This window comes from Danio aesculapii, chromosome 14, assembly GCF_903798145.1.
Source record: "Danio aesculapii chromosome 14, fDanAes4.1, whole genome shotgun sequence".
In the NCBI taxonomy this organism is placed as follows: domain Eukaryota; kingdom Metazoa; phylum Chordata; class Actinopteri; order Cypriniformes; family Danionidae; genus Danio; species Danio aesculapii.
In genome coordinates, this window is record NC_079448.1 from 28,455,697 (window position 1) to 28,516,644 (window position 60,948).

Consider the following 60,948-nt stretch of genomic DNA (forward strand, 5'->3'; position numbering starts at 1 on the left):
ATCTCAATGAATAAAAAGTAGCATTAAAAAAAAAAACTTCTGAGCAGTAGTGTTTGACTGTTGATGCTGTTAAAACCATGTGTGGTTAATAGTGAGGTTGTCACAAAAAGATTGACAATGTAACCATCAAATACCTCATATGTCAAAAATTAAACCGCTTCTTTAAGGCAGATCTGAGAGTGTTATTGCACTGAATCTAGCCCTTGCTATGAATAAAACCAGCTTCAGTTCAAACCCACAGTGCTATAAACCATTTGCTGTCCTTCTGCCTGAGCGCACCCAGCCTACAGATGCAGGCATCAGCAAATCACTCTGATACGGAACAGAGGGAGTGCGGTCCGGTGCCAAGTGATAGGCACACAGCAGAAGTCACTGGGCTTTGGTGTGCTGCTTAGCTGGCATTTCCATTGTTTACTGACAGCAATCGACACTACACAACTAACGGTCATATCAAAGGTTTATCATTCAGCATCATGCATCTTTTAATGATCACAACAACAAAGAAAATCACATTAGCTTGAGATGTACTGACTGGAATTTTAGCTAGAAATCAGAATGAAACATTTTTCCCCCAAACGAGTGATCTCTGTTCTAGGCATGACATGATAACTGGTTTCAAGGTATACCGTGGTTTGGAAAAGTCAAGGTTTTAAAACCGCAAAAATATTCTGTTATACTGTTCCTGTGGTATAAACAAGTGCGGTTAAATAAAAAGAGTTTTCTTTTTACCTTTGCATTTGGCCAGTTATCATTATAGCTCATGTTTACATATGAGCCAATATGAAAACTGACCAAATACAAAAGTAAAAAGAAAGTTTGGAGTTTTGTTTCAAATAGTTGGAATAGTAAATATTAATTTCATTTGTGAGAACTTTCATCTAAAGCTAGAAAAAAAATCTGTACTTGATGTAGGGCTGCACGATTAATCGGAAAAAGATTGCGATCTCAATTCCACCCTACACACGATTTTAATTCAGCATTTCTACGATTCAGCCAATTATATTTTTAAGGTCAGGAGAGCAGTCGTTGTACAAGTCTTCACAGCAACATGGACACCTCTAACTGTCCCATACTGTCTTTATGAGGTAAAATTCACCCAAAAATTGTATTTTTGTCAATGTAATGATGTATTCGGTCCGTGAAATCACACGTGAGCTGACCACATGCGGTTTGTTAACTACCGAGAGGACGCGCATGCCCGCCAATGACAGAACCTGGCTGTGAATAACGGGTAACAAAGTTGTAAATAACATTCAGTTTGTTGCGCAGAGCGATCGTTTGAGAGCCGTGCGGGAAGTGTGATTAGCATGTTTGTGTTATTTAACCAACATTATTGTTAACAACATTAATGCAGCATTTTAATATTTTTATTATTGTTTTAACATAGGTTTGAGAAATTACAATAAAAATAGCCCACTAATATCAACCTTTATTTTACACCTACAGAATCTTGAGAAAATGATGATCTTGATTTTAAGCAAAAAAAAAAAAAAAAACTCAAGATTCTCATTTTACTCAGAATCGTGCAGCCCTAACTTGACGTACTACACATATGCTTCACTTTGTGTATTTAGATGGGTTTTGCATCTGCTTTTTTATTGTATGTAAGGATATGGACTTTCAATCTTCCTAATGCTAGAAATATAGACGAAAATTCAATAGAGTCCAAAAAACAGAACTGGAGAGGGGAGGTTTCATTGAAGTATCGATAAGAAGAACCCATAGTCTTCAGAAAAGTTTAGACGATGTTGGTATTCTCTTTTTAGATGACCTCTGTATAATACATACTAAATTTGTTTACAGCAACACCCTTATTTCTGCTGCCCGATAAGTGGCGCCTACAGGCAAGGGTTAATTTTTAATTTTTATTTAACTAATCTACTGTTTTGGTTTTGTATAAGTATGTTTTACATAGCATAACTTAAGGTAAATCATTAAGATCTTATTTTATATTTCTAACCAAACGCAAAATAAATCAACATCGGAGCATCTCAAGTCTGCCACAAGCACAAATATCCCAAAAGATCCATCAGTACTGTGAGTGTTGCTTTATGTACCTGGTAGCTGGAAGGGGCTGGATGGCCCAGAGCTTGCAGGAGAGTTGGGGTACGTGCCACTGCTGGCGGGAGACGGAGGGTAGGGTGAGTTTGGAGAGATGGGGAAGGAGCTTCCTCCGCTGTGCTGCTGGAAGGACTCTGGGAAGGTGGCGTTGAGAGGCATATGAGGCTCGTTGTGACTCAGGTTGCGAAACTGCACCAACAGACTGTGTTGAGGGTTGAACTCGCTGTGTCGCGGCACCAGAACCGGAGGAAGTACTGAGAAAAGATGACAATATTTGAAACGGATCATTCTGACATGCTGATTTAAATATTAATGGTGAAAAAGTATCCAGCATCCTTGACATCTGTGCGATGATTGGCTGCCTCAGGCTCCAAGGTAATAGCAAAGGCACAACAGATCAGTTTTCTAGCTTCAACAGAAATGTGTTTTCTCTCCTGAGTGACATGTGATATCTGCCCTTGAAAGGCTCAATACAGTGTACATCTCAATCTAAGCTGAGGGCAACAGAGGTTACAGAGATCAGAAGGCCTCAGGAGGCAAAGGATATCTGATAGTCAACACGCACTATACCACTGGATCTGCAGAGGAAATAACAGGACACGTATCCTCACTGGGGATATAAGTGTTGTCCAATTCTTTGTTATTCTGATTGCTTGCAAAGACATCTTCAGCTTCTCAGAAAAACTGATAAGAATTTAGTGACGTGCATTCAGTCTGAGGATTTTAATACTGTTCAGTGTTCATCAGGGGAGAAAAAAAGCAGCCATACATACAGCTATACGATACTCGGGTGGAAAAAACCCAAAACAAACGTATCAAATATTTGGGAGGGGGGGCAGAACAAAAGTGACGGTTAACACATTTATGTTCTGTAATGTACATTAATTCAAAATAGATCTATCCGATCTATATCGCTGGATAAAAAAAAAATCTATTAATTATTGATTAATTATTTTTACAATACAAAATATTATTTTTTTTTTTTTTCGGGTGAGCTATACTTCAAGCAAAGCCAGATCAAACTAGTGTGACTCACAGGTCAAGGTCAAAAAGAAGATGAGCAGATGTGCTTGACTGTCCTCTTTGTGTGGGTCTTACTAGCCAATAGAGTGAGAGCACACCCCTCGTTCTGCACAATCAGCATTACTCAACTCAAACGCAGGTAACGCCCACAACAAAAAACAAACAGGAGAGCATGGAGGAGTAATGATGGTGTCTTGTGAAGCAGGGCATGATATAAAATGACATATATTTTGAGTTTAGAACAGATATATTATCCCTCATCTGCTCTTCAACAGACTGACCGTAAACCGCGTGAGAGACTATTCCTGTTCATATTAGTAGATCTGACACACTGTAAATTCCATAACCACATTAATGGGAATGCTTGTGTGGACCTGTGATGTGAACATGTACAGTATAAACCAGGCATAAAAGCACCTGATTCCCTCGGGACTAGTTAAGTTAATGTGCAGTCATTTAAGCTATTATAAGATAGAAAATAAAGAATGTAATTTCCTGATAAATGGTAAAAATATATTTGACAAAAAAAATACTAACAAAGACATTAGGCATGTATTTAATGATGAAAATAGAGTTATTCCAAGAGGGAAATTTTATTGGAATTCGTTATTATGGGAGGTTAATTGGAAAAAATTGCCATACAAATTTTGCATTTCAAATAAAGAGAAATTCATTTAAAGATTTTACATTAAATATACCCAACCAACGTGTTACTTTCCAAATTTTCAGATATTGAGGAAGAATGTTCATTTTGTAAAAACAGTGAGGAATCCTTATGTCACTTACTTGTTGATTGTCAGAGAGTGCAATTATTTTGGAAAGACAGTTTTTCTGATTATTCGGCTAAAAATAATATGTTGATAACATTGAATGCAAAAGAAATTATTTGTTATTTTGAAAATGGTGATAAACAAATGAACAATTTTGTTAAATTTATTATTTTAAATGGTAAATTCTTTATCCACAAATGTAGACTTTTAAAATCTCCTTTATACAAGGTTTTTGTCAACAAACAACGAACTTATTCTGTTAATGAAGTCTCTCAAAGCTGTAAAAAATGTAAAAGCTCTGTCTATTGTAAGTTATTATGAATCTGTTTATGGCGTCTCTTGAATGTCTTCCTTTTGTTTTTGTTTTGTTTTTTGTTTTGTTTTTGAATTTTAATTATCTTTGGAATTTTTGTTTGTTGCCTGTTTTTGCTGTATTTGTAAATTACTAATGCATAATAAAAAATAAATAAAAGCACCTGATTCTGTACCAACTGACTAAGAGCTCTGTTTTCCCTAAGACATGCTCACTTACACAGAGAATCATATTCTTTGTTGCTAGTTTATTCTGTATTAGGTGGGAATAGCAGATATTCTGAATCATCATGTGTTACAATCCGTATTTTTAATTAAACCAATCAGTTCAGGTAATGCAGCATGTGTATTATTCCGAAGCCCTACAATACAGTAGTAGTATTACAGTAGTAGCAATACTGACCAAGAACGTGAGAAAAAAAATTTTTTTTTAAACAAAATCGGTTGATTTTGTTAAATCAAAAAATATCACATAAGAATGAATATATAGAGCTGACTGTTAGTGAAAGCACACACAAGTGTACAATGACTGCACATATTTAGGCTATTTTTATATAGACAGCTATATACATTAATATAAATATTTATAAAATCAAAAATTGCAATATCAGTCAGAAAAATCTACCGATTTACCCAAATGACACAGCCCTACTTTCTCCAACTCAGTATACGCTGAATTGATTGTAATAAGCTATATACTTGAAAGTTTGCATCAAACACACATTCCTGACAAAATATACAATTATAAACTCGGGATTCGGTATCAGCAGATACTCAGTATTTAATGACCGACCAGATCAATAACAAACCCGAAACTAGAGCTAATTTAACAAAAACTTAGGATCACAGTCTTTAAAATAGCTCACCCAAAATAATATGTTAGGGAATTTTTTTAATTATAGAGGGGAAAAAATCATCCAGAAAATCATAAATATCAAATTTTGTATCTCATTTAAAATTAAACTTCTTTCAATAATAATGATGATTGGTGACTAAACTAATTGTATTTAATATAACCATTTAATTAAACTGTTTTGTTTAAATGCACCAAAATATATCAGACCTCCTAGTTTTTCCACGATTTCGCTATCGCTGAATCCAAAAAAAAAAAAAAAAAAAAAAGTTACCAATTTTTATAATCCTGCAAAATTTTTAATTTAACGCAAAATAATCACAAAAATGAAAATAATCTCATAAAACATCCAATTCCAAACAATATAATCCAATTATATTTATTTCAGTTAATAGCAATTAATTGTTTACATGACTTTCTAGACGTTGCATACGCAGTAACCATGATGTATTTGAGCGTCTCTCGAAAAATGACGTCACCTGCGCCCTCATAATCATTAGATGGAAGGGGGAGGTGTGTATTTGTTTTGACAAGAGACCAAAATAAAGAAGCTTTATTTTTATGATGTCATTGTGACAGATTGCACCTGTTGGCTAACATAGTAGGCTACCTAATATGGTAAAGAAGATTTCATATATACATATTTATTTATACATATATTTTTAAATAACAAAATTGTCCGCAAATTATCACAATAAAATCTGTCATTTTTAAAAAGCAAAAAATAAATAAATCGTGGAAAAACTAGGGGGTCTGATGTATTGACAAGAGGGTGCACTCACTTATGCTGCGCACTATAAGATGTCAATATTAATCTTGATGTGATGAAAAATTTGGAGCAATGTCATGAGTAGTAATTTGAACATATCAGTAAAACCTACCTGGACTTTCAACTCGTTTGTAGTGATATGGGTTGATGCACACTTCTTTCTGTTTGGAGCCAAATGGATACTCGCACACCTCGAGCGGTTTAAGCTCATGATGGGACTGTAGGTCAGGCCAGCGCCACACGCGGCAGTAGATGACGTGTGGGAGGCCCTTCCTGTGGGACACCTGCAGCCGCCCGTCCAGCGACCGGGGGATGGTCACACATTTGCTGGGCTGCCCAGGACTACTGAGGGCCTTTTCCAAGTCTTCCATGGCACCTTTTTTCTTCTTCAGTTTCTTCACCAGGGCATCCACAGCTTTTTCCGCCCATTTTTCCTCCTCATCGCCCTGCTTCCAGCCCAGCAACCGCTTCACTGCCGGGCTGGTGAAGGAGAACAGACTAGACATGGAGGTCATAGTGCTGGGCTGCACCAGGAAGCCGGATCTGGAGCGTCCTCGGCCAGCGGTGTGCCAGGAAGATGATTATGTGTGTGTTTGTGTATGTCAGGGGGGAGGGGGGGAAATGGACAGGCTTAGCCTTGCAGGACCAAGGACAGGAAGTGGAAAGCAGGACGCAGCTGCTGGTACTCGGGGCTCAGGAAGGCCTGCAGTGAAGCCGGGGGAGGAACTGGGTCACAACTACTGCGAGAATTAGCGTAAAGGGCAATTGAGGAATCAAGGTTGCAAACACACGATGAGGCAGTTAGGAGATTTTATAAACTAATCCATGCCAGATATTGGTTGTAGTCAGAGACTGACACTTCAAAGTCCACCTGCAGAAGAAGAAAAAAAAAGAGAGAAATCGATATCAGTTTGGAAATAAAACATGCATAATCTATTCATTATGAAAACATTTCCAGGGAGTTGAACAGATTTTCCAATATTTTAATTCTAGTTTAAAAATTCTGTGAGTGCGGATTAAAATATATGACCCTGAAAGTTGACCACATTTTCTTAAATCAACAAATTCAATTCAATTCATGTTTATTTCAACAGTGCTTTTACAACATAGATTGTGTAAAAGCAGCTTAACACAGAAGTTCTAGTAAATTGAAAGTAAATTGTCAGTCCAGTTTTCAGAGTTGAAGTTCAGTTTCGGATATTTCAGTGTGGTTTAAATTTCACTGCTGAAAGTCCAAACACTGAAAAGCAAATCCATCGATGAGCAGCTCCACAAGTACCAAACCAAGCAAGCCAGGCTAAAACTGGCTAAATACAACAGGAAAAAACAAGATAGTCCTTCTTTTGCCTCAGTCCATCAAGACCTACTTGTTACCCTTGAATTACGAGGGTCCAGGAGAGCCTAAATATACAAGCGAGCTTAATTTTAAAAGTATTGTTTTGTAGAATAATACATTAAAATGCCATGGTTATTTTTATTATTGTACATTTTCTAGCTTTGTCAGGCTGAAACATTTTTCATTGGGTTAAACTGCATAAAATGTTTAGCAAATATTTGTTTTTGTTATGGAAGAATCAAGTAAATTTAAATTTTGTTATTATTCTATAAGCAAGTTTCAATCATTTTATCATCATTATAAATTTGTCAAATATTTGTACTGTACAATAGTATTAGAACATCTTTCCATCAATATCCTTAACCCTTTAACTGTGCCATCAAGAAAAATAAATTGCATTTGCATTTTTTTCAACACATCCCATAATTTCTAAAATATCAACCTCTACCAAACGGTTGACATGACATGATATGGTAAAAGTACCGGAATTAATACATCTACTATGAAAAATCTGAAAATATGAAGCGCAAGACCAATTATACATGTTCAAAATAGAACATTAATTACTAAATCGTCTTTTTTTTTTTTTTTTTTAAGTATGACATACAACATTTAAAATTCTCATTTAACACGTTTTCTTTTTTACAATAAAACCAAAATCAAGTGTAGGAATGCACCAGGATTGTTTGTTAGATTTTTTGAAAACCAACAATGCTGTGTGTGTAAGCCATGATTTAAAACCATCATTCTTTTAATGACTTTACCAGTCATTATTTAAAACAGTGAAAATATGGTCAACCATTCGGTAGAGCAGGCGGTTAAAGGGTTAAAGAATATTGGATTTATTCATGTAAAATTTGACAAATTCAGTGGCATTGCGTCAATTGGATTACTGGATTATTTACCATTCCGGCCATGTTTTTTAAGATATAGTCTACATGGTTTTCCTTGTCCATTTGCACACATTTAATTTAAAACGTTTGAAAACTGAAAAAGTAAAAAATCATTATTGAAGACAAGAAATTAATCTACAGCAATTCAGCTCTTCACAGTGATCAAAAACAGTTTTGATTGTAACCAATTTGGACAATACAATTGAACCACTTTAAGCATTTAAACTGAACATCAGTGACCACAATGATAATTTTCAAGCTCTTTAGACAAGATGAAAAAAAAAAAGTGTGCAAAGGATGTGCGCAAAAAGCTACCTATTCAGTTATTTAAAAACAACTCACACACAAACATCTGAGGTCCTGCAGATAACTGTTAGGATGCGCCCATCTGCCATGTGTTATGGTGAAGTACAACAGAGTCATTGTGTTGGATGTGTAAGCAACAGCCTCCCGCTGCCCCACCCTGGGATCTCCCTGGGCGAGAGCAAGTGGGAGTCGAGTACAGCTGCTGAAAAAAGTTGCAAGTGTAACCAGGACAAAAAGGATACAAGACCTCTAAGAGACACTTCCTGTAGCCACATCCCTTCCCCTTGACCTCTTCAGCTGCCAAGCATCAGCCCATTGGCTCTTCGGCACAAAATGTTACTATTCAAAGCACTTCCCACTCCCTGACCACTGCGGTGTTCGTTCTTTCAAAACTATACTATGCTTTATGTAAAGTGAGAATAGTGGATCAGGAATTTTATGAAAGGTGCGATTAATAGCAACAGTTCATTTGTAAAATACTTGATAACACAGAAAAAATTTTTGGTTTTGGTGAAAATTTTATTTTCCTCATGGCAAAGTTGAAATTTGCATGGAATTCCTCATAGATAATCTGCCCAGAACTGCTCCTACATTGTTCAGGCTCTGTTTGCGTACAGCCACGTATGCAACAGAAGCAGGAGCTATATGAGCCCCAACATTAATAAGACAAGACTTAACTAATTTGCCCCTGTCTTTCACCAGAATAACAGATCATATTTTGCAGCTCATCAGATAAAAGGAAGATAATATAGGGGTGTTTTAATAACAGTACCATTCAAACATTGTCTTTAACGTTGCACTGATTTGATCATTAATATAATCTGTTAAATGCAAATCGACCCTTTTTAAAGCTCAGCAGACATTGTCTTTTGCATAAACGAAAAAAAAAAGATCAATTAGTTCTTAAAAAATTAAGTTTTAGTATTAAATACTTGGATCATTAAAACGCATACTAAAATAAAATACTCAATAAAATTTTTATATGTTTTTCAATACTGTAAAAGGAGAAATTCTGAGGTTTGCATTTAACCTCAACTCAAGCAGTGACCATCACATAGACTACAGTTGTCAAAACAAAATTGCTCACTATTAGGTGAAAAAGTTTCCATTTTTCATAGAAGGCAGGTGCAAACTTCATACCCTGTTTGTCACTGACGCAGTTCCTGTTTTGAAATATAAAAAAAGACCCTTAAAGCTATAGCCTACCTAAAAACAGTGTGTACTTCAACAGTGAGCTGGGTGTTCTTGTACAGAGGAGTCTTTTATATGGCAATCAATATTACACCACATATTCTGCAAAGCACATATTCAATAAAGCTAAACTTGACTTAAAACTGATCCATTACATTACCATACAGTCTGATTAAGAGCTGATCCAACCGATAATTATTATGCACATTTTAGGAATGAAAGGAAATGCATAGACACATTACATTTAAAAAATGTGTACTTTTCATCCAATAAAAGGATATGTGAACAATGAGGGAAACAAATATACTGAATAAATTCAATATGTAAAAGGTAATATTAACTTTTTCTTCAATAACAGGATTAACAGTGCAGTGCACCAATCCAAGTCATCTCAGATTCTGTATTAATGATCAATAAATGTCTCAATTAGGGCTGCGCGATATTGGCTAAATCTGACATTTAGATATTTTGTTTTGCTGCGATATACATATAATTTTAGCAGATGATTTGAATAGCTCTATTTGGAAAGACTGGTATGATCAAGACTTTTTCTATGCAGTGCATCCGCATAAAATATAATACATTACTAGCATATAAACACAGAGTAAAAAGCTTTCAAAAAGTTTATAGTTTTCTGAACAGTAATCAAAATACAAATTTTTACAAATATTTGTAAAATAATATGGTAATTTTATAAATAATTTAAACAGAATTTATTAATGTCTTTAGCTTTTTTAATCTTTAATAAATATTCTAGTCCTGCGATATGACTGCTGCAGATACACACACATTGCGATATCGATTCTCAAATGATACATTGTTGAAGTTACTTCATTAAACTGATTGTATAATTCCCTCTTAGAATCATCTAGCACAATGGTCTCAAACTCAATTCCTGGAGGGCCACAGTTCTGCAGATTTTAGCTCCAACCACCTCCAAAATAGTCTCTAGTAGTCTTGAATACCTTAATTAGTTGGATCAGCTGTAAGTGGTTAGGGTTGGAGAAAAACTGTGCAGAGCTGCGGCCCTCCAGGAATCGAGTTTGAGACCTATGATAGCATAATTTTTCTATAAAAAAAGAAAATCAGACACCTTCATCCAAACTCAGAGAGAGAGAGTTTTAATTTTATTGCCATTTTAACTTCTATGGCTATGTCATGGCAAAAAATAAAAATAGATAGATTTTACCACGTTTTATAAAAACCAATTTTCTATAATAATAAAATATTCTAACAATTAAAAGTAATCAACAGCAATAAATAATATACAAGGTAAAATACATAAATAATAATGATAATATATAAGATAAAAATCGAAAACAGTTTTTTTCCTCCAAACTCAAGATAACATATGAGAAACTAGTGCATGCATCCTCTTTCATTTTGAGGCATATCACATTTACAATGGAAGAAAAAAAGAACTACAGCAGATTCCAACTTAATTAAAACATTTAACTTAATTATTAATACATTAGACTAGCGCCACAGAAAGAAACAGTACTTTTTAGTCAATTTAATGCATTATTCTAACTTTAGCAAGCATTTTAAATTCAGATTTTAAGTTGGAAACATAGCTACTGGCAAAAATTCTAAACGGCAACAATAACCTAAACATCTTACAATCATCCAGTGATTGTACACAATGGGAGGGCACACTCCAAAACACCTTGCTTATCAGCAGAAACGAGCAATCAGCTTGTAACCAGCACATTCTGTCTTTATGGCCGAGGGACTGATGATAGCAAAGCTTTAACAATAGGAAGTACAGAACTCAGATCAGCAATATAGGAGCTCAATACACAAACACACACTTCCCTATCTCCATCCTGCCTCTACACTCAGCTGCTCCATTTGCAAAATGAGAAGCACAGAAAGCATTACCCATATTGATTTTTCTAGCAGTCACAAAAGCCTTGCACTTAATGCTTTTACTCGATGCTCTTAATTCATGGCGAGAAAGACTTTTTGACTTTAAAACCGAAGAAAAAATGTTTTTTGGCATAATACTAATATGCCCTTAAAATGAAAGTTGACGTGCTTCATTACATAAAATGAAAATAAGGTTTAGATGCTAATCACAATCACAACAAGATTATCAGAAGATGTGCATCTTAATGCTGCTTTTTAATTATGATTTACATTCAAAAGCAGAGACATTTGCAAAATTACACACAAAATCAGCTTTCTAAATCATAATAGAGTCACATTTTGACACTAATAGAGCTCCAGACCAAGAAAGAGGTGCTTTTACTCCCTGCTGGATCAATTGATTTATTACAAGAACTGTCAAGCAGTCGCAATGCCTCTAGTGGGTTTCAGCCAATGCATTATCCTTAAAATCAAATTACGCATAGAATTAGGAATAATAGCCAGATTGAAAGAGCCATCTAACATTTCAGTGACATTTAAAAGCTTTAAAGAAGCACAGACTTACAATCATAATCAGAAAAGAAGGCCCAGAACAAGACAATTGATCTTTTTCTAAATATGGAAGAGACCCGTCACACCCATCCAAGACAAAGATGCAGTCGTTCAGAGGGGGGTTGTTTAATTGCTTGACACCATCCAGTCTCCTTATCCCTAGGGTCTTACATCATCGACACAAATAGGGATAGACCTTCTTCTTGCTATACATGAACAATTGCCACCCCATTGTTCTCCCTGAGTTGGATGTTACAAAGTTTTCTGAAGATATACATATTTAGCGCAGCACATTCATTTCAATCGATATTATTCAGGATCAGGTCGTAGCTTGAGATTGACAACAGATGTGAGCGCTCACGCGAACATCTATATGACAGATGTTACACGTTGGCAGATATTCAGAAAGCCTCAATGGAAATGAATTCTGCTGTTGCAAAAACTAGGTGCGAAGAACAGACTCCGAAACGACTGCAGAAGAAAAATATGACTGTCATATTTCAGCCAAATACTAAAACAAGACAGCTCTAACCATCAAAAATAACCATCAGTCTGGGGAGAAGAGATCTCTTAACCTTGAAAACAAACAAAAAGCTGAGCAAATTACAGTGTACAGTTGAAGTTAGAATTATTAGTCCCCCTGAATTATTAGCCACCCTGTTTATTTTTTTCCTCAATTTCTGTTTAACGGAGGGAAGATTTAACACATTTCTAAAATTCATAGTTTTAATAACTCATCTCTAATAACTGATTTATTTGATCTTTGCCATGATGACAGTGAATAATATATTACTAGATATTTTTCCAAGACATTTCTATAAAGCTAAAAGTGACATTTAAATTAGGCAAGTTATTGTATAACGATTGTTTGTTCTGTAGACATTCGAAAAAATATACAGCTTAAAGGGGCAAATAATTTTGACCTTAAAATGGTTGTTAAATTAAAAACTGCTTTTATTCTAGCCGAAATAAAACAAATAAGACTTTCTCCGTAAGAGAAAAAAACATTATCAGACATACTGTGAAAATGTCCTTGCTCTGTTAAACATCATTTGGGAAATATTTAAAAAAGAAATAAAAAATAAATAAATAAAAATCAAAGGGGGCTAATAATAATTCTGATTTCAACTGTATGTGTTTTTCATATAAAAGACATCAGATTTTGGTGGCCACAATATATCTATACAAATGTGTACACATTTTGTGAATAAATTTGTATGTGTGAAAAGCAATTTAAATGCAAGTAAAATACTTTGTTTCAAATAAGGTGTGTGAAATTATGGGTGAAACAAAATTGCCATTATCTATATAAAATATCTAGTACTCACTAAAATATAAAAAAATAAATGATCATACAAAAAAATATTTTAATTAAGTGTGGACAAATGTGCAAAACCTAGTTTAATTGATAGACAAATTATACAAATTTAAATTGACAATTAATTAGTACTTCGGGGCTTCACTGTAAACTTGTGATTTGTCATCAAACGATTCTTGTTCCAAATATGTATTCTAATGTTTGTTTGTTTTTGGTGTATATAAACTACAGCAATTTAGTTGGCGTCTTGTATTCTGTAAATCATGGTCTAGACTGTTTCATTTGTATCCCGCCTAAAAGAAAGTGACATTCATGTTTTCTACATCAAAGTCAACGATGCGTTGGAGTGCATGTGGTATTTCACAGATAAATTATAAAACATTTGAAAAACAACTGCAAGCATAGTTTTATTATAACCAAGTGGCATTACTCTGTGACAAATCATCATAATCTTATTATGTGATGAATGAAAGCCAGTAACAAGGTGATGCTGCTCTTTGAAGGCTCTCAGTCTTTGATAACATGGTACAAGCTGACCGAATCTAAATCTCCCTTGCATCAAGGTCAAAAACAAGCTGCTGCTTTTCAAATGAGATTCTACTAAAAGGACAGACTTTCAAAAAAGCAAGCATGTTGGTGCATCAATGCTAGGAGGCACAGGTGCTTTTGTAGCTCTAAACCTACAATGATTTACAACACTTCACAGCAAAAACAGCTATAAACAACTCTTGGACCACTTGAACAAACAAAAAACACACATCTCCTTACCACTATTTGTCCTACACAACTGGTTGATCAATGCTTGGAAAACTCAGGAGAATGCATAAATAATCTCAAAAACTGCACACAAAGATGTATGTTTAAAACCTCATCTTACAGGCTCAAACACAATAAGTTAAACAAAAAGTTAAAACAAACTTTAGCCCTCAGATGGACTGTTTGGACATCCATCTAGGGGTTTAAATCAAACACGCACAACGACTTCCCTCAAAACCGAATGAGTTGACTATATAGACAGCATTTCTGTCCATCAAATGCACCTTTAGAAGATTCTAGTCAAAACATAACACTAAGTTTTTGCCTCCATAAACGCTGTCTGACTGGGCAGCACACTAGGGTTTGAGACACAGCCAGTAAGACACGCCACGACACGCACATCTCTCCTCACAAGAATGTGAACAGTCACTTTCTTTAACTATACACCAATTATTATTAAAGCACATAGTTGTACAGTTCATCTGCCAGAGGTTTAGTACTTAAGCACGAACAATTTAACATCAAACCGCACAACATTAACGTTATTTGCTTATAAACGAGGACTGAAGCTAAGCTAACGTTACATTAGCCACAACTTTGTATGATTAAGTTAAAAACTGTTTTTTAAGTCAAAAACGCATTTCCTTTTGATAACATTACTCGTTAGCATAACTTTCTTAAATCACAAAAACATATATTTTCAAACATTTTAGGTTTTCTCTATTGTGTTAAAACTTAGAGCTAGCCCAGGTGCTACATAGCCAGTTAGCAGTTTAGATTTGCAGTTTGTGGTTTAATTACCCAAATAACCAATACATCATCCAAACAAGGCTCTGTAACTATTTTTAAGTATCTTACATGTTGCTTTTAGAAAATGTAAATACACTTTGTTCATGTGTTTCCTCACCTCATTCGCACAAAAAGAAGAAAAAAAACTGCAAGGAAACTTTTTCAATCACTTCTCAACACCTCCCTGCGGAAAAGCCACCATCCCTGCTGGAATAAAGTTGATAAGTTACCGCTGAAGCGTCTTTATCGGTTAGATGTATTATCATTAGGTTACATACCTCTCATGAAATGCTGTAGCGTCTGTCGACCTTTGCTCTGTTTTACAGACACCGACATGAAGGAGTTTTTTTTCCTTTTTTCCTGCCTCTCTTTCCCTCGTCTCTCACCCTCCTGGCGTCAAACAGACTGGAGGCGAAGTGCATTAGTGCATATCCATCCGCCCATTTGACAACCAACCACTCTTCTTCTTCTGTTAGCAGCTCGAGTGCCCGCAGATGCACTTGATCAAAAGATGTTTGGGATAAATGGAGCATCTTAGTGTATATAATAAGAGTAAATGTCTGCTCTAATTAGATGAGAGGCAAAAGTAACTGTTAGTGATAAATATAACTTATATATTTTTTGTACTATCGCAGTATTTAGTTTATTGTTGTTGTTTTTATTTTTTCTAGTGTGTTTTAATATTATTATTAATCCTCATTTGTTCTATCTTGATCTATCAAGTCATTCATTCATTTATTCATTCATTATGCATTTGTTTGTTTGTTTGTTTAATTAGCTGTTTGTTTGTTGTCTGTTTGTTTGTCTGTTTGTTTGTTTGTTTGTTTGTTTGTTTGTTTGTTTGTTTGTTTGTTTGTTTATGAGTTTTTGGTAATCTGCTTTGGTCATTGTCAGAAACAGAAATCATTACATTATCTAATTATTAAAATATTTAATTTATACAGCCCATATCTGTAATGAATATGAAAGTTTAATTCATATATATTATTAAATAAATTGTAATTATATTATTATTATTATTATTATTATTATGTGTAAAATTTAGTTATACACCTGCATAATGTGTATGTGTTTATAACTGTATTTAAATCTATCTGTCTGTCAGTTTATTATTATTATTATTGTTGTTATTTAAATTGAATAAGGTTCTTGGTAACTTATAGGACTTTGTTATGGTCATGTTAATTATTCTTTTAAAACCGGACCCAATATGTTGTGAATACTGTCATTTTTCAGATAATCTAATATTGGCTGTATTGATTACTAATAATTAATTGTATGAATTTCAACATTAGGCGCTCTGCATATTATATTTTGTGCATCTACTTGGGCAAAAAAAAAATATAGGAGGAAGCCTTATTTGTGAGGGAATATACTAGATGTAGGTCTTTAAATGTAATGGCGGAAGGATACGGTTGGTTGCCATGTTTTTCCCGAGCCGTCTTGAAGTTGTGCTACGGTCACGTGACGTCACGAAGCTTGGCTCCACTCTGTCTGGCTTTCAAAACTTCACTAGTACAGCAGCCAATGGAGAGAGAGTTACGCGTTGCTTGCTTACTCGCGCTCACACACGAGCTCGTATTCAAATTCATTAGTTTACTCGTCTGAATTATTGGACGAGCAACATCATTAATAATCGCTGTAGAGAAACATCTATCTATCTATCTATCTATCTATCTATCTATCTATCTATCTATCTATCTATCTATCTATCTATCTATCTATCTATCTATCTATCTATCTATCTATCTATCTATCTATCTGCTAGATGATTGTATTGATTTTAGCAATTATCTGAGGTAACGCTTGGAGCTTTTGTTGTAATATACTTAATTTTCACACTATATTTTTGTGGTTATGCAGCGTTTGGTTGACTGTTACCAATATGGGTTAATATATGGGTTAATATTGTAGGCCACGGGGTAAAATTGTATCCAAATTCACTTGATTCTCATTCGTCTGAACATTGTGATTCTGCTGAGTGGCTATGATCCCACATGTGTATGCTCTGCTTTGGCTTTCTGCTAAGCACATGTCCTGACAGAAAAGAGTTACAGCTTATGCAAAGCAAAAGTCTTCAGCAAGTCTTATGCTTCAGCAAAGTCTGTGTGTATTTTTGTAATAAACACAACATGAATTAATCATATCTATCTATCTATCTATCTATCTATCTATCTATCTATCTATCTATCTATCTATCTATCTATCTATCTATCTATCTATCTATCTATCTATCTATCTATCTATCTATCTATCTATCTATCTATCTATCTATCTATCTATCTATCTATCTATCTATCTATCTATCTATCAGTCCAGTTTTCAGAGTTAGAGTTTTCAGTTTAGCTCAGTTCAGTGTGGTTTATTTTCACAGCTGAAAGTCCTAACACTAAAGAGCAAATCCATCGTTCCACAGCTCCACAAGTCCCGAACCAAGCAAGACAGTGGCGACAGCAGCGAGGAACAAACTTCACCAACTGTCGAAACTGAAGGAAAAAAAAAAAAACTCGTGAGAAACCAGGCTTAGTTGGGCATGACCATTTCTCCTCTGGCCAAACGTCTTGTGCAGAGCTGCAGTCTAGGCACGGGGACGCAAGAGAACACTGGACGTCCATCGTGGAAAAGCTGCAGGTAGGAGAGGTCACCGGGTCTGGCCCTTCAGGATCAATGCAAGGACTCATCTGTTACTGGGTTCTTACAGGAATCAATCAATCAATCAATCAATCAATCAACCAACCAACCAACCAACCAGTCAGTCAGTCAGTCAGTCAGTCAGTCTGTCTGTCTGTCTGTCTGTCTGTCTGTCTGTCTGTCTATCTATCTATCTCTGTTGTTGTTTTATTTTAATTGGCTGTGTTTGTGCTTATGCATGACATGACTTAATAGACTTTTTTTTCAAAACAGTAAGTTTAGATCTCTCAACAATTAGCTTATTGTTTACTGCAGAGTGGCATTTCTTATTGGTTTAAGCAAATTGCAAATGCTTTGGCACATGTGTGCAAACATTAAGTAATTGTCTGTAGTTTGGACAAAAACTAATTGCATATGGCTTGTTAATCAAAACTGATGAGCCGATTCTTATTAAAACTGTCAAACTTTTCACAACTTCTCAATCATTTTTTATTGAGATATTATATATATATATATAGGTGACACAGTGGCGCAGTAGGTAGTTAAGCCTTGGCTGGGTCAGGTGGCGTTTCTGTGTGGAGTTTGCATGTTCTCCTCGTGTTGGCATTGGTTTCCTTCCTCTGTACATGCGGTACAAGTGAATTGGGTAAGCTTAATTGTCTGTAGTGTATGTGTGTCAATGAGTGTGTATGGGTGTTATGGGTTGCAGCTGGAAGGTCATCCGCTGCGTAAAACGTGCTAGATAAGTTGGCAGTTCATTGTGTATAGATAAGACAGTCAAATGACTTAGTCATGTTGTCAATATACTATACTCTGGAGGGGTGTTCTGATGTAAATTATGGCTATTTTTTTCCTTTTGCTGTTTGTACTGTGATTTGTTGACAGATCATGGCATTGTGAGAAAGGAAAAGACAGTACTGAGAAAAAAAAGCACAGAGACAAAAACAAAATAAAAGTAGAAACATGACAATCTTCTCTGAGATACACCTTCATTAGAAAAAGTCAAGATTCACCTGGAAGAAATTTACCAATTGTAGACAGATTTAGAAAAAGAAGTCTAATGGACAATACATTATGACAAAATATTATGACAACATGTTCAGCCATTTTGCATGTAAAGTCTTATGCCATGAGCAAACGATTACAGTTATTCTCAGTTGCTTTGGTACATTTCTCAGATCAGAGTTGAAATTTGCAAAACAGCAAGTGCATTTGTCAAAACGCATTCAAAGAGCAAAACACCATGGATGACCTGCAAAAGCCAGTCTCTTGATCAAAATCCTTAGTTTATCTCTGAAAGTGATGATGAAGTGAAGTTTTTCCTCGCTGCTGTCGCCTCTGGCTTGCATGGTTCGGGACTTGTAGAGCTGCGCATCTTCAGTGTTTGGACTCTCAGCAGTGAATATTAAATCACACTAAACTGAACTGAACTGAACTGACATTTTCAATTCACAATAATCTTCCATGTGTAGCTGCTTTGACACAATCCACATTGTAAAAGCGCTATACAAATAAAGATGAATTGAATTGAATTGAATCTCTCAAAACTAAATTTGTGTCAATGAATGTGTCAGTGTCGTCAATGACAAATCCTGCTGTCATTGTGTACGGATAAGACAACTTACTCTAATTATTTAGTCATGTTGTCAATGTAACACTGTACTCTGTAGGGCTGTTCTGATGTAAAATATGGCTTATTTCTTTCTTTCTTTCTTTCTTTCTTTCTTTCTTTCTTTAGTTATTTATTGCTGTTTGTACTGTAATTTGTTGTCAGATGTTGTCATTGTGATACAGAAAGAAAAAGACAGCACTGCATAACACAAATAAAAAACAAAACAAAGTAGAAATGTGAACATAGGACAATTTCCTTTCAGGTACACCTTTATTAGAAAAAGTTAAAATTCACCTGTGAGAAATTTACCAATTCTAGACAGATTTACAACAAAAAGTCTAAAAGAAATGTATATAACAATGCAAAATGACAAAATATTATAAAAAACTTGTTCAGCCATTTTGCATGTTAAGATTTATGCCATGAACAAACGATTAAATGTTGTGGTTGGTGAGACTATTCAACAGAGACCAAAATAATCCATCTTGATCAACATGACATAAGCAATTGATAATGTAGGAAACAGCAGATAATTGCACATAATCATTTGCATGGATGTACGCAAGCATTTGCAACTGGGAATGAGAAACTGCTTTTCTGATGTGCACAAGTGACACAATGATCAATGACCTGATTGAACAGGTAGTTTTGAGAATTTCAATTCTGATCTGAGAAATGGACCAAAGCGATTGAGAAAAACTGTTTTTATTTATTTTTCCATGTACTATTGACTCTTCTCAACAAATATCATATTTTTAATGCTTAATTTCAACAGTTGACTGACATAGTGAAAAAACAACTAATGATTTTGAGCAGTGTGGCTCACACGATGGCAAATAGACTTTATGTTTTTGTGGCATTGGCCAAATTACTGACACAATAACTAGGTTTTGAAGCATGAATAAAATGTTTTGGGGAAGTAACAACATTTTGCAGACATGAAATAAAGCTCTGAAGCAAACCATTTTAAGATTTGCACTCAGAATTTAGAGAATCTTAAGACTGTAAAACACAATTCCTTAACCTTATTTTGTATTTAATTGTATAACTTATATCTTATTTCTAACTTATGACTCACATAACACCTCCAGTTGAGTTTATTTTTTTATTTAATTAAAGATTATTTTTTATTTGTTTATTTAGCTGATGATACTTAAGAAATGTTTAATTAAAATAACACATTCAAATATTTGTCAGCAATTATAATAAAACAATTAGGCACATGTAGCTTTCTTATGAAAGTTTTTTCAATACATTTAACAAATTTCCTAAACTCTTAACATGGTTAGCACAACATCCGTCTTTGTGCGCTATACAATTAACACATTTGTTGTTGCTTTGATACAAAACGCATACAGTTAACACCAATTTAAAATGCTTGAACTTCTTTTACACACAAGCTCAACCAAGACCAAAACAATGTAATGTTACAGTCAAATTTACAAATGATTTCACACTGTATGTCAGAACAGATAACATCATGTTCTAAACATAACTTAAATAGGCTAAAGTCAAACTAAACAGCTGTTCATATTGTCAATTGAAACGCAAATATATTCTCTGTATTTTATTCCGTTGCCAATGAGATACAGCTTATTGCAGTTATGCAAATATATAAATCACAGCAGTTAAGGAACCACACTCAGGTTTTTCCAATCACATGATCATACAGTATGCTCTAAAAGAGGACTAAGTGGGCTGATCTTGTGTGAAAAAGGAACAACAAGAATTTTCCCATGCCTTGCCAGAGAAGATTTCAGGTGTGATGTGGATAAGAACATGTGGCCAAATACAGAAGATTATATTTTTTTCTTATAATTGGGGTGCTTTTTCTGTTTGTATATCTTGCAGTAATGTCCGTTTGCAAGTCTGTACTGCATCAATTCTGTCTCTGTATTTTATTAAATTTTTTTTTACATGATCTACATTTTATAAAGCTACTCTGATATGGTCATTATTTTTTTGCAGCAAACAAAATGCATGCGTTTACTAAACCCCACAAAACAAAAAATGTAGAGAGGCTTCAAATTTAAGGGCAGAGCTGACACATAAAATAATGCAGTTTCTGTAATTTCAGCTGATTATAGTGTTTTTTTGTTTGTTTGTTTGTTTGTTTGTTTTTGTCAATGTTGATTAAATGTTCCTGTTGGAAGAGAATGTGTGTTAGTGTTTTGAATAATTATTGGATTTTAAAACATGTTTGCAGTGTTTTGTTAGACACACTTTGTTATTGTGTTAGTTTATTATTGTATTCTGAACATATTCAGAACGTAGTTTTGGTGTTTAGTGTACAATGTGTGACTTTGAGCATGAAATTAACCGTTTTGCCAATTGTGTGTTTTAGGTGAGTTGGTGCAAGTTTAAGAAACTTGTTAAATGTATTGAAAAAACTGTCATAGCGATTGTAAAAAACTGTAATACACTTGCTTTTATTTATCCAACACAGATCTGCTCTCTCTATTCTCCCTCTTCCGTTAAATCCAGAACGCAGAGACACACTTTCTGAAGTAAACACAAGGGGTCAGTCTTTCCCTTCAAAACATTATTTCCCAGTTTCTTTAATTCTTCACATCCTCTCCAAATCTATTAGATCGATGTACCATTATAGCTTTAAACATTTCCATTATTTTGTTATTTGTTTTAAACTGCACATACAATATACAATACAATAAAAAATACTTTGAACAAAATATTATGAATTGGCTGAAGACACCTGAAGTAACAATGAGGTCAGAGGTCAGAAAGTTTATTATTAAATGAACAATTACTCTTCCTGAGTAGAGTGTGTTGATGTTTTTTGGTGCAGTTGAAGGCGATTAAGTTTAATTTCTCTTCCTGTTTTACTTTGTGCCTCCCCCTTTGATTCCCCCAGATTTTGTTCATACAGGCTTCATGCTTTCACAAGCTGTGAGTTTTATGGATACTGGAAACCTGGTTCTACAATCTGTTCTCACTGGGTGTCCTGCATGTGATATAAAGGGAGCTATTGTGGGTCAAGCCCACACAGCAAAAGGCCAAATCAGAGGGCAACATGTGTAGAGCAGGTCATGCGTGTTGTCAAAGTCATCCATCCAGATCCCCAAACATCTGTGTCTGTCTGTCTGTAAGCACAGAAGAAGGACTTATTCTTTTCAGTTTCGCAAATCTAAACAGTTTGTCTCTTTTTTCTCGCTGCCTTTTTGAACAGACACTAAAGCTGAGTGCTTTCTGTTACTGTAAGCCTCTCCATCAATGAGAACGCACTCCATCACTCGGGCTAAAAGAGAACAGCTGCATGCAATACAAAGATTTAATGTGAAACTTATGACTAGCATGAAATGACTGCCCTGGATTCCATTTATGTTTGAATGTAAGCCCTGACTTCATTGTGCATTTTTCCAATCAAGACGAAAGTTGTTCAGCACTGATGCTTTTGCGGACTTAGTTCTTGGATACATCTAGTAGAGTCTACTGATTATGTTTGTATGGTTGTTACATTATAGGGTTTTTATGAGAGATAAATAAGTAATCTTGATTAAGACAAAGTAAACATCACTCTCGTAAGCAGTGGTATAGACCTAAAAATAAGGTGGTGTACCACTACACCTGACCCAAATTTTAAATGAAAGTACTACGAAAATGACAAAAGTCAGTGTTTCTTTGATTCATTAGCTATATATATATATATATATATATATATATATATATATATATATATATATATATATATATATATATATATATACATATAAGCTAGCCTTGGCAATTGGCCGTATGTAAACAGTATGTAGCTTATATAATCATTTTAATACTGAAAAAAGAGTCAATCAAGATAGTTAAAACAATTTAGTTAACTTTTATTTAAGTTAACTCAATAAGGACTGTGCATACATGGAAAGACAGTTTTTTAACTTACTTTCTTTACTGGCTTATTACTTTACAATTAATAGGTTCCTTTAAACACCAATCAGCCATTATTTTTGATCGTCACATTCGTGCATGCTTGTTTTAAACCAAACTATTAGGAGTCTGTCTCCTGTTGTCGCTATTATATACTAGCAGTTACCCTTTTAAATTGCATATTGTTACGCGATTTATGAGTAGTCTTTGCCTCATATAAAACATTTTAGTATTATATATATAGTGTCGTTCCCTGTAGCGGTAGGCACAATTAAGACAAATGTGAAATACTGTTGTACAGGGGCGATTTTAGGATTTTCATTTTAGGGCGAATCAGGAACAGATCATTTTGGGGTAAACAAAGAAAATGTATATACATTTTCACACATATACATTTTTAAGTAAGAATTTAAAATAATACACAAATAATTAGGGGAGTTTAATCAGAAAAATAAGTGAGTATACCGAGGGTATACCTCAGAAATAGTAATACCCAAACAGCTTGTGGAAAAAAAATAAGCATGCTGAGTATACGTGCTTATAGCAAGGCATACACCACTGCTTGTAAGTGTATTTAGCTATGCACAATGCACTCAAGTTCACATTGTATTGTGAAACCTATTTGTTCCAATTTAGGTGGGATACGGTTAACATTAGGGCAAGTTTAGCGGTCTGGGTAGGTTTAAGGGAGTAAGGTTAAGAGGTAAATGCAGGGTCAAGAGATTAATTAGGGGCCATGCACTTACTGTGTATTTTGAAATTTGGCTTTAAACTTTAAACAGCAAATTTGTAAACTCTAACTTAAACTCAAAGTCACCAACTGTTCAGATTTGCGTTCAAATTTATGTCAGTAACTTTTGCAGCACATAGCTAAATTATTTTTTCAAGAGTTCTCACTTAGCTGATGATTGATAATAAAGCGTGTTTGGCATGCTGTCCTGGGAGAGATCCCTGCTCTCAGAATATCCTCGAGCCTGGGGCTCCCTCCCATTTGCAGGGCGAGAGGGAAGTTCGAGCTCAGGTAGGTCTCGAGAACTCCCCTGCTTTTGAATGCATTTTTTTGAAAATGAATAACATACTCATATATGCCTAAATAACTAAAAATGCAGGAGATGTTTTTGCTTGTTTTTACACAGAGATTTACACAAACAAAACTTTGCATTGGATGATGGACAGTGGGTAAAATTCAACTTTGACAAAATGCGTGGGAAACCTGTTTTTTTCATCACGGTGAGCTGGTGGGATAGATAATTGATTATTTAATAAAACATGATGAATGTGTATATTTTTTTCTCACATGTCACACAAGTATTTCTGTGATCATGGGCATCGTTGCATTTATTAAAACAAGTCTTAATACTACACTACTAAATAATGTATTATGCATAGCAGAGCATACCTTTACTTGCTTGCTTTTCCTCCTCTGCTTTTCTTTTCTTCCCTTTTCAGTTCGGTAAAGATGCTGTTTGGTTTGGACGGCATTTCACTTCAAATTAAAATTCGATTAAAAATAGCAACGACATTTGTGACGTTATATAACTTAAAACTTTAAGACACTTTTTCAGCATTATATCCAACATGGGCAATTGGAGAGATATGTGGAATCTGTTAGGTATACGTTACGTCATTCTAATTCACCCAATAGCCAATCGCGGGGGATGTCATGCAAAATAGAGTGTGGTGCTGCTGGGTATATTTCTAATATTCAATGCTTTTGTGCATTGCGCAATGAGCATTGTTAATGATTTTAACATTTGCGCTCGTCCTCGTGCTTATGTTCACAGTAAATATAATATAAAAGCAGAGTTTGTACTCCGCGCAGAACCAGTGGTGTTCTTGCTGTGAGGCAACAGTGCTAACCACTGGGCCGACGTTCCACCCTATCAAGAGAAGGGGAGGAGTATGGGTGGAAGGGGGGATTCTTCAAGACAAAGATGACTGAAGTGAAAAAATCTGGTTATTCATGGTAAGTTAGTATTCATCAAATTGGCGCAATATGTGAAGCTGATGCGGGACCAGCCGTGACCAATCATAAGCATGTGATCCTCTCAAAATTAGTTTGTAAATAAAGCACACTTTACAGTCATTCCTTGACTCACACCTTTTCAAATATGCTAATCATTATCTTTAGACCATGCACACATAAACCTATCAAAATCCTTCTTATTAAAAGGGGACCTATTGTGCAAAAATCACTTTTTAAGAGGTTTGAACACAGTTGTGGCCAGAGTGTGTGGATATAACCAGCTTCTAATGGTAAAAAAAATGTATTCTTTTCACACACAATAAAAAGCGGCTTTGACCCAATCTACATAGTAAAAGTTCTATATAAATAAACATGAATTGAATTGAATTGAATAAAAACAGAAACACATTCTCTCTTTGTAGTACTAGTCATCAGCGGGGGAAGCCCTGCACATTAATGATGATCTCTTCCTCATTAGCATAGGCCATTAGTCTTGTTTTTGAATCTGCTATTGGCTGTTTCTCAATATGCGTTCTTCACCGTTCTTGCATCCTCGTGTTCTCATGTAACGTTATCATCAATATTGAAAGTTCAGTTCCAAAACTCAAGACCACAAGAATGGAGGATGCGTGAAAGTTCCTGGATGTGTTCTTGATATTGAGGATGCGTGGATGCAGACTTGAGTGCAAAACTCGCTCGAAGTCCCAGAAGTCTGCGGCTGAATAAAGGAGAGGAGAAACGCAGCATTTTATATAGATTTATTATTATAATTCAGAGATATAACGTATTTGTCTGATGAGGTTTCCTAAATGAGGCGGTAAAAGTAAACATTACCATGAAAATCTTAATAAAGCTAACACAATAAGGGTGTTTATTTGCTAAAATTCCTATTAAAATTTGTTGTATTTGTATTGTGCAACATGTATTTGAAAGGTCTTTATGCATAATATATTGTGAAAATGGAAAAAACAATAAATCATTGTATGAATGCTGTAATGTTTAAATAATTTTCCGGAAAAATGCATGGTCATGTGACCATCAGGAAGAACGCAGTATCTCATTGCTCAAAAGACACCTTCTCTGTTCTTGCAGTCTCCCGAGTTTGTTCTTCCGACGTTTTACAAGAACACTGGTCCGTTCTCTGCATTCTTGCAATTGAGAAACAGCCACTATGCTGACACATAGGCATCTGTAGCTCAGCCCTCTCTTGAAAAGAGCACAATCTCATTTGAATTTAAAGCGACAGGCACAAAAAAGGTACAATTTAGATCAAAGCCTAAAAGGGGAATTTACAAAAAGTTATAAAAAATTATTTGTGCAGTATGGAGCTGAAACTTTACATACACACTATAGGGACATCTTCTAAAAATAAGCCGATAGGTCCCCTATAACTAAAACTGAGGCTTCGTTTCTGAAACTTTTTTTTGTTTGCATATTGACACCAAACTTGGTCCTTGCCACCTCACTGTGAACTCAAAGTAATTACAGTTGTATCATGTACGTGTACACGTAACATAATTGTATAGGGGAGCGCGGGGCAGAAAGTAACGCAGGGTAAAATGTAACAAAGAGTTTTAAGGTATTTGTTCAGGGTTAACCATGGCATGCTTCCGAGGTTTTCACCACAGTGTCGGCAGACGCCTTCCTGGCAATTGTTGTAAAAGTTCGGCGAAATTTGGATGAGAAACACAGGAGAAACCCTTTTTGTAGCACATAAGTATTTTTTATTATACTCTATAATTTTTATTTTTAAAAAACCTGTGAAAGTATGAACGAAAAATCTTATATTTTTGTAATTACCGTCTTCTTACCGCTAAAAGATGGAACCATTTTGAAAAGTGTAAAAAACACACAGTGACTGCAAGCCAGTTTTCAGGAAAACACGACGCAGTTGTAACAGGGTGTTACAAATGGCCAAACACTGTTGGGCACAAATAAACTAACAAAATAATGTTTGAATTTTAAGTGTAATGTTGAGAACTTTTTAAATAAAAAATGTTTTTAATAGAAAATATTTTTTAATAGAAAAAAATATATTTTATCGATAATAGTGCATATAAATGCATTAAATAATGATGGATAATAATGCAAATAAATGTGCTTATCCAATAGATACATACATAAACTAAACATACTGTGCTATGTAGAATGAAAAGAAATTAGCTACTGAGGAAATACACTATTTAAATTACCTTTATAAGCATGTGTTACAATTAATCCTCTGTCTGTTACAACATGCCCCACAGGTGGGGTAAATAGTAACATTTTTACTCCTGGCACTTTTGGCAATACTGCACAGAAACCATAGGTCCGGCGGTCATACTTTCAGTGGTTATTTGTAGGAGAGGCTTGTGTGTAGCTGGTTAAAAAAATCTGGTTTGTCTAACCCAAATATTTGGCCAAAACCAAAAAGTGTTACTTTGTGCCCTGCACTCCCCCATCCAATGTAAAAAGACTCTTTGCTTTATATCAGATATAGTTACAAGTACAAAATAGTTAATGTTACTTAATATAGAGTATAATCTAAATATGTTAAGCTATCGCACATGTGACCACATGAAGCAAACGTTTGACACACAGAGAGCGAAACATTAACGGCTGGACATGTGTTTCATATTAGAAATGAGAGAGATATCACAATAGTTATGTGTAGGTGTACTAGTAACACCTTTTCAATAAAATCTACTTAGATTTATGCAGTTCGCCCTAAAACACACAGAACCATAAATCATTAATGAAATTGCCAAATTTAACAACTTTTTTTTTTAACCGAACCAATTACCTGATTTAAACGTGGGAAGTCAGAATAGTAAATAAAAATGTCCCCTGCCTTATACTAAAGCAAAACAGACATCAGATTATTCATGAAGGTCCCAGGCATCCTGCTGTGTAACCCTGAATTTAATTCAGATGTAAGTTTATTAGACTTGACATTTGCTTCCGTGCAGTGGCATAATGGACTTTAACGTGTGGTTAAGCATATTGAGCAGCTGTTTCTAAAAGGAGATGAGGATATATTTAATATGTTGCAGCAAACTGACCTCTGGTTGCTATATAGTACTGTACATTGTGACAACTTAACTTGTATTTTAGCCAACAGCTCAAGCTCTGTGCCACTAAACAGTGTGCCAGTGTCTCGCTCCGGGAGCAAAAAAGCCTGTTGGAATGTTTGGTCGAGGCTGCCAGCTGAGAAAGGATACAGCGCACATATGTTTCCTACTCCAGCACTGTTGGGCAGCTTGAGATATCCCGCGGCAGGGAACTGAAGCTCTGTTTACCATCCTCAAACGCTTCCAGAGTTTACACGGCAATATAACAACCACAGTAAAGTAAAATGGCAGGTTTAAAGAACAGGCTTCTTTCCATGTAAAGTCAAGCGGAAGCTCTTTTCAAATACCAGCGGTTGGTTGGGATCCAAAAATTGCACGTCTGTTTGGATTATTTTATCGGAGATAAAATGCTGAATGTAAATAATGAATTCAACGAACCATTTAATTGCAAATGAAATAGGTTTAACAACATTTAAGACCCCATGAAATTAAAATAAAGGTTTTATAGCTGTTATAGTTGGGTTTATGGTAATGACCTACCCTACAGTAGCCTATGTAAAACTCCAAAACAACAAAAAAAAAAAACTTCTTTGTCAGATGTTTGCATCAGCTTTTCTTCTTCTAAATAACATAAGAAAATATTGATGACTCATTCTGCACTATGCTGATTTTTGCCCAATCAGATGTCGTGAATAGGAATGATGCATTCACATTTGTACCTTGGTATTAGTTCTCTCAGTCTGGTCCAAAAATGAAAAATAAGTTTGTCCTGGTCTGTTAATGGTTTTTTATAATATATATATTTTTTGGAAATCAAAGCTCATGTAAAAGTTATATGTAAAAATATACTCTTGATCAAACATTTCTGGAAATGTACCTTTAGGATGTATAACCAAAAATACCAATTTATTAAATAAAAAGGCTAACACAAATCGTGTAACGTTTCGAGCTCACCGGCTCTTCATCAGACTGTCTGACGTCCCACGCTCTGTGTTAGTCTTTTTAATTTAATAAATTGGTATTTTAAGGAGCTTTGGTGTTGCTGCCTTTTTGATTTTATTTTTGCACTTTGTGCTGTTTGGCTGAGCACCCATTTAGATTGATGTGTGTGCTTTGTGAATTTTTTCCCTTTGAATATACACTCACCAACCACTTTATTAGGTTCACCTGTCCAACTGCACATTAATGCAAATTTCTAATCAGCTAATCTCATGGCAGGAATTCAATGTATTTAGGCATGTAGACAAGGTCAAGATGATCTGCTGCAATTCAAACCGAGCATCAGAATGGGGAAGAAAGGTGATTTAAGTGACTTTGAATGTGGCATGGTTGTTGGTGCCAGACAAGCTGGTCTGAGTATTTCAGAAACTGCTGATTTACTGGGATTTTCATGCCCAACTATCTCTAGGGTTTACAGAGAATGGTCTGAAAAAGAGAAAATATCCAGTGAGTAGCAGTTCTGTGGGCGCAAATGGCTTGTTGATGCCAGAGGTCAGAGGAGAATGGCCAGACTGGTTCAAGCTGATAGAATGGCTACAGTAACTAAAATAACCACTCGTTACAAGTGAGGTATGCAGAAGAGCATCTCTGAATGCACAACATGTCGAACCTTGAGGTGGATGGACTACAGCAGCAGAAGACCACACCGGGTGCCCCTCCTGTCAGATAAGAACAGGAAATTGAGGCTACAATTTGCACAGCTCATCAAAATTGGAAGATAGAATAAAAGATACAATAGAAAATTGGAAAACCGTTGTCTGGTCTGAGTCTCGATTTCTGCTGCGACATTTGGCATGAACAACATGAAAGCATGGATCCATCCTGCCTTGTATCAACGGTTCAGGCTGGTGATGGTGGTGTAATGGTGTGGGGGATATTTTCTTGGTACACTTTGGGCCCATTAGTACCAATTGAGCATTGTGCCTACCTGAGTATTGTTGCTGATCATTTCCATTCCTTTATGACCACAGTGTGCCCATCTTCTGATGCCTACATCCAGCAGAATAACACGCCATATCATAAAGCGTGAATCATCTCAGACCTTTCTTGAACATGACAATGAGTTCACTGTACTCAAATGGCCTCCACAGTCACCAGTTCTCAATCCAATAGAGCACCTTTGGGATGTGGTGGAATGGGAGATTCGCATCATGGATGTGCAGCCGACAAATCTGCAGGAACTGCGTGATGCTGTCATGTCAATATATACCAAAACCTCTGAGGAATATTTCCAGTACCTTGAATCTATGACATGAAGAATTAAGGCAGTTCTGAAAGCAAAGGGGGGTCCAACCCGATACTAGTATGGTGTACCTAATAAAATGGCCAGTGAGTGTATTTATGCACTGAAAATAAACAATTCTTCTGGAAAAATAGATATTACTAATCTTTCACTACACAGCTTTTTGTCCAGTTTTTGCCTTCTAGAATTAAAATATTCCTCCCAGCTCCCTGATAAACATTTAATAGTCACTGCTGGAATTTTTTTTGTTTGTGGTTTTCATGCAGAATTTACATTCAAGCGAGCAGAGAAATGATTTAGTCATGAATAATGTGAGCAATCAACTGAGTGAGAATTTATTGCCACACACATTAATCAACACATTATGACAATCCACCACATTGTGAATTCAGCTCAGTGAACTGACAAATTGGCTTGTAACAGACAGCGCAAACTACATTCAAGGGCACTTACTAGTTATATGTAAACTATAACTCTGTGGCTACAAAACGGTAATTTATAATGAAATACGCAGACAGTGATCTTTGGTTCTTTACAAAATATCTTTGGCATATAAACATGAATAATCTGCACACGTTACAGGTCTTACATTAAACATGAAGACATCATTTTGGTCGGTTTTTATGTGCCCAAAATAGCATTTGTTCCAGCTTAAACCATGCAAACATGCAACAGGTATAACAAATACAACCAAAAACATTACAAAAACGATAAAAAGAAAAATACTAAATTGTTATTATTGAACCGGTGTCCTGACATTTACTCCTACCCATCATATCATGCTCCCAACACTGTATTTAAATGGTTCCAAGGTTGGGGTTAGGGATTGGGTAGGGCGATATTACAGCTTCATATCAGACTACTCCACATTAAAATTTACAGTGGTAGCAAAATCTGATGGGTGGCATATTCACAATGTGCTACCTACATTTTGAATGGGAGGACAATCTGTCAAGGTAGGATAAATCGACAGAACACCGGGATCAGATTCAATAATGCAGAATGAATAAATCATAACACATGAAGTGCCATGGCAACCCGATATAATCAATTTGAGAGATTTAAAAAATAACACTGTTTTCCAACCAAGGGTCTTTGGCATTTGAAAAAGGTGCATTGTTGAACTGCTTTGCATTTTCAGCTTTCTGTATGCTGTTGCCTGGATTTTCTTAGTCTTTTAATTAGCTCTCCTTAAAATAAGACACCAAACTCTGTGTTTCCATCCTCTGAAAGTGGTGAGGGTTATAATGAACTACAGTTTTACTTTGTAGAAAGTGTTTACTGGACACGAGACAATGTTCTGCTGCTGTGACTTCTCAGGACCTTCTGAAAGAGATCATCTGTAACGAGGCAAAAAAAATAATGATTGATTAATTTATATACGGTGCTCAGCATATATAAGTACGACCCTTACAAATCTCTCTTTTAAATTAATGTTTTTAATAGGAAGCTATACAATATTATATTTGTGCATAGACATTAGATTAGTCATTACTAAAGACAAATCTGGAGCTTATCTAACAAATTAACTAACGATAACGGTCCAAAAACTAGTACAACCAAATTTATATGTTATAATAAAACTTTTAAATACAAATTTTAAAAAAAGGAAAAATAAAGAGAATGGAAAAAAATCTACATTTATTTTTTAAATTTTGTGGGTTGTAATTGTTTTTTTTTATTGAATTTTTTTGGGTTGAATTTAATTGTATTATCTTTAAATTTCTAAATATTTTTGGTGACTAAAATGTTATTTTAATAAATATATTTTTAATTATGTTTAATAATGTTTAAATGCTCCAAAATACATTCCCTATTTACTGAGAAATTGATATTCATTTTCAAAATGGGGTGCACTCAATTATGCTGAGCACTGCATTTCAGTATCATCACAAAAGTTCAGATGAGACTCCATTGACTCCATTGATGTGAGAAAAGTAAAGTTATGCATACCATTTTTGGATATTTGAGACCCAGCCTAGAACAAAAATGAAAAACCCAATATGAACATTTTTCATATTCATTGATAAATGAGTTAGAGGCACAATGACATAAGCAAGTGAAAGAACTGAAAAATTGGTTTATTGTAAATACTAACCCTGACAGCAGATGTGCGTCTGATTGTTGAGCCTTCGGCCTGGTCACTCACAGTTTTAGGAGCTAAGATAGATTGACACATCGCTGTTATGAACTGCTGGAATACTATAGTTCTTTTATCACAGTGTTTAAGGAATCATTAGCTTACGCAGTGGCTTTATGATGACATTAACAGCGTGCACAACTCCATTGGTAGCCATCAGATCAGACTCAACCACAGGCACACGGTTCACATATATGGTTGAGTTACGCTGAAAAGAAAAAGAGAAAAAACATAACAAAATAAAAGAGTTTATGAGTTATTAAGAGTTATGAAATTTAATGTAAGGAATATTTTACCAATAAATAAACATTGCTTCATAATTTATTCTGATTATTCTATTTTTTATTCTAGTTATTTAAAGTTATTTAATTTTTGAAAATAAATATTTAATAATGTAATTATTCAGTGACAAAAGATCACTAAATAAACAAAAAATAATTTTTAAATTCATTTACAGTAATACCATACATTCTTAGAGTATATATTTTAAATTAACATGACAGTAATGGTCACGATCACCAGCGATCATAACTTCCAGATCGCTGGATCTCACACACAAACACACATGGACTCCAATTCCGCCTTTAATAGACTACATATTCAGTCATGCCACACACATACTCACACCTGCTCCAAGTCTCTACTGATTACACTCGCACCACCTGAGGATCGTCAAGGACTGATTACAAACACCATTTAACCAGCACACACTCGCACTTCCATTGCCGAGTCTAGTTATCTGTAAAGTGATATTTCAACGCAGTCTCCTAGTCTTGGTTACCTAGTTCTCCCTGTTTGCCGCCTGCCTTCCCACCTCTCGCCTGATACATTTGACTACGATTCTGGACTGCCTTTATACATCTGTTTGCACCTGTGTTGACCATTGCTTCCCTGACTTCGAATAAACCTGCAAGTGGATCCTAAACTTCAGTTGTCTGTGTCACTCCCCGTGTTACAGAAATTAAATAATTAAATTTTGTTGAAATAAATATATAGTATCAAATAAACAGTATATCAAGTATCCAGTTCAAAAGTTGATGCTGAGTATTTTCACAAATATTGGTGCTATTTAGCTATTATTCACATTCTAAATAAACTAAAACCAGGAATCAGTTTTTTTCTATTTGCAAACTTGATTGTGTCAATTGAAATTCAAGATTTCACACTTAGCTGATGATTGATTATAAAGCGTGTTTGGCATGCTGTACCGGGAGAGAGTCCTGAGCTCATAATACTGTTTGCAGGGCAAGAGGGAAGTTTGAGCTCAGGTTGGTCTCGAGAGCTCCACCTGCTTATGGCAAATGGCAGATTAGGGATTGCTATACTACTGGTTAAGAGCTCATCTATGGTGCCGATTTGGTTTGGTCAATTTACCTCTGTCGCATGTCTTTGGACTGTGGGAGGAAACCGGAGAACCCAGGGGAAACCCACGTGACAACCAGTGGCATTCTTGCTGTGAGGCAACAGTGCTAAACACTGGGCTGCCTTGTCAAGGAAAAGGGGAGGAGTAGGGGTGGAAGGAGGGATTCTTAAAGACGAAGGTAAGACACTCTTGTTATTTATAGTGAGTTAGGAATTATCTGATTGGTGAATCGTGTTAGCTAATGCGGGACTAGCAGCAGTCAATCATAAGCATGTGATCCTCTCGAAATTAGTTTATAAACAAACTTCACAAAAAGCAGCCTTGGTGAGCATAAAACACAATCTAACCCCAACTTTTGAGCAGCCCCATAGCAATACATCAATCAATAATAGGCAGAGATAGATGGCAGTGTATAGTACTGACAGTGCCTAACTCCAGTTTGTCTCCAGCAAGGGGCTTCAGTCTAGTATGAGAGGTCACAGCTCCGCTGACCAAGAACTCATCTCCGATGTGGTATTTCAGGATGTTGGCCAGCTCTTTAGGGTCTCCTGTGTTATCAAAAGCAGAAAAACAACAGATGAAAGTGCAAACAAAACTCTGAAAAAAAATGGGAGATTATTGTAAAACGCAGTATAATGAAGAATCTGTAATTTGCCAGTTTTCTTTAACTTTTATTTAACTAACAAATAATCAACAAAAATACATTTCAAGTGTCTTCACTGACAAACATAATAGTACATACAGAGCTCAGCATAATTGAGTACAGCACATTTTAAAAATGAATATTTTATCCATTTCTCAGTGAATATAGGCAATGTATTTTGGTGTATTTAAACAAAACAGATTTAGTAAATGGATATATTTATTAAAATAATATTTTAGTTACCAAACAGATTTAGAAATTGAAAGATAATACAATTAAACTCAAGCAAAATATTGCGAAATAAATTACAACCTACAAAATTTCAATTAAATGTTTCTATTGTTTTGCTTCTCTTGATTTTTACTCTTTTTAAAATTCAGTATTTAATATTTTTCTATAACATAAATTTGGGTGTACTAGTTTTTGGACCATTATCGTAAGTTATTTTGTTAGAAAAGCTCCAGATTTGGCTTCAGTACTGACTAATCTAATATATATGCACACATATAATATATAGCTTTCTGTTAAAAATATGAATTTAAAAGAGAGATTTAAAAATCACATTTATTTGGTCAATGAAAACACTAGAAATCCTTTCTTTGTTATTTTGTCATTGAATAAAATTGCTAATTTTATTGTAATTCAAATTGAAAAAAAGTCCCAACTTTTTCTGAAATGTAATCTTGGACCAGGGTCTTATGTTGTATTTGTGGGAAAAGCTGAAATACATAGTATTTCGAGTCAAAAGGAATGATTTTTATTTTATGCTAAAAATCATTAGATTGTTAAAATCATCTTCCATGAAGACATATTGTAAACTTTATACTGTAAATACATCAAAACCTATTTTTTGTTTAGTAGTACACTGAAAAAAGTGTTGCATGCAAAAGTGTTGCAAACAGTTTATTTGTGTTGAATTTAAACAAGCAAATTAAATTTAATAATGGTCAACTTAATTTGTTTGTTTAAATTCAGCCCAAATAAATAGTTTTCAACCACTTAACGTAAAAAACTTGAGTAAATCCAAGGAATCATCTTTCAATAATTATTTTCAGTGTATGTACTGCTAAGTACTTTATCTGGGCAACTTTAAAAGCAATTTTCTCAACTTTTAGATTTTTTTAAACCTCAGATTCCAGGAATTTAAATAAGCTATTTGTATCTTGGCCAAATATTGCCAATCAATGGAAAGATTATTTCTACAGCTTTCAGCTGACATTTAATTTCAAAAATAAATATATATATATTGTGATCCAAGGTCACAATAAGTGTTAAATATGCTGCACATCCACTTACTGAATTCCCAGAGAAATATATCTGACTAGATTGTATGTAATCATGCACTAAATGTCTGCTTTTCTGACTCGCAAGGTGAGACATTACTCATGAGTTTGTTGAGGTCAGCGGACGGCAATGCACTGAAAGCAGCGTTGGTTGGAGCGAAGAAGGTGTAGGTCCCTTTTTTATTCAGGAGCTCCGTCAGGCCTGCTTTCTGAATGGCGCCAACCAAAGTGCTGCACAGATGAAAGCTCATTAGTGCACATTATTAGGAACATATCTTTAGGCTATAAAAGACAATTAAACTGACAGCTCAAACGGCACATTTCAAAAGGTCATCTGAAATCTGAGAAAATTACGGTCTCAAGTTTGAACACGATCATTAGGAAAAAGCTTTGAGAGATTGACACTGAAGCCTGTAAATGTTGGTGAGAAACAGCAGCTGCGGATTTTCTTTCAACAAGACTGTGAAAACAATTACACACTTTCTGCTGGAACTTTTTCTTCTTCTAGGTTTTTATAGGGCATTTTGGATAAATCGGTATTGGTGTGAGGGTAAAACCTTTTTGTTGTAAAGTTTATAGTCTCTAGATCTCTCTAACTTGGCTTGAAAAGTCATTAGCAGCTTATTTAAAAGGAAATGTTAAATCTTGTCAAGAATTACACAACCTTTTGTCATTTCTAACATTTACAGTAAATAAATAATACATTGCTATTATTTCTTATTCCTATTTAGTTCACTATTTGAAATAAAAAGGATGAACTGAAATAAACTGTGAGGCACTGAGCTAAAATGGAAAAAAATAATATTTGTTAAGTTTCTCTATTAATTTAATGTCAGTTTCAAAAATAATGTTGAAATTGTCATTAAAAAGCTAACAAATGCCCTAGGATTATTTTCATTGTTAATTAATGTTAATAATGTTAATGTTAACCATTAATGATTAACAAATAGAACTTCAATATAGGTTCTACCACAAATAAAGACAAATATACACAATAAAATCACTTACACTTCATAAAAAAGCTTTTCAATAAATAAAAACAACAGAAGTGTCTCAACAATTAAACTAAAATAATACTCTTACACGCCTGTAAAACTATTATTTCGTTTTTGTATTTGTCTCAATTCTGAAAAAAAAACAAATAGTCTTCGGGTCTGTCAAACTCCAAAAACAAAGCAGAGTGTAAACATCATAAAGACAGAGTATACGACTCGAGAGCTTTGCTGCACTTAGGCCTTTTGACACCAAATGCCAGTTGTTCTCATGTGTTTTAAGGGCCAAATGTCATTCAGTGAGGCAAAGTTTGATTTGAGAGCAACAGCAGAGGGGAAGAGTTCCCATGAATAACAAGTTCAATTTCTGCATGTTTTTATTAACTTTGAAAGATAAAAGTACACCAATCTTATAGGCAGCCTTTAACGCTATGATTTATTAATCAACCACTTACATTGGATGTTGTAAAATAAACAATCATTTGCATATCTGAATTTCAGGTTATATTTACACTAGAGCATTTTCATTTTAAAATGACTTATTCAAGAGTTCACACTTAGCTGATGATTGATAATAAGCTTGTTTGGCATGCTGTCCTGGGAGAGAGCCCTGAGCTTATAAGATCTTCAAGCCCTAGGCTCCCTCCCGTTAGCAGGGCAAGAGGGGAGTTTGAGTTCAGGTAGATCTCGATGAACTCCCCAGACTTACGTAATTAAGGCTAATGGCAGATATATATGATGGCTAAGGAGATATACGGCTTGCTAAGAGCTTGACTATGATGCCAAATTGTTATGTTTAATTTACTTAGGTTGCTTGTTTTTTGGAGTGTGCGAGGAAACCGGAGAACCGGGGAAAACACAAACAAGCACGTGGAGAACCAGGAAAGGCAGAAATGTCAACTTGTTTAGTAAGGACTTTAGCCAGTGACATTCTTACTGTGAGGTGACAGTGCTAATCACTGGGCCGCCGTGTCACCCATCTAGAATGGATGGGAAGTAGGGGTGGGTGGGAAACTCTGGTTATTTATAGTGAGTTATGCCGCAGTCACATTAGAGTTTGTACGTGCGAAATTCTGCGCTGCGAAAAGGAGCGGGATTAAAAAAGATGATTAGACATAATAAAATGTGAACGATTGGTCCATATTTTCAATTTCTGTCCAGAGAGGTCATGTTATGATCTTTGATTGGTCTTAATCACGTGATGTGATTTCTCGGGTCAGAGTTCACCAAGCTTAAACTTTCCAACTGTAACTTGTCGCAGGAGCTTGTGTTTCCGGTCTGCCGCATTCGCGTGCGTATGAATGGAAGTCCATGGGGAGAAAAGTCTAGTGTGACCGCAGCTTTTGGGATCATCTGATTGGTGAATCAATTGTTAGCTAATGTGGGACAAGCCGTGAACAATCATAAGCATGTGATCCTCTGGAAATTAGTTTATAAATAAACTTCACTTAAGATTAAACCGTTTCTCACCCAGACTGGCAGTTTTACTGTGTTTCAGAAAACAATCTCTGTCCATACAATATTAAAAGTATAGTACACGATCATTCATGCACACTGGGCATAGGCATATCTTGCTGGTATCTACTCTTGTTGTCTACTGCATGCATAACGGTCCACATGAGGAGCTTGATGAATCAGGGAATCCTACACAATCGTCCAGAAGACTTGATAAAAGGTTTTATATGTAAGCAAATAGTGAGTAATTATAATTTTTTTGGATGAGCTATCCCTTTAACAATTACATCCTACTAGTTATAGCATAAATTTGGAAAATTACATCTTCATTTTCCCTATAAGACTAAAACGTGCATTCAGTAGCTGATTTGGGTTCACAAATTAAAAACATTTATTGTTACAAAAACACACAGATCTGCTTCATAACCATTACAAAAAATAACTGCAGTAAACTGAGGTAAAACTGCAGTCGAACAGCAGTATTTTGAAGTAGAGGTCTGCATTCCTGCAGCTGTACTGCGGGAGCCACGGGACCTTACCAGATTTCTGCAACGATCATTACACATTTTACATTCTTCCTCGGCCCAATATGTATCTGCTTTGTGTATTTAAAAAATGCTGATATGATATGTGAAACACAATCGGTAGTTGGCAAATATATTAAGTGGATATGTTTGTAAATCTGACTTTGAAAGTGTCACAAACCTCACCGCACGTCACGCAGCACTCATGTCTTATCACAAAGAAATCTCATTTGGAAGAATAGTAGTTGTACTGCAGTTGTACTGTAGCAGTACTTCAGTTGTTTTGCAGAAATATGTGTCCAAAAACTGCACTTTTCAGAAGTCACTAAAACTGCAGCATTCCTTTAAAATTCTGCAGTATTCTTTTGTTAGGGAAGACATGTATTAACCCCATGGTGGCATATGGGTAGGCCCACACGGAATCCGTGAGCGTAGAATTCCGCAGATTTTCCACAGATTTTCCGCAGATTTTTAGCCTATCTTTAATTCTGTTTATTTACTTGAGTAAATGTGTGTAAATCTATACTTATTCCGTTTTTTAATTATTTTAGTATTATTATTGACTAATATGAAAATGTTCATCTGATTTATTCACAATGCAGTTTGTACGGTGATATTTTCTGTCTTTTTAACCAAATAAAGTGAATCTAATTGGATTTGCATTTTAAACATTAAATAAAAGTTAAAAAGGTATTACTTTTTTTTCATATATTAAGGTTTTAGTTATGATACCCCCAAAATCATTCTGCAGAAATCCACAGAATTTACCAAAATTCGCTGCAGAAATAGCATAAAATGTCCGCAGATTCCGTAGCTTAAAAATATGGCCACTACCAAACGCTATTATACAGGATGGAAGAGCCAGGATTGTAGGACTTTCTACAGTCTGTACACACTACATGACTTAAGAAAGCAGAACAGGGCACTTAAAGACTTCACTGTGACACGTTTAATTAAAATAGGCCGATCATCTTACCTGAAACGATTATCTGCTTTCAGGACATCCATGACAGTTCCCTGGGGGGGCGTCAGGATACTATCAACGAGGAACATATTCGCATAGCGGCCATTTTTGTCATGGGCGGCAATGCAGGCGTTCTCAATGCACAGGTTCTGCAACATCCAAGTAAGTGAAACGGTTAAGGTTAGTGGTTATACAGATCAGCGCTTTCATTTCAAAGCTCTCTTTTTCTCACAAGACCGTAATGATGCATGAAGTGAGCTGTGGAAAACGTTAAGGTGATCCAAAGGAGAGGTTTCCGGTGGTCTGTGAAATCCATTACAAAGCAGAAATGTGAGCGTGCAGACAGAACTATACCATCCTCACTGCCAGCTACAACATGGATAGAAATAAAAAAAACTTGGCTCTTACGTGTGTTTGATGGATTGGTAACTGGGTTATAATTCAAGCGCTGGTCAAGAGGGATCTATTTCCTTTACCACTGTCATGTAAATGACTGTTCTGCTGAATATTTTCTTCAGCATCGATACATATCAATGTTTCATTTAAAAATAGCTGCGATTTGGGGTTCTTTTAAATCATTCCAATACGCATATTCCCACACTTACATTTCTGAACACAAACACTCTAAGTTTCAGTCCACCAAGGGTCTCCAACTCCTGCCCATGATAAAGGCCCTTGGAGGAAAACTTCTCCTTGAGAATGTGGTTTCTCAGCAGTTTCTTCATGTCAGGAGTCATGGCCAAGCTCTTGTCTGCACACAAATGATACAATTAGAGTTAATACAGAGTTCTATAAGGCTCAGTTGCTAGATTAAAGAACATTGAGTGATCCAACCTTTAAAAGCCTCGTTGAGGGGGGCTAATAAGGTCACAGACTCAGAGCCGACCAGGTGATCATTAAGACCAGCATCTTTAAAAAGCTTTGCAGCTGTAGTAACAACAGATCCCTCTGCAAGCTCCAGCAGGGTTTTGGCTAAAAACAAACAAACAAGAAAGGACTGAATGGAACAGATAACTCAAGCAAGTACCTTCAAGACAAAGAAAATGAATTAGGATTAATTAGTGGAGAAAATAGTTTGACATTGATTCTAAAAAAGCCCCTAAAAATCGAATCTCATGGTGAGATCATATTTTGTTTAAGCAATCGCAAATTGTATGAATGCCATCCATAGCATTTGAGCATGATTGGGAATAGACAGGAACACATACCACAGAAGACAATCACAAACAAGAAAACCAGTTTGCCTGGCATTACTGTATATTTTTTACAGTATATTACTCTTAATTTCCATTGCAAATGGCTTTTATTTTATACATCATACATTTAGTCAGATATACCAGGAAAGAAGTGTGTAAAACATGCATTTGGCAACTGCCAGAAGTCAGTGATGTGAGTTCATAAATTAAACCCATAGATCTGCTTCATAAGAGATGTATTAACTATGTATGTCCTATGATGGCATATGGGTTAGAAGAGCCAGGATAAAATTTAACTACTCTGTGTTCATCTGACAGAAGAAAGTCATATACACCCCAGAATGGCTTGAGGGTGAGTAAATTATGGTGTCATTTTCATTTTTGAGTGAACTGGTATCAGGGATAGTTAAGGGATATCCCTATAAAAGGGATAGTTCACCCAAAAAAGTTTTCATTCTGTAATTTATTATTTATCCTTCACTTGTTCCAAACTTGTTTTGAGTTTATTTATTTTGTTGAATGCAGAAGTGGGTTGACTTCCATAGAAAGAAAATAAAAGAAATTCATAAACGTTTAAAACCACTTCAGTGTGAACAAGGGGACAAAAAATTAAATTTTTGGGTGAACTATCCTAACTATGACTAAGTCGCCTAACTGGCATACCCGAGTCAGGAATGAGAAGCTCGTTGATGTAGTGAACAACTCCATTGGTTCCAAGCTTATCTTTCTGCGTGACGACAGCTTTGCCGTTGATGGTCAAATCTTCACCATCACAGCCGACTTCCAGCATTGTGCCCTGCAGGGTCTCCAGAGGAGTTCCAGCCACGATGGACTCAGAGCAGTGTAAGTTCTTCAGAATGTGGAAATTCAGCAGATCTAAAGGGGGTTGAGAAAAAAGGATGGCCATATGACAACACATCTCAACAGCAGCACAGCTGTGCTACTGGAAAAAGACAAAACATAACAACTGGTTTGGACAAAAAGATGAAACTGTTGTTGCAGCATCTAAATGTTAACTATATAAAACCCAACATAAAATCAGACTTTCCCTATTCTTTTCACATATTCCTGACTACTGTCAAGTGAATTTTGCAAACCATAACAGTTTACATGGATTCTGGATGGATTTTTCTGTTTGGCTGACATTATTACAACCCCTCGTACTGTTTAACTGCACCCTCCAACCACCTTGTTCTATTTATTATGCACTAAACAACTCCTTTCACAATTCAGTTCATTCTAAAATTTTCATGCTGATGAAAACCAAATGTACCTTTAAGAGCGACAGGGTCTCCCAAAATTCTGGTCAGTGTATCTGGAGGAATCTTCTCAAAGGCTTCATTGGTTGGTGCAAAGATGGTATAAGAACCCTGGTTCTCCAACAGAGTAGTGAGACCAGCGGCAGCAACTGCAGTCTGAATGAAAATGTCACTGCATGTATTATTCATATAATATAACTCATAAAAAATAAAAAAGAATCAGTAAATTCCTTCAATCTACCCGCAGAGTGTCCAGGTCATCATCTGTGTCAATAATAGAGTTGACATCGTTTGTAATGGCAGTGATGACTCTGTCCACAACATGCACAATTCCATTGGTGGCGTGCTGATCTGTCTTTACAAGCCTTGCGCAGTTCACTGTCACAATCTGCAACCACACATATCATTGGTAACGTACACACAACTTCAAACAAATCATCCGGTGTAAATGCTAGTTGACACAATTCATAACGCCATTAAATAACTACAGAGAAAGTAAACAGCATATTTCCAGTTGGCCAGTCTAAACGACTTCTCTTGTAGGTTCAAGCAGCAAAACTGATGGATTCAACCAAATCTGACTCACTCCGTTAGAATAATGGTGGATATGAACATCAAAGTCTTGATACATGGAGGAGAACGAAGAGCCGTGCTTAAGATCTTCAGAAGTCAAGCGTTTGTTGATCATGTGGTAGTGCAGAGCGTTCAGGAGCTCAATGTTGACATTGCTCACCAGGGCATCCAGAATTTCCTACAGCACATTTTGAAAACACTGAGCTTATCTTCGTATTTTACAGTTTGGTAGACAATATATTATGTTTTTCTGGGAACTCCAAGCCTGAAAATGACTGGAAACTCTTTATTTGTTCTACATGATCTATGGAGACGCATTGGGAACTCACAGTGGGAAGTGCAGCCCAAGCCTCATTGCTGGGAGCAAAGAATGTGAAGCTGCCGGGTCCTTCGATCTCTTCCTGCAATTTCGCTCTCTCTGAGTACATCTTAGTAGTGGTGGCTTCAATCACACTCAGGGTTTTATAGATGTTCACCAGAGGTAGAGCTTTAAAAAAAAATAAAAAATTTTGTTTAGGAGTTTTCTACAAAACTGAGTTTCCTTTTAACCCAATGCTATTACTAATACCTCACCACCCCCCAAAAAAACACTCCCACCACCAATGTGCTCAAGCAAAAACACAGAGAAAGCACAACACTCCTGAAAGGCGATTGATATTGTAGAAAATAATGCACATTCAAGGTGGTGATATAGTTACAAAGCGGAGTGTACTTTACACGTTGACATGCATTATTTTATAATAATTTAAACTGGACTGGAATCAATTACACATTATTATTATTGCCACAAAGGCGAGGCAGTGGCGCAATGGGTAGCATGTTCGCATCACAGCAAGAAGGTCGCTGATTCGAACCTCGGCTGGGTCAGTTGGCGGTTCTGTGTGGAGTTTGCATGTTCTCCCCGTATTCGCATGGGTTTCCTCCGGGTGCTCCGGTTTCCCCCACAAGTCCAAAGACATGCGGTACAGGTGAATTGGGTTGGCTAAATTGTCCGTGGTGTATGTGTGTGAATGAGTGTGTATGGGTGTTTCCCAGTGATGGGTTGCGGCTGGAAGGGCATCCGCTACGTAAAACTTGCTGGGTGGTTAATTCTGCTGTGGTGACCCCAGATTAATAAAGGGACTACGCCAAAAAAGAAAATGAAAATTAATTATTGCCACCTGAAGACATTACCTTGCTTCAACCCTAAATATTCATTCATTCATTCATTTTATTTTCGGCTTAGTCCCTTTATTAATCCGCGGTCGCCACAGCGGAATGAACCGCCAACCTATCCAGCACATGTTTTACACAGCGGATGCCCTTCCAGCTGCAACCCATCTCCGGGAAACATCCATACACACTCACACTCATATACTACGGACAATTTAGCCTACCCACATGAACACAGGGAGAACATGCAAACTCCAAACAGAAACGCCAACTGACCCAGCCGAGGCTCGAACCAGCGACCGTCTTGTTGTGAGGCGACAGCACTACCTACTGCGCCACTGCGTCGCCCAACCTTAAATAACTCTTGAACAATATTAAACCTTAAATACCTCTTTTGCACAACATTCACCTTTAATACCTCTCTTGCACAATATCCTGCACAACATTGTTCAGTCTCATGTAGAAGTACTTGTATAGCCTGTCTTAAGCTGCAGTCACACTGGATTTTTCTCCCCTCATAGACTTCCATTAATACGCACGTGAATGTGTCAGACTGGAAATGCAAGCTCATGCGACAAGTTTCACAGTTCGCTGCATTGCAAAGTTCATGCTTGGTGAACTCTGACCTGCGAAATCGCACCACTTGACTGCATGAGACCAATTGAGGATCAAAACATGACCAGAAATTTTAAATATGGACCAGTCGCTTGCTTTTTTAAATGTCTAATCATCTTGTTTAATCCCGCCCCTTTTCGCAGCGCTGTAAGACAGAATTTCGTAAGCTCAAACTCTAGTGTGACCGCAGCTTTATGTGTATAGTTAAGTATCTTATAGTATATGTTACTTATGTTTATATTTCTGATTAATTTATGTAGCACCGTTGTCCTGCGAGACTCGACATTTCACTCCTCTGTAGGTCCACACATGTAGCGGAACGACAATAAAGCTCAACTTGACTTGATTCAGGGGCGCCGCTAGGGGGGGAAGTTAGGAAGATTTTAAGGGCCCATACATTTAGGGGGGCCCCAGAGACATTATTAAGGGCCCGCACCAATTCCCCCTATAACTGTCTTCGACTGTGGGGTAGACCGGAGCACCCAGAGGAAACCCACACAAACACGGAAAGAACATGAAAACTCCACACAGAAATGCCAACTGAACTAACCGGGGCTCGAACCAGTGACCTTCTTGCTGTGAGGCAATCTTGCTACCCACTGCACCACTGTGATACCCATCTTTTTACTTTTCACCTAAAATGTCTCCTACAACAATCCTACATTTTTTAAATGATCATTTCCACTATAACATATTAAAAAAACACCAGAGGCTGAATCTTAAAGTTTCTAGCTTTCAAATGAATCTATTTACTGTGGGGAGCAGAGAGAGGGGAAGGATCAGCATAGGACCTCAAGGTGGGAATCAAACTTGGGTCGCCATGAGCACTGGAGTGCATGTGTTAATACACTAACCACTACACCATTGGCACTGACTGCTTCATTCTTTTTTGAACACAAAGAAGATATCCTGACAAATATTGATAACCAGACAGTAGATGATAACAGCTGACTTATATTTTTACCTTTTCAACAGTGGCGGCCATCAGCTGTCTGGTTGCCAAAATTAATTAAAATCCTCTTTTGTGTTAGAAGCAAAACAAACTAACAAAAAATAGAATCTAGCACAGGTTTGGAACAACTTAAACAAAATTATGCAATTCCGAGTGTGTCTCACACAGGTGAGGAGGCTTGACAAACCACCTATAGAAAACAAACTCTTTCATCTCTTACTTTCACCGAAGAGCTTAGAATGACCAAGAGGCGACACTCAATAGAACGTTCCGTTACAACAGCAGCGCCCCGCGATTCCACCATTCTGGAGTGAAAGTGATCGGCAGTCCATTGAATCTTATTGCTGTTGCGATGGCAAGCAGCTGCTTTGTTTTTTATTTATTCATTTAAAAAGCGCATCAAAGCTGAAATACAACATGAAAGACGACAATACAACACTTACAATCATAGACTGGTGATATACTAACCATATGTTTTCTTGACAAGTTTCTTTTTCTTGTTTTCTTGTCACTTTTAGGTGAAATTACTTTAAATGACTCTCATTTAATAGTTTACGCACTGGCATAATACATATTAATACTGACATGTTAAATTAAATTAACATGACTTTCAAAATAAGATGTTGATAGCATATTAACAGTACTTTTTGTTGGAGGATTATATTATAACAATACATTGTGTGTTAAAAAAAGACTAATAAGTTTTTAATTAAAAAGCTACTTTCTCCAAATTTATTAAATTTTTTATCTTCATATATATATTTCGATTCATGATTTTTAATGCTATCATTAAAAGTGATAGAGGCCATACAAACCACCAGATAATTTGGTTTTATAGTAGTTTTTGTTGTGTTTACTCACTTTTGCTTCATCCTAATTCGAGTAAAAACTAAACAAAAAAAACGTAATTAAGTTATTTTGTTAACCTTACTTTTATGTTATATGTGAAACAGATATTTTAGATATCAGATTAAACATAGTCTTGTCAACATTTTGGAAATTGTGTTTTCATTGGGGTATTGTTTTAAAATGTTACTTTTCATTTTAAACTCATATTTAACTCATACAGTAACTCACATTTTAACTAATATTCAACTCAATATTTTAATTAGTTCTGTCTAATGTTAGTTGTCCCTGCTGTTTTCCTATTGGATTTTTCATTCCAAAATGGCCGCCGCATGACACTAGCGGCATCTAGTGGCTGTTAACTAAATAGCAACAGAGGTCTCCTCTTGGTGATTCTATGCTCTTTGCTTTCACTAACACATTGCACATTTGGATCAGATACTTTCTTACAATCACTCCATATCACAAAACAACTAACCAAAAATTCTTTTGCATTTATGAAGTGTCTTCAGACTGGTGAGTGGACTTGACAAACCACCAGTAGCAAACATCTTTCTCTCTATAAAAAACACTCCCCTTCCTTACTCTAAATCTTAATTCTCAGAGTACTGACAATTCCTTTGTATGATTAGCACTTCTTGTTTGTAGTGCCTCTTGTTGAATCGCTGAATGCCTCCTCAATTGTAAGTTGATTTGTACAAAAGCATCTGCTAAATGACTAAATGTAACTTGAAGGCGATTAAATTATGATACAATTTTGCTTTCTGTGTGAACCATCTCTTTAAGGGTCAACATTATATCTCTGATTCATTAAGGTTTATATTGATTTAGCAATCTGAACACCTCCCAGAATGCTCTGGCATCTCTATGGCTTTGCCCACTCATTAACACAATTTCTATCATAAGAACACTCTTTTAATATGAAATTATAATTAAATACGTGTGACACGGGGTCATCTCACAGCAAGAAGGTCGCTGGTTTGAGTCCCGGTTGGGTCAGATGACATTTATGTGTGGAATTTACATGTTCTCCCAGTGTTCACATGGGTTTCCTCTGGGTGCTCCGTTTTCCCCCACAGTCGAAAGATATGCGCTATAAGTGAAGTGAATAAACGAAATTGGCCGTAATGTATGTGTGTGAATGTAAGAGTGTATGGGTGTTTCCCAGTATTGGGTTGGAAGGGCATCCGCTGTGTAAAACATATGCTGGATAGGTTGGGGAATGAATAAAAGGACTAAGTTGAAGGAAAATGAAATGAAATAGTTACATACCAGCCGGACAGCCTTTTTCTCCAATCACCTTCTCATATCCAGGGCAGCACTCATAACTGATCACCCTACAAAGAGAATTTCAAAAACACAGTCAAAAAATCATTGCTTGGTTGGTTTTAACAAAAGATTCTCAACAGATCCCATCGGAAATGGGAGTTCTTTTATAGGAAATCAGGTCTATATTTCTCTCTTTATTATTATGAATACTGGAGTGGAGACAACCGACACACTCCTCAAAGTGTTTTAAACTGCACGGCTTAAGATATACTGTGCTTCTTCATTTCATTTCTTGCCAGGTATTTCCATAATAAATAAGGTCTGTGCAAGAGTTGGTCTTAGAGGGTCATAAAATCTAATTTCCTTTGGTAGCAGAAGAATCCAGAGGCACAGTATGGGCCAGGGAAACTCCTGAGAGGAGACTCTACGGCCAGAAGTCCTGCCAATAAAAACAATGGGAAATTCCTAGGAACCACCACGCAAAGGTGCAGTAATTGGGATCCTGGAGATTGACACATATAGCTTTCGCTTAGACATTGTTCCTTTTCAGAAAAATGTTATGACCCCTTACTAATGTGGTACATGCTTTTTTACCAACTGACTACTTAATAACTCAACATTAGGAGACTGAGGGTGAATTTACAGAGGAAGAACAAGAGTAAAAATGACAAAGGTGGTTGTATGGAACTAAATATTAATCAAAAATCCATTTTATCTAATGCTTTTCTGTGCTTATTGACTTATTGACTTTGAATTGTGTTGATTTCAATTACTGACAATTGTAATTTAATAAATCTGAATTTTTATATGCCGTTAAAATTGTTTTGAATTTGAGTTTCTTAATCTAAATATTGAAAATGTGAAATTTAAGACAACTGACATTTTCAATGTTAAATTTTTATAGACATATTTTGAAACCTCTTTATTTTTTCGTGTTCTGAATTGGGTTTGTAAAAATACAGTTTGAAGTTTCCAAGATGTAGAAATTCAGAACATGAAATTCAATATTGTAAAACTCAAAACCAGAAATTCAGATCGTGAAATTCAGATTCAGCAGAAAGTAGGTCTGGGGTGATCAACAGGGAAGAGTAGACGATTCAGTTGTCTTAAATTTCAGATGTTAAATATTCAAGTTATGAAATTCAATTTAAGGAATTTAAATTCAAAACTATTTTAATGGCATATAAAAATTCAGATTTATTAAATAACATTCGTCAATAATTAACACAATTCAAATTCAGATTGTTTGGCATGACCAAACTTAAAGATACGGGAAAAGACATCAGAAATGCAGTCGGGTTAAGGAATGAAAAACTTTTCTGTCAAATGCAGGTAAATAGAGAAGCTGGAGAACAATTTATGCACAGGTTGTAGTTTACCAGTTCAACTCAATACAATGGGTTTGACAAATAATGATGTTTGTTGGGAAGTCTAAAAAAAGAGAGGCATTTTATTTCAGTGACTCTGTATCTGTGACTGTCCATTTGGTCAACCTTTTTGGCACCAAACGCTACATTTTTGGATCGCTGGTATACATGTGGATCCCTATAAGGGCTGCAAATCTGCCGGTATATGGACTACAAGATCCAGTCAACACAGAAGCAAACAGATGTATACTGGCAGTCCAGAGTCACGGTCAATACACAGGCGCATACAATGTAAACAAACAAACATGTTGAGAGCCAAAACACAGCAAAGCAAAGCATGGGAAACGCGTTGTAATGTTCACAGAAGCAGTATAACAAGACTCAGCCCAGATGTGCGTGTGTGTGCTGTATTAAAAGTTTTTGTAATCAGTCTTTGACAATCCTCCAGCAGCGTGTTTGCAATCAGTCAGGATCAGGAACCGGTGTGAGTGTGTGTGGTGCATGACTGGAACTTGTAGTCCATATACCGGCAGTTTGTGACAATGTGACACTGAGGACTGGGGTAATGACCATAAAGACCTGCTGAAAATCTAGCTTTTCCATTGCAGGAGTAAATTACATTTTATAATATTAAAATAGATTCAGATTTTCATAATATATATATTTTTTTGGGCCATAATTCCTTTTCTTGCCATAATTATCTCTTTGACTTGCAGTTGATTAATAGAAGGTAATGTGGTAAAGAACATCCAGAACACTTGATATATTCCATGGTATGTGCATTTAGAGAGGTATCTGAATGATATTTGTTAAAAGGATGTTCACATACCAATTCCAACAAATTGTTTGCATACTAGCTTAAGTAACCCAAAGCATCTTAGAGTATGATGGAGTGGAAAACTAAAAGGCAAATCTAAACACAGACAACAATCCTGACATTCAGGCATGGGGTAGACTTGTAAAACACACGGATGAGGGAAGCACATTGAACTGATTATCAAAACAGATGGTAACTCAACTCCTGTTTGTCTTCTGCCAACATAAGCAAAGATGGTAGCCATGGATTTCTGACAAAATAAACAGCTAGGCTGTCTAACTTATGTGCACTTTCAAGTGGTGTGGCAAGAGGTTCCTAGAAATATTGTGAAAGACGTATTACGCTATGTTGAAAAAAATTCCATATTTAGTGTATGGATGGTCAGCTGATTCATCACTCTTCTAAAAATGCTGACATCCCAGAATAACATCAATGAAAGCATGATGATGTCTTCTCAAAAGGAAGAAAAGAGTAGATAACGACAATGTACATTTTACTTTACAAAAAAGTAACATTTACCATACATTTTTATCATATTTTGAAGTATAAATAGCAGAAACAGGAAATAAAGTCTGATATTTTGATGGTTTGCTATAAATACCATTATACAGTTATGGAAAATAACCACTTGAAAATGATCAGTTCTCTAACTGTACTGGATTAATAAGATATAAATTGTGGTAATATTTGTTTTATTTATAAATGTCTGATGATATTTCTTCCAAATTTCAAATACAAGTATTGTCATTTAATCTAGGCTCTTTCAGAATGACTGTCGGTCAATGAAACAAATGTTTTTAATTGTTCTCATAAAAAAAAATGTGGTTATTCTAACAAACATTGCTTTTGTAACACTTCTGAATCTACAAGTAAATATGTATGAAATATTTTGACCAAATATCATTTTATACTCTAAATGACAACATTTTTTACATTTAGAAAAAATTTTATCAAGTTTTCAGGATAAAAAATCTCCAAAAAATATGTTTAACTTGGAATTTCCAAGTTATTTTATTTCATAGATGTATATAATCCAAAATATAACCATGGACTAAATCAGTAGTCAGTGGGTTTTACAGCTTTTACAACTAGATTCAACTATTTGAAAATCTGTAATCTGAGGGTTAACAAAAATCTAGATATTGAGAAATTTGCCTTTAAAGTTGTCCAAATAACTATGCACATGATTACTAATCAAGTTTTGATATATTTTCTGTAGCAAATGTACAAAATGTCTTCACTGAACATGATCTTTACTTAATATCCTTAATTTTATATCATGTAAAGCATTGATGGCTTTTCACACAAATATACCTGTGTATTTTAAGACTGGTTTTGTTGTCCAGGGTCACAAATAAACTTTAAAATAAGGTTCCAGGTGTCTATAAAAAGGAGAACTCTATAGGGAGTAATTGGTGAAGAAAGTTATTGGTCTCTCCTTAATTGACCTGGAAACGTCCTGTTCCACGACACTGACCTTTATGAACCAGCGCTACAAAGAGTGCATTTGTTCCCTCAAAATTCCTCTGACCCCAAATTTCAAAACCCCAAAGAAACTCTGTAAATCAAGTGAACTTCGGTGTCAAAGAACCCAACCTTGAGCTTTCCTGAGTAAGGTACATCCTTTCACTGCAAAGCTCAACTTTTTTTTTTCTCACACAGCCGTGAGACGGATGGAAAACTCCTTCAGACCAGGTCAATGATTTGTGTGTGTTTGGGGATGTAAGACCTTCTACAGGACTCCCAGCTGAAGCCATTTCCTAAAAGCTTCCAAGCACCCAACGCAAAGCTGACTTCCTCCTTTCTTTCTTGAGAATCACTATGAAAGAAAACTCTGTCTGAAAACGGGAAGATGAATAAAACAAGTTCTTCTCTGTCTCAAGATTTTGAGTACACTTTTAAGTCTTGTTCCTGATATGAGTTGCCAGATAGATTTTAAATATGTGAAGGAGTAATGTGGGTAAACACAAATGACAGAAAAATAAACAAATGACATGAGAATCCAGAGAATATATATATAGCTAGCATTTGACAAAGGACAGCTTCCAGAATCTCTCCCAGTTCGGTGCTGGATTTGGCTAAAAACTCCTCAGTGAAGGAGCAGCTCCAACCACAGTAGACGAAGCTGTTGATTGTGAGCCACAACCTGTAAATATTTTTGTATTTTAGTTTCTAGCGTTAACGGTATGTTGTAGCAAGGATGTAAACACGGATGTAAACAATGGGAGATGCTGTTTGGCACCTATAACATTGTAGCTACAAATTCATATTTATCCGTCAAATCACTGTAAACACCCACAATCTTCACCAGCGCTGCAGTTTCTCTCTATGCGGACACTCTCCCTGTATTCTACATCTCAAATAACAAGCTCGCAAAAGATGTGTGAATGTTTCACATTACTTACACATGCTTATAACCCGAACATATGTGAAAGACACTTGTCAGATTTTATTTTAGAGAGCAGGCGTGAGGTTCAGCTGTGTCCTGGAAACTGATAACCATTGACTTCCATACTATCATTTTCTATCTGATTCAGGCACAAACTGATATGGCTAACAGCTATTCTGAGTGTCAGTATTTACACAGCACAAAAGCGTGTGCTTGTAGGGGCGTGGCGCTTTTCATGGTGACTTGGAGCCGATCCATGAATCACGGCACATTATGTTAGCTGACCAATTAGAGCGTTTACATGTTAGCTGAGCAGCTGTATATAATAACAGTAAGATATATTTAAAAATAATGTGATTTTTTTTTGCAAATGAAGCATGGGCACACATTGCTTTGCATCTTAAAAACACAACCAAGCCCTAAAAATACACTCTGGACCACCCTTTTAAAGCGACATATTGACTTTACTTTACTAAGTGGGTAAATTTGTTGTATCTTGGAATGGTAAAGTTGACCTAACTTAATTTTTTTATAATTATGCACAGTTCATTCATTTAATGATTTTTAAGGCAACAGATTTACTCACCTTTTTAAGTAAAGTCAAATAATCACTATTTACAGTGGAATAGCCAAAAATATATTGTAAGGGTCAAAATGAGTAATTTTCCTTTTATGCCCAAAATCATTAAGATAGTAAGTAAAGATCATGTTCAGTCAAGACATTTTAACAAAACTGATTATTTGATTAATAACATGCAATGCAAAGAACGTACTTTACAATTGTTTATCTCAGTATTTTAAATTTTTAAAGTAAAGTCAACTAATTGCTATTTTCAAATAGTGACTAATGGTAAGCTAACTTCTTCAACTTTCAGGTGATGTATAAATGCCAATTTCAATAAACCGACACTTATGGCGGCACTGTAATGTAAAAAATTGCTGTAAAACTTACAGTATTACATGAACATTTGGTTGCTAGTAAGGGTGCACTCACACTAGGCTATCCAAACTGTGCCCGGGCACATTTCCCAGTTCGTTTGACAAGCGTGAGTCCTCCGAATCAGCCCCATATGCAGTTCAATTTGGCCAGCTCGGTTGGGCTTTGGTGCGGTACATATGTAGTGTGATTGCTAACTCTTCAATAACTAAAGACACTACATCACTTTTAAGGGACTGCTTCATAAGGATATATTAATCATTGTAACTTTTCAATGAATGACAACTGTCATAGTTTATTAAAGACGCAAATACCACGAGGGCTTTTATGATAATTTATGAGCGTCAAAAGTTGTGGATCTGTTCGGCAAAATATTTGAGTGTCATCGCATCCCAAATGACTTAAAATAACACAAAACTATATAACTAAAGCAATCTCCCCTGTGCTGAGCGAGAGCGCTTCTCTTCCTGTTAAACTGAACAGTTGCAACATCGATGATGTAAGCATGCTCCGGCTCGAAAGGCAAAACGCAGTGTGAGTGCAGGCTGTAGGCAAAGAGGAGGACAAACGCGCTTCGTCACGGTTCAAGGCAACCGTACCTAGTGTGAGTACGCCCTAATACTGTAAAATTTACAAGTGCACTGTAAATTAACAATTGCAACTATGCTGTAGTTTTACAGCACAACTGTAATTATTCATTTACACTGCTCTTTTACAGTACTACAGGCAATTTTACAGTATTACCGGAAAAATTTATAAGCACATTGTAAACTAACAATCACAACTGTGCTGTAGTTTTACAGCACAATTGTTAATATTAATGTACCATGCACTCGGAAATTTTACAGTATTACTGCCAACCAAAATTGGGTCACATATAACCCTATGTATTGCTAAATGACCTATACTAAAATTCCTAAATGTGACAAAATAGGAAGAAAATCCCCACACTGTCTCCCACACTATTGAAGTTTTAATGTGCATAGTTTTGGGGCCAGAATAATAATTTAAAAATGCTTTTATCAGCAAGGATGCGAATGAGTAAAGATATTTATAAACTCACTATTGGAAATAAATGCTGTTCAGAATCCTGAAAACAAAAGTTTACATAATTTATATTAACAGTAATGGTTTCTTGATCATGACATCAGCATCCTAATGATTTCAGAGCGATCATGTGACACTGAAGACTGGAGCATTAAGGCTGAAAATTCAGTTTTTCTATTGCAGGAATTCATTTAATTTTTAAATACAGTATAATAGAATACAGTCTTTTTTTATTATATGCATATATATGTGTGGTATTTTTGACCAAACAAATGTACTCCTGTATAGCATAAAAAAATTACAGATTATACTGAAATTGACCATTTCAGCAAAGTATTATCTTAAGCCAGGACATACAAATATTGAAAAAGCTGCACACTAAACAACCCCCAAAACTTTTTGGTGTACCTACTTAGTATGCACACCTTATGTAAGCAACATGAATCTGTTACATAATGTCTACAAGACACTTACAAACATTTCAGACTCCATTCCAGATTCCAACATACTAAATAACCATTCATCAAAAATATATTTGGTAGCACAATGACAAATTACACCCTGTTTTACTGATACTTTTAACAGAAAGTTTTAATTCTCTATTGTAGACACCAAAACAGTTCCCCCTTGAAGTCTAAGATATCTGTCTCTGGAATGTTCATGTAACCAATAACATCTTTTCACCCCGTGGGGACATTAAGTAGATGTCAGTCAAACGGTTTTGCCACAAGTTGTAATTGTGATCCAGGTCTCAGTGCACTGAAGAGCTTTCAGAAAGAAAGCACTGATATTTGTTAGCCTCCCATTAATGACTCTTCAGGATGTTAGGCAATTTAACCCCACAAAGACTGAAGCAAATTATCAAGAGACATATGGTAACTATTACTACACAACGCTCTTCTATATCTACTGTCAACTTGAACTCAAATACCCTGAGCAGAGTTTCAAAGAAAAGTGGCCCTTACTAAACAAAAGTGAGGATTGAAAGATGTCAAAGTGTCCTCAGAGTCATTTACTTCAGCACTTAAAACTGTGATCATTTGAAAAATCCTTAATTAGAGTTTTTTTAAAAATATACATACGTTTAAACACTTTATTTCTCATCCAAAATTTTAAATTCGATCATTTACACATCATTCACTTGGATCAAATCTGTGTGAGTTACGTTTTTCTGTTGAACACTAAAAAGGTTATTTTGAAAAATGCTGAAAACTGGTAACCATTGACTTCCATACTATTAGTTTTTCCAACAATGGAAGTCAATGGTTACTGGTTTAAGATTCTTTAAAAATATCTTCTTTTGTGTTCAAGAGAAAAATAAATGCACAATGGTTTGGAACGTTTAAATAGTGTGTACCTAATCATTTTTGGGTTAACTATCCTTTTAAGTTTGTTCATGAATCCATTTTAGTATCCTTTTAAATCAAAATCTAGATTTGAAATTTAATTCCATGAATGCAGGAAAACTCTTGCACAGCATGACAACTGATGAAATATTTTCCTTCTAGTGATCCCCTATGAGAGTTTTTCTCTCCACAAGTTAAAAAGACAATAGAATTTCAAGATGAAATATATACCATGTCCAGACAGGCTGACACATATTTGCAAAAAATAATTTATCCCGACAACTTTACCTGTCTTTTGATAGATAGATAGATAGATAGATAGATAGATAGATAGATAGATAGATAGATAGATAGATAGATAGATAGATAGATAGATTCACTATTAAGAAATCTGTGGTAACTCACGTTGGTTTGCCACATATTTTGCGGCGATACCATTGCTTGCAGTTGGTGAAGTACTTCTTATCCGACCCTGGAATCTTCTGCATAGCACAAACATTGGGGCTGCAACACAAATAAAACAAACACCCTTCTTTAAATCCTCCATGCATTCACCAAATGCTTCATGAATGTGGAAATAAAAGTTATTTTCCACTTAAGTTGGGGAAATTATCATTGGTGTTAGATAGCCACGTATTTGTCTTCAGTGTTTAAATCCAATTCACCCAAAAGTTATTAGTCTTCAAAATAAATAATGAAAAACTCAAGTGACCAATTACTGCAGAACAGCCCTTACCCCTGAGTTCTTCCTCTTATCCTGCTGTGTTGAAGAACCGCCTGATACGGGGATTTTGCGGCGAAAACAGTCGCGATTAAGGTGATAGCCAGAGCAAACAAAGTCAAGCGCTTCATCTTGCGTCTCTGCGCACGCACTCCAGAGCGGCGCTGAGTTCGGCGGAGCCCCGCTTAAATACCAAGACCCTGGTGCTCGTGCTCTGGGAGGAGCTTCAGAGGACTAGCAACACGACACTGTCATTTCTGGATCACAAAAGTAACCTGTTTTTTTTTTTTTTTTTTTTTTTTACCCCAGTAGAGCTTCTGTAACACTTCCAACGTACGTGGTAGTATGCTTATACTTAGCTATTTAATATAGTTTAAACAACATCAGCTGTGCATAAAAACTGCGTGTAAAATAAAAGAAGCAAATTGCAGTAGCAGTGTAAAGCGTGTGTAGAGGGTGCACAGTAGTTCTATCAATAAAACAGTGGTGAAAATGTGTAAATTTGCTCATAAAACAAACTACCTTCTAATGAGACCTTTTATTAGCACATTTAAATGTTTGTTCAAAAATCGTGTTTAGACTGGAGAGTCACTCTGAACAAAGGTAGCTTTGAACAAATTATAATTACTAATTAAATAATAAATGAATAATTATAACACATTTGTAAAAATAATATTTAGCTTTTCATACTTGGTAAATATGATGTCATTTATGCGCAAATATTGGATTTGGACTGACAGCTGGCTATGCAAAAAGGGGTATTTTTGGCGTTCACACTTGGGAAATGAAATTGTTATAACTTTTCTTGAAAGTCAAGTTTACATACAATAAGATGATTATGCCTCTGAAAAAGCTCAGATGATGGTGTCAAGGTTTTGGAAGTTTCTGATTGTCTAATTGACAACATTTGGGTTAATTGGAGGGACAACTGTAGAATAGTATTCAAGGAAAACCTCAAACACACTGCTTCTTTGTGTGACAACATAGGAAATTCAACAAGCCAGAATCAACAAAAAAAGCCAGATTACAATTTGCAAATTTACACTGGGAAAAAGAATAATTTTTGGAGACATGTCCTGTGGTCTGATGGAACTAAGATTGAACTGTTTGGCCATAACAACCAGTGTTACATTTGGAGGACAAAGGAACACCATTCCAACTGTGAAGTATGGCAGCATCATGTTGTGGGTCTGTTTTGCTGCTGGAGGGACTGGTCCACTTCACAGCGTAGATAGCATCATGAAGAAAGAACATTATGTAGAAATACTGAAGCAACATCTCAAGACATCAGCCAGAAACTTAAAACTTGGCCACAAATGGGTCTTCCAAACAGGAAGGATACCCTAAGGATACTGCCAAGTTAGTTAATGTGATTAAAGGACCACAGAGTGAATGTTTTGGAGTGGCCATCACAAAACCCTGATCTCAATCCTATAGAAAATTTGTGGGCAGAGTTGAAAAAGCTTGTGCGAGCAAGACAGCCAACAAATCTCACTCAGTTACACCACTTCTGTCAGGAGGAATGGGCCAAAATTCCCTCAGACTTGTGAACAAGCTTGTGGAAGGATACCCAAAACATTTGACCAAAGTTATACAGTTTAAAAGCCAAGCTAAAAAAATACCACGGAAATGTATGTAAACTTTTGACTGAAATTGATAAAAAATTCTCAAAAAAAAAAAAAAAACTCTCTCTTTATTCTGGCGTTTAGCAAATGTAAATAATTTAGGTAATCCTAACAGACCTAAAATAGTAAACGTTTAGTATGATTTACCATCAGACATTTAAAAAAAATGGTTATGTTCCTTTTTTTAGAGTCTATGTAAACTTCTGGTTTCAACGATAGATAGATAGATAGATAGATAGATAGATAGATAGATAGATAGATAGATAGATAGATAGATAGATAGATAGATAGATAGATAGATAGATAGATAGATAGATAGATAGATAGATAGATAGATAGATAGATAGATGGATTGATGGATTGATGGGCGGACGGATGCACGGACAGATAGATAGATAGATAGATAGATAGATAGATAGATAGATAGATAGATAGATAGATAGATAGATAGATAGATAGATAGATAGATAGATTGATTGATTGATTGATTGATTGATTGATTGATTGATTCACTATTAAGAAAATAAGGTGACTTTTTGGCGTTCACACTTGGAAAATGAGATCCGGTTCTAACTGAATATGCAAAAAAAAAAAGAATATCCCTGATTCTTAATAAACATTATAAATATATTTTTGTTTAAAGGTCTCAAGAAAGATATTCAAGTTCACTGTTCGTTATTTAAGACCACAATTCTCTGATTTATCTGTAAGTATGTATATATATGTATGTAAATACAATAAATATGTATATTGATGTAAAATTCCTCACTATTGTGGAAAATACAAGCTACCATCTGAGTTAAATGTTTAAACCTGTCTGCTGGGTAAAAATAACCAACCCAGCATGTGTTTTGTCCTGTATTTGCCAAATCATTTTTTGACCCATTTATTATTTATAAGTAATGTATTACAGTATTTTATCTCCTACAGTTATTACATTATGCATTTTATTAATGATGTACTAACCTTTTCTCTCATTCCCCAACAATAGCAGAACACACTTTATTTGTGCATCCAATTCTTCTTTGGCATCTCTTATCGCAACATTTGTTATTGTTCTAAACAAGTATTTAACAGTAAAATCAAGTGGTCAGGTTTCAAATCCAGTTGGATCCAATTAAATAAAAGGCACAATAAACACTTGATATCCCTCCTGGGCATTTATAAACAAGTCAATTATACGTTTAAAGCTTCTTTAGCGTGGGAATTATGTGGGATGTTTTCGAATCTTCAAATACACTATTGAAAACTCATCTAAGTGTTGATACAGCTGATTTTGTCAATAGTCCAAGAGATGGTCTAAAATAAACAAGATGTCAAAGGCAGGAGATGGACTGTTTGGACAGGGTATTTTTCTTTTATTTTCTTTTACAGTGAGGTCTTAAGGAGTGCCATTTGGTCATATTGGGGGTTACCCTATAAATCTAGCAGCAGTGGTTAATGAGCTCTCCTCGCATCCTCTCCACTCGCCTGATGCTCCATTAGCTGACTGGTATTTACAGAGGTGATTCCCTCTGAGCACGCTGGGAGGGAGTTTGCCTGGTTGCACTGCTTTACTTTCACGTTTTGACTTTGATTTTTGAAGTTTATTGAATAACAGGAACATCTACTAAACCATAATGGGGCTATTTTCCAATCTTGATTTTCTTTCCTCACATAAAAACAGCAGGGATCCAGGATGCTGCATGTTGCAGTCAACACTTATAATGCAGGTGTCTGCCACGTGAAATATCATATCTTATACATACTGGCAAACATGTTTGGGCAAGAAAGCTCTCAGTCTTCAAGAGTTCAAATTGATATCTTTGCACTCTCCCAGTTATTTTGATCATCTGTTTAAACTAGAAATGTCTTATGAGTCTGCTTAAGAGAGACTCGTTTTTATTTGAATTTCAAAGGGAAACAAATTTAAAAAATTAGCTGTTTGTGTGTTTGCCGGTCCAAATCTGATTAGTTGTGTAGATTAGTGTATCAGATTGGAATCTGATAAGATTGGAATCATGTGTAACATGGAATAAATCCTAGCTTTCTGCAACTCCCTCATATGATCCAGTACTGCCAAGCAGTAATCAATGTTGAGTTTTTTTTTTGGATACCAATGCAATTAAGGATACCAATGCAATTAAGGATACCAATGCAATTAAATCAATGCAGATATCCAATAAAAGAAATACAGCCCAAGGAAACACAAATCATAAATTAATTGTCTTGATACAAAGTTTGGATGGCCAATCATTCAAATAAATCAGATTTGGACTCAACAAGTTTATGTTGATTCCAGATGAATATTCACCGACAGACTGAACAAGCACAATATAGCTTGAACTAGTGCTGTGATTAATCACATCCAGAATAAATGTTTACTTATACTTGTGTACTTTTATACTTTTTAGTTTATTAATTACTTGTGTTTTTAACATATACTGTATATGTAAATACTGGGTGGCGCAGTGGGTAGCACTGTCACCTCACAGCAAGAAGGTCCCTGGTTCGAACCCCAGTTGGCATTTCTGTGTGAAGTTTGCGTGGGTTTCCTCCAGGTGCTCCGGTTTCCCCTTTACAATCTAAAGACATTCGCTATAGGTGAATTTGGTAGACTAAATTGGCCTTAGTGTATGTGTGTGAATGCAGGAGTGTATGGGTGTTTCCCAGTGATGGGTTGCCGCTGGAAGGGCATCCGCTGCGAAGAATATATGCTAGATAAGTTGGCGGTTAATTCCGCTGTGGCGACCCCTGATTAATAAAGGGACCAAGCCAAAAAGAAAATGAATGAATGAATGTAAATACTGTACACAAATGCATGTTTGAGGAAATCTCTTTATTCATTTCCTTCATTTTCCTTCAGCTTAGTCCCTTGAAATATCTTTATCTACAAAATATTTAGAAAATACAAAATAGCTATAAATATATTTGTATTTTGTTTGTATGTTTTTTTTTGTATTTTATTTATATGTGAGTATTTATATATGCATAATGAATATATACACAGTGCACACATAAAAATACGTAAATTTATATTTGAAGAGTTCAGATGCAAAAACCTCTAAGAGCCGTCTGAAATTTCCATCAAAAATGAACATTTTTCTCAGCCTCCTTTGTTTATGATACATTATTTAAAGGCTATGATAAGGACTTATCTCCCGTAAAAGTGAAATTACTGAACATACACACAGGAGCCTGAAAAAAAATGCTCATTTTAGAAGAAATTTTCAGATGGCATTTAGAGGTTTTTGCATTTGAACTCTTCAAATATAAATTTACGTATTTTTATGTGTGCGCTGTGTATATTCATTAT

The 60,948-nt window shown here is 35.6% G+C and overlaps 2 protein-coding genes across 4 annotated transcripts in view; both read right to left on the reverse strand.

Annotated features, from left to right (window-relative positions):
- The window catches only part of smad5 (SMAD family member 5), a 23,926-nt gene extending 8,728 nt beyond the window's left edge, over positions 1 to 15,198 (reverse strand). Inside the window, exons 1-4 of one of the 3 annotated variants that reach the window (XM_056472057.1) lie at positions 15,077 to 15,198; positions 14,917 to 15,002; positions 5,901 to 6,659; positions 2,058 to 2,315 (exon numbers count right to left, since the gene is read on the reverse strand). In XM_056472057.1, coding sequence (XP_056328032.1) covers positions 2,058 to 2,315; positions 5,901 to 6,303 — 661 coding nt within the window. In that variant the 5' untranslated portion in view covers positions 6,304 to 6,659; positions 14,917 to 15,002; positions 15,077 to 15,198. Of the gene's footprint in view, positions 1 to 2,057; positions 2,316 to 5,900; positions 6,660 to 14,916; positions 15,006 to 15,076 lie in introns of all 3 variants that reach the window. The other 2 variants (XM_056472056.1, XM_056472058.1) reach the window with 2 other exon arrangements.
- Positions 15,199 to 30,485: 15,287 nt separating this feature from the next.
- Positions 30,486 to 56,203, reverse strand: tgfbi (transforming growth factor, beta-induced). The gene is made up of 17 exons (XM_056471994.1): positions 56,044 to 56,203; positions 55,713 to 55,811; positions 47,408 to 47,472; positions 42,900 to 43,057; positions 42,584 to 42,748; positions 42,239 to 42,385; positions 42,012 to 42,153; positions 41,402 to 41,614; positions 40,377 to 40,514; positions 40,148 to 40,293; positions 39,555 to 39,691; positions 35,708 to 35,838; positions 34,105 to 34,229; positions 32,424 to 32,526; positions 32,277 to 32,338; positions 32,132 to 32,156; positions 30,486 to 31,518 (listed from the first exon to the last, which is right to left on the reverse strand). The coding sequence occupies exons 1-17, from the start codon at positions 56,157 to 56,159 to the stop codon at positions 31,457 to 31,459; spliced, it is 2,034 nt and encodes a 677-aa protein (XP_056327969.1). The 5' UTR covers positions 56,160 to 56,203; the 3' UTR covers positions 30,486 to 31,456.
- Positions 56,204 to 60,948: the final 4,745 nt, after the last annotated feature.

What these genes read in the sequence shown, in the direction of transcription:
- tgfbi (XM_056471994.1), bottom strand. Translation starts at nt 56,159, where the DNA reads ATGAAGCGCTTGACTTTGTTTGCTCTGGCTATCACCTTAATCGCGACT. An exon ending in GCTTCTCATTCCTGACTCGG is followed by an intron (nt 40,515 to 41,401) that starts GTATGCCAGTTA and finishes GTTTGTTTTTAG; the next exon opens with CCAAAACCCTGCTGGAGCTT. An exon ending in AAAGCAGATAATCGTTTCAG is followed by an intron (nt 35,839 to 39,554) that starts GTAAGATGATCG and finishes TCATCTGTGCAG; the next exon opens with CACTTTGGTTGGCGCCATTC.